Raw genomic sequence first — 60,948 nt, 5'->3', positions numbered from 1 at the left:
TCAGAGAGGTGAGATACACTGCTGTCAGTTTTGCATTCAGTGGTGGTCCCGTTCACTTCAGGAGTTATGTTTTTAAGTAAGTCCTACTTGAACTATTTCTAGATGTACAACTAATAGACACATTTTACAGTCTTCCAGAGAACATATCTGCAAATATCATGCAAGAAATATTCTCTTTCTGGCATTACCATTTACTTTACAGTGTAAACTGTAAGAAACAAAGGTTTCATCCTGAAACCACACACACTATTTTTGATCATGTCAGCTTTTTCTTCTGTATCATCATCATCATTCTGGAGTCACACGTGAAAGAAATTTTAAACAGGAAGAAACAACTCTGAATGTGAATTTCAGCCCTAGTGGCAATAACGGAGGCTCATCAGTTGCAGTTAAGATGCAATCAATTATTTCCACCCTCTCCCCACCAAAGTTATCTCAAAATCTGACATTTGTAAACCCAAGGTCTCTTCTCATCATCTTAGAGAGGTGGTGCAGTAAAATTTTAAACATAAGAACATTAAGATTCAAGGAAAAAATTTATTTCAGGGCTAACAAGTTGATAATAAATAAAGGAATATAATAATGCAGTAACAGATGTTCTCATGCACTTAACACATACAATAACGCTGGCTTACACTGCTGTTTGGACAAATTGAGAAGAGGTATTTGGCAATATTATGAGCTTGAATAGTTTAGAGATTATAGAACAAGAAATTCTGCTGTTTTATTTTTTATTTTTTTTTTACATTTTTATACAAATTCAAATAAATATTAATACATCTATTTTTCCTCAGATTTTTTGTTCTGTTTTAACATGCCCGATAACTAAGTCACAGTAATATACAACTGCCAAGAAAGAGTATTTATGAATTATACTTATTAATAGTCCTTGAAATGTATCATATTTCTGTCACACTGTGCAAGCTCTTTAGTTAAAACTGGATTTTAGGAAATACTGCAGAAAGTTTAAACTCATTTAAACATATCGAGTGCAAAGGTCAGTCTAGTCCACACATCATGGTACTGTAATGTCAGCCAATTTAAATAATAAGACATGCCTATATGGATTCAGAAGCAGCTGAATATGTTTTAAGATCTGACATCTAATATTCAGATTCTGCAATCAGACATTTTTCAAATCTTCATGAGATGGCAAAATAATTTTAAGACTTTATAAGTAGTCTTTTTTTTTTTTTTTTTTAAGGATAACTCACATTAACAGTACTACAGTGGCCAAAAAAAGATAAACTATTATAATAGAAATCAATCTGATTAAAAAATTAAATATTCCAATTAACACTGAAAAAGTGTTTGTAATCATTATTTACAATTCAATGATACCAGTGTATAACTTCACACAGTCAAAGTATACCACTTTCCAAGCAAACACCAATCCCTATATCCCTTCCAAGCATTCGACAGTAGCATGTCACGTACAATGAAATCTATCAGTTTAAAGAAGGAGATCGATCTGTGGTCCACAGTAATTCTATATATGGCCATTTGGTTTGCAAGCAGCGCTTTACAGGAGTGTCATCAGTCTGCAGCATTGGCTCTTCAAAACCCATAACAACTGCTGTGCCTTCCACATACATGACCTGCCAAAATAAATCCAAATATGTCAGTTGAGGTTTCTTTGTAACATAAGGCCATATCTATTTGATGGTTTATTTGAAGAAACAGTGAAGGCCAAGAAAGGGGTAAAACAAAAATCCAGGAAATGCCATGTAAAAATTCAGTGACAAAAGGATTACTGCTGTTACAGTTGCAATATTTGATACTGTTATTTTAATAAGAGACAGTGTTCCTTAGACTTAGCTTTGCAGAATTACTTTTTCCATAAGGTGAAATTTCTGTTAAAAAACAGTTCTATTCATACAACAGTATTTAAAATGGTACAGGCAGAATTTTCAGAAATCAAAACTTAGTGTAAATTTTCTCTATTATATATATATAGATGTGTTCAACAGCAAAGATAAATGCACCTTTTAATGCTTTCTCTGACGCTTGGACTATGAAACTGCTGAAGACTTAATTTCAATTAATGACTTAATTTCAAGTTAATGTGAAGACTGAGTGAATCTATTTTCAGACAGAGCCTTTTCACTTGAGGTCATCTTTATTACTTGAGTCTATTATGCCTTTTTAAAATTGTATCTATTACACATTATACTCTTCTAACCTAGATACTCATTCAGGAATGAACTTAGAAGCAGCCATAACATGCCATGTACAGCCCTCTCCTTATGAGAAAGTTGAAAACGGAAAACAGGTCATTGCTGTCCCCAGATAAGTAGCTAAAAAAAAAATAATCTAACTTCTGTTGGAAGTGTGTGGAATACTGAAACACACCTGGGAATACTGGTCGACACTCAGCTGAATGTGAGCCAGTAGTGTGTCCAGGTGGCCAAGAAGGCCAACAGCATCCTGGCTTGTATCAGAAATTGTGTTGCCAGAAGAAGCAGGGAAGTGATTGTTCCTCTGTACTCAGCACTGGTGAGGTTGCACCTTGAGTACTGTTGCAGTTTCAGGCAACTCATTACAACAAATATATTGAGGCCCTGGGGTGTATTCAGAGAAGGGGAACACAGCTAGTGAGATGTCTGGAGCACAAGTCTCATGAGGAATAGCTGAGGGAGCTGGGGTTGTTAAGTCTGGAGAAGAGGAGGCTCAGGGGTGCCTTATCACTCTCTACAACTACCTGAAGAGAGGCTGTGGTGAGATGGGAGTTGGCCTCTTCTCTCGTGTAACTAGTAACAGGACTAGAGGGAATGGCCTCAAGTTGTGCCAGGGGAGATTCAGGTTGGATGTTAGGAAGTACTTTTACTCTGAGAGAGTCATCCAGTCAGGCACTGGAATGAGCTGCCCAGGACAGAGGTGGTGTCACCATCCCTGGAGGTATTCAAGAAATGTTTAGATATTGTATCGAGGGACATGGTTTAGTGGGAAATATTGGTGACAGGTGGACAGTTGGACTGGATGAAACTGAAGTTTGTCTGAGTTCCACCTCCACTGTGCTTTACAATTCAGATCCCACTTGTCAAGATGAGCAAGCTCGTCTATTCAAAAAGCATAGCTGAAGAGATGTTGTTAAGCTAAGTGATCCAGTATAGTATCTAAAATATTACCAGAAGCAGACAGCAGGTTCCAATTTCAAATATATCATTTTGCAATAAAATTACTTTTAATTTTAATTACAGAGTACTTTTGAGAAAAAAACAAAAACAAAAAACAGGCAAAGAAAAAAGCAACAAAAAATTGTGAAGAGTATTTCACTTGTAACTATGCTCAGTTTTATAATTCCAAAGAGTGAGTTTTGTAGACTGATTGTTATTAAGGCCAGATTTACATTTTTTACGTCTTACCTTTTCATTATAGTTAGATTGCTTCAGTCCATTGTAATGGTAAACAGTAAATGACTCTGAAACCCTAGAGTCCTAGCAGAAAGAAAACTGTTAATGCCATGTAATACACATACTGTGCCTTGACAGTGACTTTCCATTACAATTAGACAAGTGCATTTAAACATGAAGACAACATGAAGACTATGAAACTGTAGAACTAGAATACCATTTCTTTTAGACATATCATCCAGAAGATTTTGTTCATCTTGTCTTTCTCATCACAAACAATTCAAAAATGTCAGTAAATTAAAAAATAACAACTCTCCCCACAATTTTCAAGAGCTAGTAATGATTTTCTGTGTTCATCTGGACACTTTAAATCATTTCAGTACTCAGCTATACTACTGTCTTATCTTTTCAAGCTAGACATCTTCAGTAGTATCCACAGTTGTGTGCACTTATGACTGTTTGGATGTTACTAACTTAAATATTTACTGAAGATTAAATCCAGTCTACAACCCTCCATTTGAAGCCAAAGAGTAATTTACACCCATGCCTGCCTAATTGTAAACTAATTCTGAGGACTCTGTTCAGAAGATGCCTAACAGTAGATGTACTGCAGTTGCCAACCTTTGCCACTCCAGGCGTTTAAGTGCCTCAGTCTTAAAAGGACTAAAAAGCCTCACAACGAACTGAACTCAGAAAAACAAATTAGGTGTAATATCATCTCTTTCATACCTACTGGTTCAGGCTCTGAATAAAAGCTTATCCGTCTTTCAAGTACACAGCCATAAATGCTGGAATGAGGAGACAGCTGCTCTGGTTACAGCACATTCATCAGTTAACAGAATACCCCTATTCATTTTTCTCCTCTAGAGGGACTCAAAAACCTTATCTAGCTACAGGTTTCATACAGCAAGCTATGCTACTTAGTGGAGGAAAGGTGGAGAAGAGAAAGGTAAGCAGTAACTCTTCTTACAAAAGCTGCTTCACAGACACGTATAAAACTAGGTTTTGCAGTGAAGCAAAGAGGGCACGTATTCTTTTCCCTGATGAGGATATGCTCACCTTGAAGGAACAGAAGTGCTGGCTTCCAGTTCCTCTCCCACAGATGTTAAGAATTTTGTGTATGCCCCGAAAAAGGACACACAGAGAAATTCAGGAATTCCCCCCTCTCCAAGCATTACCTAAGCACTAAGGAGTCATGCTTGCTCTCTCAATCTACATGACCTCTGAAAATTTTTCATCTCTGTCAACAGCTTTGAAAAGGAAAGCTGAAACCCCTTCTGGCTCGAGGCAGATTTAAGTACTTTCTAGGAGAAAACTGGAATTTGAACATTTTCAGCAAAAAGGAATTAAATCTAGTTGCCCTGACCACTAGGTAATTGTTCAAATACTGTGTAAGGGTGAATATCAACAATTCTAACCATCACTGGCATCTGCTATTTCCTCACAATATTTTAAGACAAGACAGGAAAGAATTCTGAACTAGGTATCCGTATGGGGAAGAGTTCCTCCTACCTGATCTAGACAGCCACAGGCAGGTTTAACACCACATCCATGCCCTCATCATGCCCTAATAATAACAGATAGTGGCAGTTCCCCAGCCAAATTATGCTGACTGTTCTCTTCAAACAGTAATACTTCCCATGTTTTGCAATAGAGGTAGCAACAGCTCAGGGGAAACTGAGTGGTAGGGAATAATACGCAACAGAGAATTAGTACTTGATGGACAATCACTGACTTGTGGCCTCAAACTTCACAGCAAGTGAAGAGTTCCTTCACCAAGTCTTCAAGTGACTGTGGAAAGATCTGCCCAAGACTACACTAAGCTTCCTTCTCCAGCTCCCCTCGGCCACTAGTGATGCCATTCAGCAACAGTCAACAGGAACAGCAGCTCCATACAAAGGATTTTTTTTTCCTCCAACTATGGCCCACAGTACTGGACAGTTTAGGTACAGTCAGGTACAGAAGATCATAGAATTACAGAATGGCCTGGGTTGAAAAGGACCTAAAAATCATCTACTTTCAAACCCTCTGCACGGGCAGGGTTGCCAACCACTAAACCAGGCTGCCCAGAGCCACATCCAGCCTGGCCTTGAATGCCTCCAGGGATGGGGCATCCACAACCTCTCTGAGCGACCTGTTCCAATGCATCACCACCCTCTCAGTGAAAAACTTCCTCCAAATATCTAACCTAAATCTTCCCTTAATTTAAAACCATTTCCCCTTGTCCTACCACTATCAACCCATGTAAACAATTGTTCCTCCTACTGTACTCCTCCTACACGCTCCCTTCAAGTACTGGAAGGCCACAATGAGATCGCCCTAGAGCCTTCTCTTCTCCAATCTAAACAAGCCCAGTTCCCTCAACCTTTCCTCATAGGAGAGGTGCTCCAGTCCTCTGATCATCTTAGTGGCTCTCCTCTGGACCCATTCCAAGAGCTCTGCATCTTTCTTGTGCTGGCTGGGGGCCCCAGGTTTGAACACAGTACTCAAGATGCACTTTGGCTTTCTAAACTCCACTCTAGACATACGGAGTCTTCCACACTTACAAGTGTGGTATAACTGTGAGAAATAAGATTAACTTATATTCATTGTAAAGGCATTTCTACTTCTGGATGTACAAATGAAAGGAAAAAGAAATAGCTGGCAATTACACATTGTGGACCTAATTTTGTAGATCCCAAGCAAATGAACACTCTTATTTTTTTTCCTCCAGATGCTGAATTATCTCTTAATGATGTATTCTTTCACTACCATCTTTGGCAGTGCATTCTTCTGAATGACCAGATTGTTTCACAGTGCAGTACTGTTTGGGTGTAGTACTCAGCGTAACTCTATAGTCTTGCTGAAGTTCTTTTACAAATACTAGTTTCTCATCTTCTTGGCTATAAAAATTAAGCCACAGAGTTTCAATTATATGCTAAACCACAAAATCCTCCAAAGGATTACTCCTCTCAGCCTCTCTCTTGCTTCCAAAAGCCCATCTTTCTGCCCCTAGGGAAACCTACTATCTTCTGCCAACACTAGCGTTTGAACAAACCCCCACAAAACTGCTAAGATTGCTCTCATCACAATCAGTTCCCTGTTGTGGTTTAATATACATCTGCACAAGGATGTTCTTAGTGGATGGAGCATGAGAGCAGGAAAATGCAACCCAGGTGAAAGGGAGGACAGCAGTGCTAGATTAACATATACCTCAGAGGTGATGATTTCTTAACGAATATGTGGAAAAATACTTTTGAACTCTTCATCTGCTTCATGCTAAACAAATCTGTAACTATTTTTGTTGAACTTTTTACATTATTAGAGATACACAAATAATTTTAGATATATTGCAACCTCTACCTATTTGCTTGCAATTCTAGCAGACGCTTTTAATACTGATAAAGCCAAATTGATCACTGCATTCTGAGAAAAAAAAAAATAAACTCCCTTTTCTGAGTAGGGAAGTAGTTAAACTTCACGTGCAACGTAATTATGTATTTTCATAGCTTAATTTTTGAACTTGGCACTACAATGGAACTTCCTTCCAATGTAAAGCTCACAAAATCAGGGGCACTTTGCAAGAACAAAATCTACAGTTTATTTTGAAATATAATAATGTTATTTGCTGGTCATATGTGCCAAAGAAATACAACAGATTTTAAAACTATCTTTGTAATACTGGTAGAAGGGTTTAATGACTCTCAAAGACAAGTTAAATAGACGCTACTCCCTAGCAATAAAACTATATTGGTTACCTGCTCAGGGAAGAATTCTTGCAGAAAGGGACCCAGTAATATGATGCCCAGCCCTTCTGGGTCTAATTTGGTCTTCATGAGGTTTACACTAAGAGAAAAACATTGGATGTAGAAGTAAGAGAAAAACATTTTTACTTTTGTATGACTAGATTATTCTGTGCTGCCACAGTACTGGCTGCCAAGCATATCAATAGTATTCTATTTTTAATCATCAGTGACAAATGCACCAGAGCAGCACACAAGTTGCCAAAACAGTTATTTTTAAGTAACAGTAATCTGTTATCTTAATTCGAATAAGCGATAATTCTGAAGGATCACCATATTTGGTAAAGTAATTTGAAACTCATAATCTAAAACACAGTTTATTGCCCAAAAGGCATTTTGCTGTCTTGTAAGCATTCTTGAACTTAGATACATAAAACAGTCATCTCTTAAACAGCCCTGTAACTGCTGAACAATGTTTTTAAACAGAGACTTGAATAATCTCCAAGATTTACTAAGTATACCAAAATAAAAGTTTAACCAATACATTTCATATTTATACTGTGCCCTTCATATAAAAATAGTAAAAAAAATTAGTAAGATTAGCAGTACACTGGACTAATCTGAAAGCTTTACTGAATGAATATGGTATGACTTTAGGACATTACAACAAATAGCAATGATATTTTCATGTTCCTACTTAAGCAGTATATTTCCATAGACATCAGACTTTTTAAACATTTATTTGTAACTATCCTATCCTTCTGCCTACAAGCTGTACCACACATAAGAATGCCCTCACTGGGTAAAACCAACTGACTGCCCTATCAGAAATGGGATACTGCACACTGGACAGTAGAAGATGCTTACAAGAGAGTAAAACAGGGCAAGCATACAGTGATATCCTTAGTTTACCCTCCCCACTTCCAGCAGCCTGCTGCTCAAAGACACCTTTAGTGAGAGGCAGTACCCAAAACACAAAGATACCTATTTTCTCTTTCCATGCACGTGCCTAATTGGCTTTTAACCCACGAATTTGTGGCTTTTAATCAATTCCACTCATATATTACAAAGTAAGATTAAATAAGATTCTGTGAATGAGCAGTCTATGTTTTGAAACTGCCACCTGGTAATCCAATTTGATGACACCTTATCTTTGTACTTGAGTAACAATGAACGCTTGGTTTGATAATGAATGTCATACATTTATACAATGGCATAATTCACAGATACTTCATTCCATATGTCATCTGTGACTCAGCATCAATTCAAATCTAAGAACTCCTTCCTGAGTGGTAGCATCTAATTTGCAGTCCAACACTGTGCACGTAAAAATCAAGACTGTTTTATCCCACGTACCATCAACTCACAGAACATCTATTCTGAGACCTCTATCACCTTATCTTCTAGTTACTGCTGTTGCCCTTCCACATTAGCTTATTTTTTTTAATGTCTTGAAAACTTTTGTACTGGTGTGAAGGAGTAAACCATCATATTAATGTTTACCTTTAAAATCTCACCTATGCCATACCAAACTTCACAAATTAAGCAGAAGTTCTCACAGGATTCATCTAATGACAACTCTCTACAAAAAATGATATTTCAAATTTCTATCATTGAATCAACTATCAACATAGAACAAAGCCTTTCTTCTTATCCCACGTTTACATAAGATGTGGTTTTTCAGAAGCATTTACTACAAGATTGAAAATCTTTACTATATCTCATGCTGTTTCTATAAACTAGTTTAATACTGAAATGGTTGATTCACTTGTTAATTCATAGCTACAAAGTTTCCCCTCTATCCTTCACAAGCTCCAAGCAGGTTGTCTGACAATTATTCAACTCGATCACAGAGAGTTTCCATCTCAATTCCAAACTAAAAAGTGTAAATAGCACTCCTGGAAGCAATGCCTTTCATTTACTTTTGAAATGTGTTATTTATACTTCTATTCCCCTAAACAGACGGGACAACTGAAAACAAAATACAATAAGTCCTCAACACAGTAATGTTGGATAATTTTTTTTTTATTTAAGAAGAGATGTTTCAAGACCAAATATTCTATGATTTGATCTTCAGTGAGGTCTTTTCCATATAGCAGCCCTCTGACTGGCTCTTCCTAAGTCAATTTGTATTTAATGTGGTAAGGACAACAAAATACATCAGGGTTATGCCACAGATTTCCCGAAGGCGAAACAGACAAATGAAAGAACTGCTCAGTGCAGAAAGGGAACTCACTGAGGCAAGAGATCACAAAAGGCCAAAATAAAGCTTCTCAGACTTCTTTACAAAAAACTTTTGTAATTTTCACTGTTTATTGACATGACACAAATGCTAGCATTTTGGTTACATTTTGTTTTAGTTTCATGGGTGTCTTTTAATATCAATTTTTACTCCTCTTCACAGAGAACAGCTCAGTGAACTTTGCTGTAGGTTGTAACATTTTAAAGGATAGAAAACCACTTCAATCAAATTTCATGTCTGTGGTAAGTGTGCTTGCAGCCTCCACAGCCATTCTACAGAAACAAATTATTTAGATCACAATAAATTAGAACGTATGGTTGCAAAAGAGCAAAACCATCTTTTGGAGATGTAAAAAAAAAAAAATTGTCCAAGCACATTTCTATCCTTTCTGGGTTGAACATTTAGTGGTAAAATTTGATTGGAAGGTAAGCTTTGGCATTGAAGGTTAACTGCTGCTACTAAACATTAGTCCTGCCATTCACATGATATAAAAAATACATTATCTTTTTCTTAATAGCTTTGACTCTAATCCTAGAAACCAGGGTATCACTTCTTCAATTAAATTACAACTATAAACACAAAGTACCGGGTGTCTGAAAACAAGAATATAACTGAAGCAGCTTCACCTCAAACTTTGCATGTACATCCCATGTTGATCTGTATTCAATATGCCTTCCAGTACTCTGATGTTCCATTTTTTTTTTTTGGTCACTGTTTCACTTTAGTCAACACACAGGAATATACTCACAGTAACTATCTCCTCAACAGAGAGTAATGATGCAAGCATATTTCTTGTAGTCATTACTACCAAAGCAAGAGACATTTTAATTCTAATTCTTCCATTCTGTTTCATTTGAAGTTGACCTAAGAACTCCAAAATAACATTCTGTGTGCTGAGTACAGGGAAAAAAAATAAAAATAAAAAAATAATCGAGAATTAACTTATATTTCTATACACTGAAATGTTATTATACTTACTATTCAGGATCTGAAACAAGGTCCAGAGCCTTCATTACATCTTCTAGGAGAGTGTCAGGTATAAAGCCATTATCTGAAAAAGTAACAAAACTCATTAGGAAAAGGAACAAAATGCTTTTCAGGAAAACAAATTTTACTCAAATATAAATACTGTACATCTTCAAAACCGAAAAACCAGTGGTAGGGCTCTAGAAGAACACAGTTTTCTAACAGCTTTTATAACACTTGAAAAAGAAAAAAAGGAATGTAAACAGAAAATGTAAGCTCATCATTCATACACTTAAAGCTTAGTACTTGTTAAGACTTCAGTCTATAGCCATCTGTTTGATACCGTAGGGTAATAATTGTACATTTTTCCCCTTCTGAACAGTTAAAATAATACCTGAATGTTAGGGATTACCTGTTTCCAAAATGCAATTTTCAGTTTGTGCCATACACATTTAAGAACAAAATTTCATGCTGAAGGCACTCATAGCAGATCAACTACTTTATGAAAACATAATGCAAAAGACGACAAAATATACATAAGCTTTCCATTAACTACAAAGACTATTACCAGGCTTAAAAGCTTATGCTCTAAGAATACTGCTACCTATCACACAATGTTGTACTCAGATTCCTTTAACAGAAGTAGTTCTCAGATAATTCCTTCACTTCACTTGTAGATTAACTACTGTATTGAAAACTTAAGTGTTGTTCGTGCTAAGTACTTAATTTTTCTATTAACTAGCTTAACTAGCATAGGAATAAACAGCATATTATCATGATGTAGAAAAAACAACAGATTTGAAAGTACAGTATTTGGAACAGATCTTATAAAATAATGGCTCTCTTTTTGAAGAGATAGAATCATCAAATCTTTAGAGTTGGAAGAGATTTTTAAAAGTTATCCAGTCCAACTTCTCTGCAATGAAAAGGAACACCCATAGCTAAATTAGGGTGCTCAGAGCCTGGCCCAGCCTGATCTTAAATGTCTCCAAGGATGGGGCAACAACTACCGCTCTGGGCAACTTGCACCAGTGCCTCACCACTCTCATTGTAAAAGACTTTATCCTTATATCCAACCTAAATTTCCCCTCTTTTACGAAACCATTTCCCCTCACCCTATCACCACAGACCCTGTCAGAGGACCTGGGCTCTTCTTTCTTACAGTCCGCCTTTAGACATTGAAAGGCTGCTCTTAGGTTTCCCTACAGTCTTCTCTAGGCTAAGCAGCCCCAGCTCTCTCAGCCTGTCCCCACAGGGGAGATGTTCGTTTTGACGACTCTCCTCTGGACATGCTCAAACAGGTCTATGTCTCTCCTGTACAGAGGACTCCACATCTGGATTGCCTGGTGAGGCCTCATTAGAAAGATTGGTAGGATCACCTTCCTCACCCTGCTGGCCACGATTCTTTTGATGCAGCCTAGGATAAAGTAGGTTTTCTGGGCTGCAAGGACACAGCTGCCTCACATCCAGCTGCCACCTACCAGTACACCCAACCCCTTTTCTATCTCTACATCCTTCAGTTTGTATGATTCTGTGGATTATATTGGTTTTGGGGATTGCCTAAACTCAGGTACAAGACCTTGCACTTGGCTTTGTTAAACCTCATGATAGTCGACAGAATTCTGCATCCATTACAATTCAAAATTTGTATCCACAGAATGAGTACAGCCCTTACCCTCAGGGTCATATGTCTGGAAAACTCTCCTAGCTTGTTCTGAAGGTGCTTCAGGAGCAACAAGAGCCATATCCTTAAGGAAAAAAGAAAAAAAAAAAAAAAGGATTTCAGAACATTCTTAAATTCAGATTCATGTTAGTAGAGAAATACTGTACCACACAGGTTTGGACCTTAAATTAAAGCAAATTCAAATATAAGAAGTACAATTGAAGGTACTTTGAAAACACTGATGACAGTAACTATCAAGAAATACATTAAAGACTATTCAAATTTGTATACAAACTTTATGTAAGCTTTTTCATGCAGATATCATGGCATAGAAAAGCTACTAGGATGCTAAATATTTTACAAAGATTTTGATTTATAGCACTGTTCTTTGTAACTGACCACACAAATAAGCAGCTATAAAATCTAGTGAGTGTACTACGCATACACTGAAACAGATAGAAAATTTATTGATATAGAAAGCTGTAAGAAAGTTTTGAAGTCCATTCCACAGTTTAGCAGAACATGCTTGTTTGGTACATTAAAAAAATCCCACACAATTTCAATAGTAGCTGCTGTAATGTTTCATACATGACTTTTTCATCTCAAATGCAATTATGCTTTCCTAAACTTACACATAGGGGAAGCACGTCTATGCACTACTGCAGAACTAACAAAAAGCATATTCTTTGCTTTTACCCCAAAACCATTTTAGGACTGAGATTTGATGGTTATTCACATAAAATAAGGAGGCAAAAAGGCTAAGAAATGCACCATACTCAGCATCATCATTCAGTTTGAAAGGTACAAAACCATGACATTCAAAGAACTTGAAACATCAAATACTTCTCACAAGGAGCACTTGAAGTACTCCTCTTGAAAAGTTATGATCACCTATCTTGTTTTTCACATCAAAAGGGAAATGAAAAAGCTGTGAAGAAGAAAACACTGCATTTCACAATGCCTTCCTATAGTTTTCCTTCCTGTCAAAGTGGAAACACAATGTAACCCACTCTGCTATGAACAGGAAACACAAGAAAAAAAAGCAACATGTTGGCATACCTCTGAATAAAACCAAACCTCAAAAAACATGCTATTTCTCATGTACAATGTGAAGAAACTGTACAAAGTAAATGTATTCTTCACAAATCAAAATACATAGATCTTTTTATTTCCAGTTTCAGCTCAACTTTGCTTTCTGGAACGTGACTTAAAGGGAAAATCATAACAATATCTGCCTGTTATAAGTGATACATGTTAAACCAGAGTTCCCTGTTGCAAGTTCCTATTAAAAGAAAATGTAGAATTGAAAGATACATAGAGATCTATTGTTATTTGGACAGAATAAGAAATCTGCTTCAGGGAAAGAGCGAAATTCCACTCTTATCCAGTTTATCTTAATAGCTAGCTCCAAGTCAGCCAAGAATTTCAAGTATACACCTAATGGTACCTGGCTTGTACTTAAAATCTTCCTGAATGAAAGCCAGCTCTTCTAGGATATACAAAAAGGGTAACAAGCAACATAACACACTTTTAAAAATAAGAGACAAGTTTTATTTTGAATACATGGAAGATACAGCTGTAAGTATCAGTAAGCTGTAAGTACATCAGGTTACTAACATCACTGGTTACAAAGTTCCCCTTATCGCCTGCTATGGGACAGATCAGTATTTGGTCTGCAAAGGACTGCATTAGACTGAAAGTTAGGAGAATGTATCTGACCTGCCTGCTGATGCTCCAGCTCACCAGACCATTGCACATTCAATTGTAAGGACTAACCCATTGCTGCTTGACCACTATGCAAAAACCCGCATTACAGAGGAGTGTGGTGCCTGAAGGATTAGGGTGTCATTTACTGTGATCTGTTGAGGGGTATCCATATTGCATATGTGTCTCACTGAACCATGCAATCTCCAAGTGAAAAAGGGTACAGAAGCAAATAATTAGGGAGAAGTCCTTGCAATCTTTTACTACTTACTGATGAAAGCAACCTGTAAATTGCTTGCTTAATTTAGCAGAAATATGAAAAGTACATTTTTCTATTTCTATAATATCATCATAGTGTGATATTAAGGTTCTGTAAATACTATTAATTTAGAACAAAAAACTATTTCATGAAAAATACGCTAGTGGTTATATAAATGAATGATAACCAAAGCACTTACAAAGCTCAATCATTTAACGGCATGCTTTCATAATTACGTACTAACTAGACATTTCTGACATACTCTATAGATAAAAAGGACTCAAATGTGAGAATTAGAAAAAAATGCTATGTCTGTAAAGTCTTACAAAATGCAGTAATTTATTTTTAAAAAAGAAAAAGTTAATGGAAGATTTCCAAGGAATGCAGAACCCAAAGCTGCCCACATTTTCATATGACAGTGCTTGTGGTTCAAGTTTACTTAGTACTTATTGTTATACAAATGTGGGAAGTTCATGATCTTCTTTCATGCCGTTCAGACCACCCATATATTTCCATCACGTTCCTTTAGTCATAACTATCTCGTTGGCAGGATATACTGTACTTCTGGCATTTTTATTTTATTCTTATTTTTTGGTCAAGAAAACACTTATTTACAAGTACTGAAAGTTTTCTAGAAGATCAAATTAAAATAGAGAAAAAACTGTAATAGCTAATTTTGTCTTCCTTGTAGAAAAGATAGCCAAAGAGCTTATTTACAAGCTACAGTAACTCTACATGGTATCAGAATTAAGTAGTAACTGTCTAACAAGAGATACAATTTTTCCATGTTAAACATAGGCTAAAACTCAAATTGAAAACAATCCTCATATGAAACCATACAGTTTTAATAACATACAGAGTTCAACAATTATTTTCATGATGCCAAATTGTGCAGCTGCTCTACCGAGTTGTGCAGTTGTTGAGGAGATACTACACCAAAAGGGGTACATTATGCTACAACGAAACACTGAAGTGATTCTTCAAGGTACATACAATGTAAAATTTGATAATGTGTGACTAACTCTTAAATAAGAGATTTGGAATACTGCAAAATTGGAAAAGTTTCATTTTTAGGGAGCACTATTAAGGAATATAGTGAATTACAGTGAACGAGAGCAATTTAAAATAGTTTTTAAAATAGCTGCCAGAGGACATAGAGCTTATTAACAATCCAATGACCAGTGACTTCTATATTTGGGATTTAACTCTACAGAGGTGATATTTTAATAGTAGATTCTTATGAAAAAGTTAGCAGCTCATGGAAACAATGTCACAAGTGAGAACTCTTAAAGTTTCCGTGGTACGGAAGGATATAACCAAAGTACCTTTCAAATGCAAAGATGTATTATTTCAAACGTAAACTACCAAGTTACACTTGGCTTCTACTTACAAATGTTCAGTTCTGTCCATAAATCTTTATATAAACCAAGAATACAAACTATTACTTCTGGTCCTACCTGCCCTCAAACTACAGTGTTTAATGTAGTACCTTCCACAATTTCAAGCAATACAAACTTTTTTTAAAGTCCTGCAACTACCCACAGGTTTTAGCTTGACAGTCCAATTACAGATACTGTGTATGTTTGTTGGCATTTTAGTTTTTCAGGTCCTTAGTTGTTTATTTAACATGTATGTAGGAAGATCTTGCACAACAAGTCACTACATATTCCAGACCTGAAATTCTTTACATTTTTCAACTGAACTTCTAAATGTGGTAGAGCCTCCCTACAGGACAAAGACTGTGATGAAATTAATGCCTCCTGTGTTATTACACTGGCCCATGATGTCAGAGACAGATACAGTTAGTATACAGCAGTGGAAGTCAAATCTTCCCACCAATATTCTATGACATTTTGTTGCTATGTGACAGATGGCAGCAGAGGGGCACTCTGACAGAATGGTGTCATGAAGTGTGTGTTGAAGCAAAGGTGTGTCACAAATTCCTCCCTGCAGAAAAAAAATGGTACCCAGTGACATTCACCAACACCTTCTGAACATTTATGGAGACCAAGCAATGGATGTGAGCACAGTGAGGCAGTGGCTGGTGCATTTCAGCAGCGGCAACAGCAAGATGAAAGACAAGCCACGTTCAAGATGGCCATACACAGCTGTCACAATACAAAACATCTCTTGATCAGCTTATCTGTGCAAATAGGCTAATGATGACAACTATATTGAAATACAGTCTGGTGCTGAGAATTTGCTCTTTCAGATGGTGCTATTTTACTTTTTCTATCTGTAGCTGCTTCCATGGAAATAAATAGGAGGCACTACTTTTGGATCACCTCACATATTCTATATTAAAACTTTTTCTTCCCCCCACGAAGTGTGATGTATTGATACTCAAAGCAAGTCATTTGAAGTGGTAAATCAGAAAAGCTACCTGCCATAGAGGGATGACAAAAAAAAAAAACAACAAACAAACTCTTTCACATCTTTGAAACAATTCTCACCTTTCACTGTTCCATAAATAATTTAAAACTCCAAGATTTTAATCGTGTACATACAAACCCCATATATCCTTTACTTAGTATATCATATCCACTATCCAGAAACTTAAAGTTCAATTAGTCCATATATTTCCACTGGGGAAAAAAATAAAAAAATAAAAAAATAAAATCAACTTCTTCCCTCCCAAAATCAACCAAACCAACCAAGGAAACCAAACCAACATAACCCCCCTCCAAACATATCTCCCTGGCAGCAAAGTTGAAAACATGATAAATATCTAACAAACACATACTTCAGCTGACAAGGCTGATATTTCATTTCATGTGCCAAAACATACGCCCATCCTCAAGACTTATGAATTGTATTTTGATGTATCCCATACATATTGGAAGTTCCATATAAGGGAATCCCATCAACAGTTTATTATTATAATTATTTTCAATACTAAGTACAACACGTTCCTCCAAATCATGTTTTGCCCATTGGCTCTCGTAATATGCAAACAAGTCACTTTATATTACTTTGTAAAGTTCTCATCAGTACTACCAGTTATTTTAAGATCCCATGTCTACCCTTGGAGGCAAAAATTACTCTTCATAAGTTTTAATGAAAACATTCCAGAGTTTTTCATTCTACAAATCAAAACCAGAACATAATGACTAAGCTACATTGACATTCTGGCCATGAATTTTTACAGACTCCTCTCTGAAAGACCTGCTGCCCCTGAAAATGAAATCTGTTTGTATATGGGCTACTTTATAGTTACACACATAGCACTGTTGAGTGATATACAGAATAATTACACATTACAGTACTTTCTTCAGAAAAAATTGCCTAAAAAAAAAAGTATAGAAACATTGGTAATTTATCAACTATTTAATTCACTACAATTTACTTTGAGCTGCAAGAATGAAGATTTAATATGATCTTATACTGTACATCAACATGTTTTTCAATAGTAGAATCTGTGGCTTTCAAGACAGTAATCTTTCCAAAACTTTCTCCTACAAAAACAAGACTGATGGATCTGACACCAATTCCTGTATCTCTGACTGACTTCTGAATTCCTTGTCCAACTTCAATTTCATTTAACACAGGGACTGGAATCTCAAGGCTCAACACTGAAATGGAAGCCAGGCAGAGAAGAAATGCATAAGTTTGCATTCTAGCCAGACTGAAGGCAGACACTGCTGTTAATAACTGTGTTTGGTAGTAGGCAGACAAACCTCAACTACCACAGGCACAAGCTCAAATTGGTGACTGCATGCCTGGCTCTTGTCACATAGGCCTTCACAGTAGTTAAGTGGTAGGTACCACTACAGTAGCATATATGCTACCGCATATATGTATGGGGAGAGAAGACAGGCATACAAGACAGAAAGAAGAAAGAAGAAAAAGAAATTAAGAAAGGGTCTAGGAGACAACCTGCTGAAACACACGCTTTGGATGGTCTCCTGCACAATGTGCCTTGGCTTGGAAGCACTTTCACCCTGTTGGACCATGTAAATCTGACAAAACATTCACTGTGTATACTTCATTCCTTACAAAGATAATATGGAGGTTCTCACGGACAAGTTGAGTATCAGTCAGTAGCAAGGAAGGCTGTATTAGCAGGAGTACCATCAGCAGTTCTTCCCTCTATTTGGCACCTGTGAGATTTTATCTGAAACACCGGATGCAAGTTTCAGCTCCAAACACAATATGCTGACATATTGGAGGAAGATAACTAAAATGACTGGGGTGGTACAGCATGTAATATAGGAGAAGGAGTTGAGAGGACTAGATTTCTCAAGTCTGAACGGAAGAATCATTGCTACAATCTTAAATTACCTAACTAAGGTATAGGGTATAGAAGATAGGGAAGACAGAGCCAGACTCCTCCAGGAAAGGCACAGTGAAAGGACAGGGTCAATGGGTACAAGTCACAAAACAGGTGACTCTGACTAGACATTATTTACACAATTTCTTTTTCTGAGACGAAGGAAACCACACACTGGAACAGGCTGTCCAACAAATCTGCAGAGAATAAAAATGCAACAGGACAAGGTCCTGAGCAACCTGCTCTGGGTAGGAACTGCTTTCAGTGAAGGTCTTAACCTTCAAACCTCTACTAGATCTTTCTGATCTCTTTTGTTCCATATTCTAGAAAGTTCAAGCTTTACTATTCTGATCTTACAACTTCAGCCAATCTCAATGAGACAATGAACAGGTGCTTAAAGATTTATAACAATCTTACTGTATAAATTCCCTTTACAGAATGGTATCTATTTTCTCTTAATTTTAATCCAATGCAATCGAGTGTTAACAACAGACTGAAATATCGTTTTTTTGACCACTTTAAATGTTATCTGAACTCAATTAATAAGCTTGAAAGTTCTCAGCCAAAGACAGCTATTGGTAAGCCAGTGTTGTGTGGATTTTTGAGATTGAATACTACAAGAATAGCGTGTTAGACTTCAAGATCCTTGGGGGAAAAAAAAACAAAAAAATGATCACCAACACTGTGCTAAAACAACTCAGTAAAATCTCTTAATATTCCCTTTTTTGAAAGATTTCATGAAGACAACCAGTGACTCTAAATGAGCCATTTGCTGACATAAATTCACTTGTTCATTGAGCTGCATTCATTCAGAAACTTTGACAGTCATACCTATAATTGTTGAAAGCATGGAAAGTAAACCCAGATTTTTCCCCTTCCACATAACTGAGACGGCATCATATGACTAGAACAGTACCTTTACCACTGCCTTATCTCTTTGCTAAGTATACAGTTACGCCAAAATCTGATGTGAATACTGGAACACACTACTGCATTTATTTACTTTCTGGAAAGGATTACTCTACAGCATGAAATTAAATCTCTTTTTTCCATTCTTCACTTGATGCCAGTTTAACTATTAAGAAAGCTGGCATTTTCCTTGAATGTGATTATATACTATACAATAATTTGTAAACCATCAGGAAACAAAAACACACCAAGTTTATTAGTCATAGCTTTTGGGCTAAGACTTCAGAAAGATTTTAAGGGATAAAAATAGAAGTTTATGCCTTTCCCCTCCATCAACTCATGAAACTCACTGAGTACTCCGCTCCATTACCAAAAGCGTTCAAATAAAAAAAGTTAAATTATTTTAGGGGGAGTAAAATCATTTTAGAAATCAAAAACTTAGGGTTTAAACATCCAAATGAGAAGATGACTTTTGAAGCAGCTGTAATTTTCAAGCTTTGTTAGCTAAACTTAAAAGCATACACAAATCAGGAGTTGTCAGATACTGAAAGGATTCTAAGTTGTTTCATGTAGTATTCAGTGATAACTACACAAGAGAAGGAAGGGATCTGTAAAGCAGTTACATAAAGACACATATAACACTTAGTTTTTAAACATTACCTGCAGACTGGAACAACTGCAAACACAGCACATGCCCAAATGCAGAATTAAGATTGCAACTGGTAAGCATTAACGAACTGAGTAAGGTGGACATGTTTTATGACTAGCCAGGGAAAAAAATAAAGTAATGCAACACATGAGAGACCGTTATATTAAAAAAAGGTGTGGATAATAAAACTTCAGAACAGTATTTACTGGACAACTGTATCCTACTGTACAACTATCTGAGCAGTATCATAAACAATACTTTGCTACTTAATATAGCTGAAATGGAACTAGAATGGTAATTATGGTAGAATTCAGTTGAAGTTGGAACTGGAAACACCAAGGCACGTGACTAGTGGAAGAAGCAAATGATGGAGAAAAAAACATTAGCATTTTGTTCTTCATTTGAATTGGAATTAGGAATGGCTTCATTTTTATACAACATTTTTCTGTAAATATCAATATGATTGATATTTAAAAAATGTAATACTATAAAAGCTGTATAATTTGAATAATGAGCCGGGATTCCTATTCCTCCAAATTTGAAAAACAGAGTATCTACCCATCATGTGATGACTCAGGCCCCCATGTCTTCACTATTGTATCAAATATAGCTGGAACCAACATTGGTTTCATACCTAAAAGGGATACAGAATGATACAGTGATCTTCTCAGCCTGTTTCTATGTGTTGACTTCCAGAATTTACTTGATACAGTGACTTATAACTTATAAATCTTATTATTCAGCTACGTCCTTGATACATTTAACATTTGCAAGACATTCTGCACATACTACAGAAAGAAAAGCTTATGTGTTTCCTCAAAAATCAGACAGACTGACACACAAACTAGATACTGCTCATGTCTAAAACTAAAGGCTACACATCCTTCTAGATGCTAGGAAGTACTTTTATGAGGTAGGATCCAATCCATCACTCTTCAAACCCCAGTTTCAGTTTACGTATGAAAGTCATTCTCTGCATTATGAAGAAATAAAAATCTCTGCCTACAAATGGCAGTAAATATATCATGATTTTTGTAAGGTGTCCCATGTTTTCTGCAACAGTAACTTCATACATCCACTACAATCTATTCCACTAGAAATGCTATAGCATTCAGAAACAATGCATCATGTAAGTTATGGCAAAGCAATTGTTTCATGGGGGCAATTCCACGCAGGTCTAAAATATATTCCTAGTCATATATTCCTAGCAGCCTGTTGCTAATTTTACAGATCAGACAAAAGTTCATTTCTTAATCAACTGAAAATGCAAACTCAAGACTGAAACAGAACATGGGGTTTAAAGAGAAGCAGGAAGTTGGAAAACAGACTAAATAGGTAACTGCTAGGTTAGAATCACTTTTCTTAACTGTATTTTAAATAGACTTGAAATGACTAAGGAACACAAAATGGGTAGTGTGATATACATGGTCATTACTCAAGTATATTTTCTTCATAACTTTTTCAATTTGGAAGTGCTTGCACCTAGCACTTCCCTAGCCTAGCAGGTCACAGAAAGTTTCTTCATTTTTCCATTTGTGGATCTACAAAACATTCCTTATATTGCGCTGCTTTTATTTCCTATTTCATCTTTCCCTCATTCTTTTTGAAATTGTGCCTCATGCAACAAGCACTAGTATTCACAGAATCACAGAATTGTAGGGGTTGGAAGGGACCTCCAGAGATCGAGTCCAACCGCCTGCCAAAGCAGGTTCCCTACACCAGGTCGTACAGGTAGGTCTCCAGGTGGGACATCTACTACTTTATTTTGAATTATCAGATATAAATTTTAATGAATCAGAAGTTCCTAATGGAAGTGCTAGAACTATTTTCCATCTCATTTTACACATTTTCATCAAGGCTTGGAAACCGTGTGCAAGGAGACAGTATAAAATCAGTCCCTCATTTAGTTCAGCACAAAAAAAGTATTCAAGCATGTAATATTTCAGGAGAAATAATTCTGTGACACATAAACTGGAGTAATGAACTCATGAAAAGCAACACCATCTAAGTTGCCCTATATTATCTATTTCATGTACAAAAACTGAAACCTCCTCTCTGAAAGACAGACAAAAAGCCTTTTCCTGAAAGGAACTCATTTGCTTAGGGGCATATATAATTACATTTCATGGTTTGTATCAGCCAAGCATGAGCAATGTCCTTAAACGATTACAGTCAAGCACTACATAATAGGATGAGTGTTAAGTTTTGTAAAGCTTGAGAAATTTTTATTTATAAGGGTAAGTAGCTGACATTAGTCAGAGAATCAGGATGAATGGAGAAAAAAGTCTTATGGACAGCAAATCCCAAACAGCTGGTTTGACTAACATTGGGAGCCTTAAGCTCTCTCAATTTATTGAGAAATCATAATGTAAAGGTCAGTACTTCCACTGTTCTGAACAAATAATGCAAACACCATGACTGAGTTACCTCTTCACAATCTAACTAACCAGTCAGTCCTCCTAAATGCTACTCTTATCAGGAGATGCACAGTGCTTTTGACAAGAGCGGCATAAGCGTTACAGAAACCTGACCTAATTGCTAAACACAGTTTTTGCCACTAACAATCAAAATACTTACCACAGCACTCAGATGAGTTTCTCCAGTGTTCAAAGACACCAACTTTTTTACTACTCAACCTCCTGAGCTGGAACAACACCAGATCGTGCTTAAAGCAATCTCCTCAACATGTCTGAGTATATTACTGTACTCCAGCCTTGATAAAAGTCAATCATATAACCATGGACTCAAAAGTGATACCTTTCCTTTTCTTGCTTATATTCTTTGCCAACGTATTACATTCCTTTCTTCTTGCAAAGACTCAAAAAAAACACAGTCCTACCCAACTTTGTGAGGACTTGAATCACCAATGCTAAGGCCAGAAAATCCAAGTCAGATCCACCTGAAAATTTTAGCACAGCCTCTTGGACTTTTGATTTAGGACACAATAGCGTATGTGGTAATCATAGTCTTTAGGATGTGATTTAGCTAACATCTTTCATGGGATTTCTTACAGTGCAATGATGTCCTCTAGCTCTAACCTATTTCTGTTGTTCAGACCCACCTGCCTATCGTAGACCTGAGAACACACCTTATTTCAATCAACCTTTCTGCTGTACTCTGCATGCCTGAAGCACTACCAGAAAGGTGGGAAAAAAGTTTGCCTTTCATGTCTTCTCTAGGACTGCAGAAGATATGCCCAGCTTCTCCTCAACCTTTTCTTCCTTCCCAAATCTCATGCAGGATTCATGAAAAAGAATGTTTCCTGCAAGAAGTTGGTATAGCCATTCTGAGGAGCTTCAATTATTTCTCCACAAATTATTATTATTATTTTTTAGTATAGACGAAGTCGAGATTTAATAAAAATAAGAGGAGACAGACATGCTTTTTTACTTGCAGCAATGATAACTGGCTGCTACTTGCAATAGCCTGAAAAACAGAAAATAAAAGAAAGGAGAAGTAGTTCTCCTGAAGAGTGCCCAAAACAATGTAGTTGTTAAGGTTTCTTATGAAAACTATCTCCAGTTAAAGAAACAATTTTTATTTCTAACAAAAGAAACAAGAACTAGAAATATGGAGACTTCAAAAATGATAGTGCTTCAGATTTAGAGAAAATACAGCCATCGTCACTTTGTGGAACTTAGCTTCATTAAAAACATATCTGCAAATATACACAAATGCATCAGTCTCTTTTACTGCAGTGTTCCCCTCCCTGCCCTTTTATGTGCTTCAAGTCAGGTTCTCACATTCTCATTTAGAAAGCTACAGTATAATTAACTACAAAGTTAAGTAAGCCTTTGAATCAACACTGCTTTGAGGTTAAGTTCCTCTAAACTTTTATAGAAAAGCATAGGCATCCTTAAACTGTAATGTGGACAAAAGCACTAACTGAAACAACATGGTCCAACATAGCACAAATAAAGGTTATTAAGCAGTGCCTTCACTGTTTTTTTCCACATTTCCTCTACACACAATGCTGCAGCAAGGAAACACTTCACCTGAAAACGTCATTCCACCAAATAAAAAAGAAACAAACAAAAAAACCACCTAGAGTTTACTTTGGTAAATAGTGGTGAATTATTTATATGGATGAAAAAAAAAAACACAGATTTCTCCATAGAAAACCTCCCAAACAACAAACAATGGAATGGATCAGAAGTGCACATTCTCAGACAAATACACATCTGTAATAGGAACAATTTAATTGGAGTAGCTCTGCAAAAAGCAGAATAAGGTTTCACAGTCATGCTCTGTGATCTTGCAAAGCTGGAAGAGTAGATAACTTACAGAAGTATTTTATTTTGAGGTGCCCCTTTCCAACTGTGAGACTACTAAAGAAACTTGGCCTTTATCCTAAGAAACTATTTGGACAAAGCATCCCTTGTGAACTATGCATTATTTAGAACAAATTAAAGTCACTTGTTGAACAACAGTATTTATACTATGAAGTGTAACTCAACCGGTAGAATAGGCCCACAGATACCACAGGGAACACTCTGCCCTAAAATTCACTTTAAAATTTTTTTTTTTTTTTTCTTTTTCCCTTTCAGAAATGTACAGCTGATATGTACATCTGAAAACTCACAGCTAATTTGATCAGGGCTATTGTCAAGAACAGAGCAGCACCTGCCTCTCTGCTCTTAATCAGCAACACAAAACCAAAATCCTGTTACAGTCCAGCAGCTTTTCCTGCCACTGCCTTACACATCTATATTCCTTTTACCAGATATCTGGACAATCCTGCTCAGTACACTTCCACTTAATCAGAGAAACTGGAGATTCAGGAACTACATGCTATGCAACTACATCCTGACATGGAATTCTTCAAAAATCTGATTCTGATTTCTTCTCTAGTGATTTATTTGGTTACTTTTGAACAGTACAAAAGTAATGACAGGATTTTTCCACATGCATCTTATTTTCTTTCATGGCCAGTGACATTTTATGTTAACATTTTGAAGCTAACGCCATACGCTGTAACGCTTCTCTTAAGCACAGTTCTGGCAAAAACCATTGACCCAAATTCAGAATTCTACTACAGCAATGTCAGTGTTTGCTCAGTTGTTCTACAGTGTTTTGATTAAAAAGATTGTTTAGGAAGAGAAGTAAATGCCTTTTTTTCCCCCTGAGAGATTATGTTATTGAGGATACTACAGAAATGCCCCAAAACCAATTTAGGCCCCAAAAACATGGGGAATAGATTACAGCAATCCAAGTTAGGAAAAGAAAAAACTCTAAGAACAGACCCAACACAGCAACACAGGGACGCTTTCTTTGAAAAGCAGGAAACATGATGGGTATTCTTACGTTTCCATAGTCTGTACAATACATCATCTACTGCACTGCAACTTATTCTGACTGCAGGATGGCCTCAAAAATATCTAGCTGTAAATAACTTCATGCCTGGAGACAGATCAGCTAAGGTCCAGGAGGAAAAAACTATTAATTTTTTTCTGTCATAAAATGTACTTCAATCAAAATTGCAGTGTTAAGGAAGAAATTAAGTTTTTCCCCATCATTTCTTCGTACCACCAATTCCTTGTAATAAAATGAGGCCAATAACACTTCCGTACATCCAGAATGAATTTTGACAATCCTGAAGAAGTGATGAAAAACAAGTAGATAGAATAAAATCTTCATTATTTCAAATACCATTAAAAATGGGGGAAACTGCTGGTAGACTTCTGTTAAAACTCAGAATTGACTCAGCTGTCATCATTTAAGGCTATCTCAGGCAACAGCAGTTACAAGAGAACTTACCCACAGTTATATATTTCATTTTTTTTTATTATTTTGACACAAAGATGCTGTGCTACACTTTCATCATTTATTAAAAACTACCGGAAATAGAGGGGAAAACAAAAAAAGATTAAGTATAGCTATGGACTATTTTAGATTTATTTTAGAAAGTCTGGCCAAACATCTCTCTGAAAGTCACAGCTAGAGCAGAAGAGTTCAGACTTAGTATTCTGGTAGACAGCAACAGCAGTCTATTATGCTTTCAGTATTCAAAGTGTTCTGAGACAGAAAACCAGAGTGGATATCTTTCGTTTCACCATGAAGAAGACAGTATTTATTGCTGCACTTGATATGAAATGTAAAATCTTAAGGAAGCAACTGAGTTTTAAAGAACAACTGTCATTTTTCTTTGACTGTAGGATGGTACACAGAACTTGAGTAAAACTTTTTTGTTTTTGAACCCGCGTGCTCAATAAAGATCCCCAAGAGAACAATGAAGAAACTGTTTACTGCAAACACAAAAATTGCCTTTCTGCATTTCTTTGCCCAATTACTCACTTAACAATATCACAATAGTGATTAATGAACTGCTTATTAATTGCTTATGTTCCATATATGCATAAGGATTTAGGCTTCTATAAATCACTTGCTTCAGAGAATTAAGCCGTATTTGTTTTTGTCCAAACTTACTCTGAATTGCTTTTGGCTCCTCTCTCCATCTTTCTCTTTCCATTCTGAAAATCTCTCTCGTGTATTCAAACTCACTATCAAGCTAGAAGTTACATTCAGTATCAGAACCATTCAGACAACTGCACACACAACTAACTGACCAACCATTTGGCAAGGTATTCAACTGATACAAGAATGGACTGTCAACATAATTCAGTATTTCCACTGCATAGCTGACATGTCCATCTGAAATGGATTGTCCTTGACTTTAGGAAGGGTGACAGCAGACACACAAAGTACTCTTAGAACTTTAACACACCTTCAGGTCCCTCCTTTCTTCATAAGAAAAAAAAAGAATTCTGGGAAGACTCTGTTGCTTCGTTTTCCTGCTTTTTAGTTCCCAAGATACTAAACACAAGACGAAGTTTTCCTAAGCCCAAGTTGGGTTCAGCAAGAAAAGATGAGCCATTCTATACTGGAAACATTAGATGTTGATGCCCAGTTACTTTAAACTCAAACAGACCTCAATATTAAAAACAGAGAGCATTAAAAATGGATTTCTACTTGGAAATGGTCCCTGTAGATATGAAACACTCTGCACAGGTATAACTTATTTGTGTAATAGAATGATTATGCCCATTTCTTTTATGTCTACAACTTAGTATCTATACTGACCTCATATAATTCTGAGAAATTTTTCAAAATTGAAATAAAACTACTAGAAAAGATTGTTTAGAGAGATAGTAACGCAGAAAATAAGCAGGCAAAACAGAACATAGATTTTTCTTATGGCCACAGAGTAGAAGGAGAAAGAATATTCAGACAACTGAAATTCAGAACTGCCTGTTCAGAAGCTCTGGTCTAAGATTTTAAACTGACTTATGCATAAGGTATTTTGTATGTTCCACAGATTGCCACTAGTATAGGTTAGAATAAATGTAAGGAATTATTGTAACAGACCTCTATCTATTTTAAGGAAGAACAAATATATGTATGGTTACAGATTAAAAATCAGTTTAATCTTTCTGACAGTGTTTTCGTTAACAGGAATCAATAGTGAATCTCTCTTGCACCACCACAATTTAAGACAGTGTATATCACAATTACGGTGTTCTAAATCACACCTCTTTTCCTCCCCCAGTGAATTAAGCTGGGAACAAAAGGCTTCATTAAAGTTTAACAGATATCATTAAACCATTTCAACAAGTCTGCCTTCAAGGGAAGGCTTAATTAACAGATTTGGCAACCATATTTTATATTACAGCCTTGAAATTCATGTTGTAGTAACATCTGAACTTTGGATTTATGTAGATTTGTCTGTTTAAGGTTATATAAAAAAGCCTGAGGTTACAAAAAAAAGAACAAACAAAAAAACACCCACATCCAACATACCTTGGCAAAAAAGACTGTGAGGTGTGTTTCACTGCCGAGAATCCAGATTGGAAACTTTGGAGATTTCAAATAGGAGCCAACCTAATGTGCAATGAAATCAAGAGTCACAAAGCAAACCCAGAAATCTCATCAAAATAGTGATCAAGCTAATAACAAATCAGTTTGTGAAGACCCAAATGCTTTGAGAACTAATATTAAATGCTCAGGAAAATAAAAAATAATGTAACAGTTACTGTGTACATCGCCGATTCCTGTTTGACTTGGAAAACAATGCAACTTATGCTAACTGAAAGATGACATCACTGGGAAAGTGATATCATCAATATCAAGTATTTCAACCTTGGAGACATCCTTGAAAATGCACAGGAATAACTACTCCTGTGTCTAACAATAATACAATCAGATACAAAAATGAGGCAGAAGTCCACCTGACTTACAAGCTGATTTTGAATATACTGATTCAGAATTGCTGTTTAATTAATAAATGAGAGCATCAGTCAATATGACGTGGATCAAGTTGTACTTCAGTAGCATTTAGATGTATACAAATAAATACACAAAATAAAACCTGTATCTTGAATCTTTCCGATTCAGAATACATTTCATAGTAGTTTTACCACCCGCGTTCAGGGCTTGTTTTATTTTAAGACAGTGACAACATAAAAAGAGGACAATAAAACTGCAACACTCACAATTAGCAAGTCAACCTGGGACTTGATATCATGAAGTTTTTTAACCATCAACATAACCTACAGTAAGCATTATATCAGTTAATAAAAATAAGCTTCTAATTACCTTAAATTGGTGCAATAAAATTTTAATTTAAAATAGCAAACAACATTTACCCAGTAAGATGAATTTAACAATTGCTTATATATCTGCTTTAGTATAATATTATTCTAAGTTTTAATTTGAACATCCTTTCAGAGTGCTGTAACACCTCCTCTCATCGTTCACTCAAAGTGGAGCTTTGAGTAATACTGTCAAAGCCCAAACCACTCAAAAGAATTTAAATCATACAGAGAACAGCTTACCTTACAGTATCTCAGAGATTCCATCAGTGTCAGAAAGCCTACTGTTGCTTGTTTATGTATGCCAAGAAGTTCTGTTCAAAACAAAACCCAAAACTTAAAGAGAAATCTGCAAAGCTTCTTTAAATGACATTCTCTTGCTCTCAAAATTGGTTAAGTAACAGTTTTTAAAAGTCATGCAGTTTCAGAAAACATAAGTTATAGTAAAATAAAAAAGACAAGAGTTTAATAATTTCACCCTCACAAAGGAATAAGAACCAAATAGGTGTGTTTGGATGAAGATTGCTGTCGATAGCCTCTTTCCAAATGCTGCTGGATTTATTAGGAGAAACACTTGTAAATTACACTAAAATTACATTGAAAAATAATGGGAAAAACAGCTTTTCTAAAGGGAAAAAACCACAGACATATGTATGAATGAGCACATGCATATTTAACAGTCCCTTTTTCGGAGAGTTCCACAGCTTTATTTATCCTAATGATTTCACATTCTGAATAAGAATTTTGTAAATAGTAGTAGTTAGTACAAAAATAAACTGTTCCCTCACTTTTATTTTCTATACCAACTGCCATTTATCATACAGCCCTCAAGCACGCACAGCTGGCAAAACAGCTGAACTATTTACATAGTACTGATTGAAAGAGCACTTGCAGAGCCTTTTTTGAAGCTTTTTTGAGTGCAAATTCAAGCTTAGAAACCAGTCATAATTGTAAGGATTTGAAGGAATTCTGGGCTTACATATATGCCATCTCAACAGTGAACCAATATCAGTGCCATGCTTCCTTCAAGAACTTTAACTCACTGAATTTTCTAGCAGTGGATAACAGTCATTATAGACATGATTTATTTTTCTCCACTGTTAAGAAAAACAAAACCAAACTTACAAACACTAGCTCATTTAATATCTTTGTGGACTCTAAGTATAACTCATTCCTTTAGAGCTGCTAGCTATACAAGTAGAAGGACCTCTTTGCAGCCTATAATTCTTAACCCTTGAAAGCATAGTTTCAGATCAATCTTCACATGTGAGATTGTATAGATGTTACCTTTCAAAACTCCATTTTCTCACTGACTTAAAACTGCGCTGCTATAAACTGCAGTATGTTTAGACAATTCATCCTTCATTTGAGCCACAGGCAAGAGAGAGCTCAAGATCCTTCAAACTAGGGAACAGCGTCTATGGTTAAATAACACTAATACGTATACGGAGGGAAACAAATAACACTATATTAAGGAAATAATTTTAACACAAGATTTATTTGGAAAAAAATTAGTTAAAAATCAGTAAAGTTCAGTCTGATAAACAAAGAAACAGAATGCAAGGAAGAGGAATGCAAGGAGTAACATTTACTATTCAGAAAATAATGATTCATGTTATAACTAACAGGTTGTCCAGAGATGTGGCAGAGTATTCCTTCTTGTATACATTCCAAAGCTGTTTGAACATGGTCCCAGGCAACATGCTCTAGGCATCTTTGCTTGAGCAGGGGGTTGGACCATACAACCTGCAGAAGAGCCTCACAACTTCAACCATTCTAACCATGACAGTAGCAGCAGAGTATGAATATCCTAAGTAACCAGTAATCAAGCTAAACAGACCATGTATCTGAAAGCTATTAGGTTAGAAGAAACTCTCACTTCACAATCAGCCAACAGTGAAGAGAGACAAACAAAAATCGCTGTTAAGCTGCATAAGAGCACACAAAGGGAGACTAGCAGCACTAGCTCAAACTTAAACCTTGCACATATCCTCTCCATGCAGAAGGAAGTAGAAATCTTGAAGAGACCTTATGGTAACACCAAACATCATCATCTACAAAATCAAGTATGTATGCCTCTGGTCAGAAAGTTAGATTTTTCTTTTTTAAAGTTTTTGCAAATGTAAGCAAATTTCTAAAAAGGAAGAAAATCAGAACCTTTAAAGGAAGTTCAGGCAAAAACTAATGATGATTTCAAAATTTAATGAGACTGTTACAAACAGTATCAGAATACTACCACCTAGTGATGGACCAAAACATCACAAATTCTTGGTACTATTTCAAAAAAAAAAAAAAAAAAAAGATTACAGCATTTCATTTTTTCCATATTAAATTGCTGTGTTTCCTCCTGTTCTTGGAAACAACAGGAACCTCACTCTAACATCAATAAAGTTTTGGACTTAAAATACTGAACTGAAAATAAGCTGGATAGCTGAGGCAAAAACACAGATGCCATATAACTCAGAATGTAAAAATAAGAAAAAGATTTCAAGGATTTCTGTATTCAGAACCTCTTCAAACAATAACTTCAACTACTTCTACTTCCAGTCCTTTGCTATATTTCCTGTTCCCTGCTTCCCTACAACACCTTCTCTTGATTTCCATTATTCCCTTACCATCAGCCTAGGAAGGCTGCATAGGCAGAGCAGTTACACTACCAGCACACGTGTTGACTAACCAAGCAAGAGGCAACAAAGCACTTTTAAACACAGTCACTCCTATGGGAGGCAGTAATTCCCCTTTTTTTTGTGTGCGTTGCCTGTCTGTCTCTGGCAGTTCTCACTTGTCATGAAACTCGTGAGAACCTCTGCTAAAATGCCAGATGCAAAATTTGACTTTAGCTATGTCCAAAATTACTTGATGAACGAAGAACAGACAAATGAATAACAACTGTCATATTTGTCTCTTAAAATACTACTCTGTACCTTTCTACAATTATGCAGATAGTTCTGAGAAAAAAAATAACAGATAAGAGTTTAGTATTCTTAGAAAAAGATTTCCATCTTGGAGTACTAATGAATAAGGTCTCTCAGAAATATAATCTGAAAGATAAAGGAGGGAAAGAACTGCAAGATTTTAAAAATAGTTAAGACAGACACATCAAGGTTGCAGATCCTAATGAAACTCCTCATATCAACCTCTAGCTAGATAAAATATGCCTGGGAAAATTATTTATTACCTTATATATCAAAGAGAAAGGAGGTGTCCGGAGACTAGAAAAGAAAAAATAAGGTAGGGTACTTAACAGAAACAACAAAAATGCCAAAAAGAAAAACCCTGAACAAAGGACGATTTTAACCTCCAAATAATCTTGCAACAGTAATCAATATGCATGCAGGAGAATGATCAAAATCAAAGAACAGCCAGTATAGACTCATCAATAATAAACCACAGTAATCCAATCTTAATGCCCTGGAAAGAAGCCTAGTGAAGAAAAGTGCTACAATACCCAAATGACATTCTGACAAGCCTGATGCAAAAGTACAGCCTCCATGGAATCGTAATCAAGTAGAAGTCTAACAAGTCTCAAAGGAGATTACACTAACTGTTCATTGTAAAACCAGTGCATTTCAATTCAGATTTTGAATGAAGACTAATATGAACCTATCCTAAGTCAGTATTTTCAGCAATGACTTACATTACAGGAAATCCTTGTGAAATATATACTGATGAACCTGAGATGTACTTCGTAGCAGTATGGGAGAAAAGATGAACACCTTTAGAATTCAAAGCAATTATTGCTTTAAGACCATCTTCTCTTCATAAGAAATAAAGAAAATTAAACAAAACAAAAAAAAAAATCACAGTAATGCAATACTTAGGAAGACATCAAGGGAAAAAAAAAAACAACACAAAACAAACGAGTATCTGGACAAGTACCAGCACATCAGTAAAAGAATCAGTAAGTACTTGTAACAAGGCATGGTAGAACCACAGAATAATTCACACTGAAAGTGATCTTTAGAGGACACCTACTCCAAACACCTACTCAATGCAGGCCCAACTAGATCAGAGACTGCAGAAAGCTGCGGCCAGTTGAGTTCTGAGCATCTCCACGGATGGGATTCCACAACCTATCCCAGGCAACCTGTTTCAGCATTTGACCATTCTCCTGGGAGAAGTTATTTCCCTGGAGTTTGAGATGGAGTTTCCATGTTACAGCTTCTGGTCATAGACTCTTGTTCTTCCACTACACACCTCCAAAAAGAGTCAGGCTCTGTTTTCCCCAACACCTCCCATAAGACAGTCATAGACAGCAACAAGCTCCCTGCATTGCATTCACCTCTTAGAATGAAAGAAAAGCACTCCCTCCACCTCTACTTGTACACCATGTGCTCAGCCCCACTTATCTTCATGGTCCTCCACTGGATTTGCTTAACTTTGTCAACGCCTCCCTCACACTGGGGAGACCAAAATGGGACAGAAAGCTCCAGTGTCAAATAGAGGGAAACATCACTTCTGGCTAGACTCCTCCTAATGCAGCCTAAGATGCTGCTGTACCTTCAGAAGGACATACTCTGATGACTCATGTGCAAGCTGCTATTCACATGTTCAGGCTATTTTCTAAAAAACTACTTGCTCAGTGCTCGCTAATGCTTGTGCACAGGCTTATTCCATCTGCCCTGGATGAATTTCATGAGGTTCCCAACAGCTCATTTATCTAGCCTGATGAAGTCACCCTGAATAGTAGCCTGCCTCCAGTCCACAAGCATATCTTCATGACTTGCTGAAACTGCATGCCATTCCATGATCCAAGTCATCAGGTATCTTACCATCTCAGTCTGTAGCTGACAATCACTGATATCAACATCAGTGATTTTGTGCAAGTATGTTTTATTTTCATTACATGTCTGCTTAAATCAAAGAACAGAAACAAGGAGAAATCAAAGCAGAAATACATGGTATTCCAAATGTGTAGGAGAGCATCTCATAGTATAAAAAAAATTATGAACAAGCATAATCAACTTACTCATTCCTGAACATTCTCTGTCTCCATCCCACACGTTAGAAACAGCATGCCCCGTCAACAGGAGGTTAATCAAACTTTGGCTACATAATAAAAAGAAATAGCCTATTAAAACGGACATAAGTTACTTCTTAAAAAGTAGTTACATTTAACAAATGAAAAAATATTTTATAATTTAGGCAGCTGAGCAGATATCTTATATTTTAAAAAAAATTACAGCGTATTTGTAATTCAGCAAACTAATACGATTCCAACTCATTCCATCAAATGATTTGATATAAAAATGTAGCCCTGAATATGAAAATTCTTCCTTTGAAAACTCAGCATTAACATATCTTTCCTCATAACTCACAACAGGGAATAAGCAGTGCAAACAGATATGCTATAATTGTTGCTTTTACTTATTGTAAAGTTGTGATTGAATCGTTCTAATAATGCCAATAATTTCTTAAAAAATGAGCACATTTCTCTATTTTACGTAGCAGCAACCACACCTTTTCCAACTTACCTTCCATGACCATAAACAGGATCTATCAATGGCTCAGTTGCATCCTCGATTTCATTTTTTATGTTTTCAGTACCCTGCAGAAACATAACAAGTGTTTTTGCTCTTTTCAGGATTGAACAGCAACATTTACAACAACAGAACGTAATCCGAAAACATTAGGAGGCTGATATCATATTAACTGACACATGAACACATTTATTTCTCATGACAGCAAATAGAACCACAAAGCAAGATAATGCAGTAGTGAAACAATGCTATAGGGAGGCTGATGTTCTTATGTAATGAAAAGAAACCAAAACACACTCATTTCTCCTGATACCAGGTATATACAAGGAAGGATGTTTCCAAAATCTGTAATTATCCCAGATAAGTAAGAGGAAAAAAACAAACCAGGGATGGAACTTTTCATATTTTTACGCTGCATATGAAATGCAGCGTGAGTGAAGATACTATTCTATCCACTTAGATTCATCAGCTGACTTCAGGTGTTCACCGTTTTTATAGAGAAAGGGTTACATGACCAAACATTCTGCTAATGAAGGCACACAATAATCAAACAACCCACAAACCTTTGTCAGTATCACAGAGTACAGAAAGAGTAATACTCCAAATCTGTTTGTCCACACTGAATATTGATCCCAAATTGCATCCTTCAGCTCAGGGAAGCTTTTGAATGCACGTTTGCTAAAGACAAAAAGCAACAGAAAAAAAGAATCTATTGAGATGAAATAGAACAGTGTCATGAAGCACAAGCAAGACATACTAAGAAACCTAACATGAAGATGTCCAAGTACAACAGCCTACAACTAGTGTTATACACACAGCAGTTGTTCTGTAGTTATCATAATTGCCACAGAGTCATTAGTATTTACCCACAAGATGATGATAAATCTGGAGCAAGGTGTAAAAACGTAAATTTTATACACAATCAGCAAGTTAAAGTCATGTATATTTGTGAACAAGTTGAGTAGCTTGAACCAGGAATTCTACTAAATGTTACTGAAATTATGATAGACCATGTGCCCCAGAATAAAGTTTGCACTACACACTGTACTGACAGATCTTCAGATCATAAATGGTGGAGAAAAATATCACTAGGTAAAAAGTAAAAAGCCTTTAGAAGTAATTACTACATTTACCTTGAGAATTTGAAATTATTAGATTTCAGCTTTCGGAAAAAAAAAAAGAAAAAGAACAACATTCGAAGTGGTATGTCCACATTTGGGAAAATACCTGGATGCTGCCTGGATGATTACGTAACACCAAGTGATCTTGTATTTAAAAATAAAAAGTAAACTAAAAATTGGAGAAAGGAAGAGTTCCATCAGATTGCAGTGAAGTAATACACTTGGCCTCTCTTGGGAAATTAACAGCTGAACACTGCTTTCCAGAACACAAATATTAGCTTTCGTTGAGTAACTCAAACTAGATCAAGTTCTCTGCTTATCTGTACATTTCAAGAAGTACACCCATATGCGAGTTTGCTCTGGCCAACACTTGAAAAATTTAAATCGTCAAGGCAAAGTCATGAAATCCATTGCTCAACTTGCTCAAAAGACAGAGAAAAGGCTTTAACTTCCATTGAGACAGACTGTGAAATATAAAAATGGGTATCAATAATTTATAAACTGGGATTGGGGAACAAATAAGTGTTTGGATTAGATAAAGTAACAGAAATTGTAATGCTGTCCTCTTCTTTCTTTATGCAACTATAGCTTGTTCCTTCAACCTATTATTAGTACTGAAGACAATAACCAGCAGTTATTTCAGTTCATGTAAGTATTAGAGATCTTAAACTTAATTCAATATGAATCTTAACTAGCTGTGTTTATTCAGCAATTCCACGTTATTACACTGCTCCAGTTTTAAGTCAAATTCTTTTGTTCAAGATAATATTCAATTTCAAACTGAAAATGCAAAATAAACAAAAAAAAAATCAACATAAAAATCCAAACCCCCAAACTGAAATTTGAAATGCAAATTTAACCTGACGTGTAACACGCAAGAAGTTCTTCAACAAAGCCCCTCCAGGGCTATGAATATTAGTGTTACTTCAAAATATTGTATTTTAAATGTTACAACATATTACTTACTGAATTAATGCATGAAATCGCTCAAAGCCAAGCTCTTCCACAGCCAAGGCAGCTATACACAAGAGACACTTTTCAGCACTACACATGGCAAAAAATGACACAAGATACACACAGCAAGCTAGTATTCTTTCAAGCTTTAACTATATTTTTAATTTTTAATCCTCCCTTGACATTTTCACTTTTTAACTAGTTAGTGTAAAACTCATCAAGTGCAACATTAAGATTCCACCATACACATCAGTGAGTATTTCTAATTGGAGTAATCAATTTATTAAAAGTACAAAGCCACTGGATTGTGCAGCTTTCAAAAATATCTGTCAAATGCTAAGCTGTTGATTTTGTACAAATCATGACTGTCAAAGTCATCAAGCATATGCATGCTACAGGTGTAACTTCACAGGTCAGTAAGTATTATTTCCTAGAAAAGCAAGCATGATTATTTGGGTCATTTTATCAATGTAGAAAAGCTGTATTTTTTCTTTTTACTGAAATTTGTTTCTTATTTTTCCTCTTTTAATACTAATTCAGTATTTATCACAAAAAAAGAGTAGAATTCAAGTGCTACATGTTCTATTTTTATACAGGTTTTTCCATTGTTTTCTGTTAATAATTGTTAAATAATCTCCAAGTGTCACTTCTAAGAAAAAAAAAAAATACAGCATTTAGTGTCTTCCCAAGTTCAACACAGGCTTTATATCTTTGTTCCCCCTCATAACATTTTCAAGCCGGGAGATGAAATGAACTTTTAAAGATGTGCCAGCTCTGTAATGATCAAATTCTGATAAGCATTCAGATACTACAACTGTACAAGTCTTCAAGTGCCCTTTACCATTAAGTACTTTGTCTACCTGTGAGTGGAGTAAAACACAAAACAGCTTGCTGATACAGGCCACTCCGCTAATTTTTTAAATCATATCTGATCATTTAGCTATTGAATGACTTCCTAGAATTTTTGTTGAAGACTTGAAGCCATTGGAGTTAATACTACTGAGCAATTCTTCCCACAACTGTAGTAATGGCTTTTTATCCCTTTTCTGACTGCATTCTGAAAGGTGTGTTTAGTTTGCCCATATACAAATACAACTGATTCTGATTCTCCAGCAGCAGAATAATTTCATTTCCTACCCCAGAAACAAGGCAGCGATTTATTTTTATATTTTGCATAATTACAACTACAAAAACCCCACAAAAACTAGGTTTCCAAGAACAAAATTAGACTTAAAAAGATGAAGATATTTTTGAAAAATATGAAACAAAATATTAGACTACATTGCAGAAAATTTTCGAACCAAGCCTTTTTAATTAATGCAAAAGTATTTTAATAAGGAAGACTATAAATGCTAAAGGATTCCCTTCCAAAGAGGTGATGCCTTTTTGGCAGAAAGTTAGAGGGAATAAACCATATAAAGCAACCTTTGAACCTGGGAACTTGCACTACTACAGCCAATGCATGGCCAACAACAATCACTAGAATACATCACAAAAGCAGATGAAAAATGCTACTGCATTCAGTAAGTGTGTTTGAATCCCTGTTTTGTTCACACACCAAGATTACAGGCAGTTCCATTCTGTTACTACAGAACAGATCAAAATGGTTAGAGAAGCACTGTTCGAAACAAAGGGAAAGGAGAAATCCTAAAGAGAACTGCAGATAGACATAACCCAAACAAAGCTATAAAGACAGTACTTAGTGGAGAGGGAAAGTATGAATTGCAATAGAGCACGAGCTGTGTGAAAAATACAGTAATACAGGAATTCTACAGTGTGGTAACTCTATCATGCCGCATCTAACCACATTTTAAGTTTCCATATATCATGGTTTTACTGAAAAACTTATTCCCACATTCAATTTCCAAGTAGCACTAGTCTGCCACGAGGAATTGCATCTCTAAGACTCCTCTGCCACCCTACATCACCTCTCAAATCCCATAAACTATGACAATGTCAGTTTCTATTTTTATTGGTTACAGCAACTAAGCAAGAAATAAACTCATTCCTTTGCACTAGCAACGACAGAACTCTGCATTATTAACAATACCTACTTACTCATATCTTTCTCCCTAGGCTAACCAGGCAGAAGCTGAAATTCTTTTTTAGTTAAACAGCAGGATTTTAAAAAGAAAGCACTAACAAGTACATCTTAAATCAGGGAATATATAACATTATATGATGTAAAATTAAAATACTGATTGAACTGCAGGGTACGTAAAACAGGGACATTCATGCTCTAGCAGGAATGTAGAATAGTTCTTTTAGAATATGAGCGGTCAAGGAGATCAACGGTCATGACAAAAGCATACTGCTCATAGTGAGTGCAGTCTAGGGTATTAAGGACAAAGGCAGGCAGAACTTGTAGAGAATCAGGAAAAACGCAGATAGAACTGACTAGTTCATTAATTGTTAACATTGAGGATAAAAAGAGAGTTTGTGCTTAAAAAGACCTCCTGAACACATTTTCCAGAAAGCTCCTCAGAACAATGCCATATATTAACCCAAAAGGAAGTAAGAAACTATTAATAACTAGGGTCTGCTTTACTTTTTCTTCAAATGAAAAGTCATAATATGAGCAAGAGCTTCATAGACATGTGGAAAAGCAGCCAAAATTAGGAATTTCGAAGTTACAAGCACTTCAACTGTCAAAGGAAGATTTTTTTTTTTGTTTTTAAATGCAGAAGAGTTGCAGATACAACTTCCTGTGTAGTATTTTTTCTTTATAAAATGTAGCTCACTTTGGAACTTACATGTGGTGACTTTTTTTCCCCAATTAAGTAAAATTATCACTTAAGCCCTCTAAAACACATGAAGCATTTGACAGCAGATGAAGATGACTTGTGCCATAAAGAGCTCCAGCACTACTAATTGCTGTAGCTAGCTTCACACATACAAATCTACTTGTACAGTTCTTACTTTGTAATTATGTCACAAAGTGGTGAATGACAGATACCTTCCGTCAAAAGATGGCACCTTTGTAAGCATGTTCTCATGTGAAGAGCTTTTCATACTTCTCAAAGGGCACATTGAGAACAAAAACTAAAAGAAAAAGAAGCTTAACTTTTAACATGTTAGGTATCCCCTATTAATGATTAATAAATACATCTCAATGATCACGTGCACACAAAAAAATTTCCAAATCACTGGAACCATAATAGTTACATACGACTTGATGTCATATCAATGTAACAGGAGATGTTCAGTAACTACTGAAGAAATCAAGACATTTGAATAAAGTAGGTAAAGGAAAAATTCTAACCTACAAAATAGGCTGTTAGTCTACTAAAAGGTCATTTGATTAAGCTGCTCCGGTATCACATGGAAGCAAACAAAGGGAAGAATGCTACTTTTCCCTAACGGAATCCAGGATATTTTAAAACCAATTCAGCTTTGAAGAGTTTCTTGTAAAAGCTCTTATGAAATACAGCTACAAATGGCCAGTTAAAATATTTCTCTGGTGTCAGAAAGCATGCCTTTTTTTTCCAAATTAAAAGAAAAAGGCCTTAAATTATGAAAACAAACCTGAAAGTTCGTGCAAATTCCTCAAACTCAAGAGAATAACCTCTCTAATAACCCTCTCTAATAAACCATATGCCTTTCACAAAAAGGATTAATGCCTAATTAAAGCAGACAAATATCCACTACCACTAATGGAATTACAAAGGTGAAAACCTCATCTGTACACTAATAAGAAGCAAAAGATCCTTAAAAACATAATACTTTACTAAGTAATAGAGAATTTAGAACAGAAATACATCTTACAAGGTTGTTCCTCTTGACGACTGGATTCTGCAGGACCTTCAGAAATACTAGCAGTTTCTTCAGTTGTTTTTCCTCTTATCCATGTTGCCAGAGAGTACGACTCAGAGTTATCAGAGCAAGCCATTTCCAAAATATCACATAATGTGTGACAGAGAAGGTTTTTCTGCTCTACTTCTGAAAGATCAGAAACCTACATGAGTTCAACTGCTGTTAATCAATATCTTATATATGCTCCTAGTATTTTTTTATACTCTAAACAATTACGTAAGTTAACTTTAACTTATTAATGCTGACTACTCTGTGATAATACTGGACCAAAGAATCATAAAGCTATCTTTAGAGAAACATGTTTTAATACAATTTCTAACCTATTCCCTGTTTTAGTAATAGATTTCAGTCAGTCAAGTATTTCTAAAACACACGAGCGCTGTGGTCTGACTTGGACTTCACAAACAGGAATTCAGAAAGACTTTGGGTTGTTTAGCACAAAGACAGCAAGGCTTTGGCAAAACATTACAGCCTTTTGTTATACAAAGAGAGCTTGCAAGAGAGAGAAACTTTTTTTTTTTTTTTTTTCTTTCCTACCAGGGTCTGTAATAACAGAATCAAGGACAACGGTTTTTAAACTTTAAGACGGTAAATTTACATGATATATAAGGAAGAAATATTTTACAGTGATGACAGTGAGGCACCTGACTAGGTAACCTAGAGAAGCAGTAGATGCCCCGTCACAGAAAGACTGGATTGGGCTCTGAACAACCTGATCAAGCAAAAGGTATCCCTGCCCATGGCAGGAGAGTGTACTAGGTGATCTCTGCGCTCCTTCCACCCCAAACCATACCATCATTCTACGTAGCACACATACTATGTCTTTTTTTCTTTTTTCATAAAATAAAAGAAAAAGCAGTCTCAGTACCTGGACAGTCTCTCCAAGTAGACTTTTCACTGGTAAAAAGCCTCTTCAAGAGGAACGCCTTTGATATCAAAGCATCAAATAATGATTAACATACAAACAAATTTTACATTTCACTACAAGCTCTATACCAAAGTACTTCTGCATGTTATTAGTTTCAAGCTTTTTTGTCCTTCAGTAAGGCACCCTAAGCCTAACCCTAAGCCTGCACTGTTTACTGATTTTTCCCACTCAGTGTAACCACAAAGGTACCTGAAAATATGAGGTTCGATCTCAGTAACACTGAATACAGCACACTTCAGAGTATTTAAACAAACACCTCCAGGCTCACAGGACTGCAGTAACGGACGCAAAATTTTGCAATACGTAACTGAGGAGGAGTACCGAGTCACTCAGAGATCAAAAATCCCCTCAGTATTTACAAATTGCTGATTTAACCATCGCAAACTAAAATCTGTGCAACAGATTAAAGAAAACCGATACAATAATTAGTAATCTATTGCAACAATTTCTGTACTTTTGTTCTACATATGCTCTGAAAAGAGGAAAATTTGGACTTGTTAATCTTAAATCCTTGCTGTAATAAATACATCTTACCTGCACAGGTGCAATCACTGCACAAGGGCCACCTTCAAATTGCTCTAAAGCAGTTGATTCAGATTCACTAAAGACAAATCCTGTCAAATGGAAACAGACAGTATTTAGTGAAATACATAAGCAAGTGTGTTTAAGTATCATTGTCCCCTAATAGAAAAGACATTTGTTTTGTTTGTTTTTAAAAGATTAAATGAGTCCCCAAAATCTCCCTCTGCCCCAGTCATGCAGCAGAATGTGGTTAAATTATCTGAAACAAAAAGAAACAGGTAAGTGGAGAAATTAATTATCTCAGCAAAGAAATAACGGACATAAAGAGCTAACAGCTAGAGTGTTATTTTTTTAAACAGTAAGACTATTAGAGTGTGTAGCTGAATATCTCAACCATAGTTTTTAATATTTCTTAGAAATCATTTAAACTGTGTTTATAATTTAAAATATTTTGTCTCAAATATGTAAAAAAAATGTTTTTTAAAATCACCTTTTGAGCATTACTGAGCACACATAGTACATTTTCATTCCCTATGAAGAGCATCATATGAAGTGCTGCCTAATGAGGCTGAAATATGATGATTAACTCAAATATTCACTTATAACCACCAAAGCAAGCATCTTAGCAGTGGCATTTCACAGTACAGACACTGTACTAAACAAAACGCAAGGCCACCTATTTTCTCTTCTTCATCTTTACAAGCACAATTATTTTTACAGTCACGTAATAGGGCAAATGCTGGAACCAATACTGCAGAATTATTTGCTATCACTTTGTTCTTAAACTTCTCTTCAAGACATGCTAATTCACTGTTTGCACTTCTAAGGTAAAAGCATGCAGACGGACAATTAACTCAATGAAGCTGATGCATAACAACTTACAGTGAGTGGCATTTCACATTATTTTTTAAGTGCCAGTAAGACAGTGCTAAAGTAATGTTCACGTAATCTAGAAACCATGCAACTACAGCCAGCAACTAACTAATGCAAGCAAGTGGAGACAGGAAAAAAAGGAAAATACACATGCATACTTCCTTGCAGTGTCAGTCTCAGTGGAATATTCAACACATCTTTCCCACAGTTTCTCCTTTCCCCGGTTCTGCACCATTACATCCTGCTGTATCAGATGGAAGCACCCCCAACTTCTGGGTGCAAGTCTGAACGAGGGCAACGGATCTCCTGGTGCAGACTTCTGTGCTACTGCACAAGAGCCACATCATGCCAAACAGCACCAGAGAGCACTGTGCACGTCTGAGGGCAGCTTTCATCACAGAAATGATACTTGTTCAACACTAGTGTGAAAAAACCTGTAAGGTGTACAGTACAGCTGTAGTTGTTAAATAGTGCGCTTTCCCCTGTATCTGACTGCAAGACTCTAGCTTTTCTGAACCATGTACAGTACGATGTGTTTTATATCCAAACCTCAGATGCCTGTCATGCCTCAGATCCAGCATCACTGAATTTAGCAATGAAACTGCTTTCCACATTTCAAAATTTGCACTAGTATGAATTCATTCCACTGTTCACATGCCCTAAAAAGAAACATTACCATCATTTCAACTATCTGAATTAGTTTGTGCACACTTATCTGTACTAAAACGTGTTTCTTTCTGCTTTGAAGCATTATTGCATGCCAGCTAAGCACACTGCAGCAACATTTTTTTTTAGTTATTTTAATGATTTAGCCACCGCGGTAGAACAACGTACTTGGATGTGGTACTACTAAACCACGCTTAGAAATCTTGACCTTGTTTCATATTTTTCCAGTTTCTTAGAGAAAGCACGAACTGTCTCAGCTCACCCTGCCCTGTTTTACAAAACTGCCTCCTAAAAAAAGAAAATCCAGTGAGATTCACCACAGTGAAATTCAGGAAAGATGATGCAAAACTAATACTATCCACAACTTGACAGAACACAACCACAGCAAAATTACATGCAATACCTAAAGCAGTATTTTCTTTTCAGCTAATCACTGCTTTTTGCTCAATAAATGTCATGATGTAGCAAGAAAAAAAAAAAACAAAACCAACCCACTGAAACCAAACAAACCAAAGGTGCTGTTTTCCTTCTTAAAATGTCTGTGAAATCTGAAGTCAGCTCAGGTAGCATTTCAGACATCAGCACTGAAGTCCTTCTGGCTTCAAAACTACCACAGCCTGCAATCACATCTCCTTTCCTTTCCCCCCTCCCCCCCTCCCCAAAATAACCACATCTTGAGCAATCTCCATAAAAACTCATTGCCCCCACACTCTTGCAATGATCCACAGGAATGGTCTGGCCATCTTCTAAGCTACCAGGTAAGACCAGCATCTCCAGTCTGTCCTAATTTCTACTAATTCTCAATCTCAACAAATTATTTCCATCACACGGCTCCTTTCACTCAAGAAAAAACCACAAAGGTAAAATAATGCAGCTGATTTAACCCCTTTGTTCCCCTACCATCTACCTGTCTTTTATCCATAAGTAGTGTTATCATATTACATCAATCACACCAGTGTCATTTGCCTTGCATGCCAGTTACAACTTTATCAACTGCTCCACTGATCTCTTTTTCCACCACCACTGTTCTTCTGCTTTATCCTTTTGTCTGTGTGGAGTACATTCAGACTCCTGTTTTTAATTGCTGTCACTGATATTTTCAGATACAGCGTCTATGTTATTTGTAATTTGTCTTCATATACTTTGTTCACTACTGACCAAAGTTTTACTTTTCTCATTTTCCCCAGATCTGACATTTACCAACGCTCATACTTCTTATATTTAGTTCTCAATTCTTTTGCACACATTTCGCCTAACAAATGTACAGCTTAATTACCTGCTACCATAAAAAACCCAAACAACTCTACTTAAGAGGTCAGGATGTTCTGGAAGGATTTGAGGAAATTACCCCAATTAAATGGCAGGCTGCTGATTGCACTGGGCAACCACCTGCTAGAAAACAAAGTAAGGTTCCAACCTGCCTCCTCCTGTTCATATCTGTCAAAAATACAGCTCTGTGAAACTTCAGAATTTCAACAAATGTGTACACTGCTCAGAGCTTTCATTAAGCCTGTCACCCTTATCAGGAGAGGTATCTTGATACTACTACAGCCTTTCTTAAGGTAAGGACAGCATATTATCCAATTTTCCTCTTTGGACCCAAGCAGCAGAAAAGAGATTTAGGTTTCACTATTTACATAACTGTGTTATGGACATTTCACATTCTTATTGCTCTACTTCATCTCAACTACATCAGCCACAACCACCATGCCTGTTAGCCAGAGAATATAATCTTATCATTAACTTTATTTACATGTTCACATCCCATTTTGGGCAGTGAGTGATATCCTCTATTGCTCTTCCAGTTTAACAACACTGAGGGGGTGTTATTTACAGATAATGACAATTCCTCTAAATAAACTAATAAACAAATATTTCCCCCCCCCCCCCCCAAAGCCTTCTTTTCAAAGCAGCAATTTCCATGGTATAGCAGATTTCACCATGTTGGTACAAAATGAAATTCACTAAATGTAGCACAGAAACTAGCAACAAAGTCTATAACACTGGATATACGCTGCATATATAATAGTGGATAGATAGGAGGTTGACAGAAGGCCTGGTCTGTCAAATTTCAAGAAAAAAAAAAACAAAACTGATTTGTTTGGTCCTGAATCAAATGAGTGATAATTTCTGTGAAGCAGGAACCCACTGTTCAGTCTGTTGTGCAGCTTCTGTCAGCGCAGACCCATCTCAATTACACAGGAGCTTTGGCTGATTTCACAGAGCTCTCAGAAGCATTCCACAGATCATAACTCAAAAGCCAGGGGCCAAGTCATACTTTCTTAAGTTTGACAGCATTGGTAAAACAGCAACTTCAAAAATAGTTTCACCAAAGAATGTAAAGAGAGAGTACTTAGAGCAGACAGTAGGAACAAGTAGAGGTGGGACAAAAGCTACAAACACTTCCACCTGTATGTATGCTAACATTTGTCTTGCACCTTAACTGCAAATAATAAGAAAAATATATTTCTTTTCTTTCCGATTAACTGTTTGCATTAAGTAGCATGGAACTCAATGAGACAGGAAACAGAAAAACGCTGATATTTCATAAAGCTTAGTTATTAAGCTATTAAAAAAGTACATAAATAACAGTCACTACTCTTCTCTGATCATCCAAATGAATTACAAATTAACTTAAATTCAAATGAACACTCTTCAAATTGCTAGCTCTACTTCAGACTTAACGAGAGGCAAGCGTATCCTTCCTTCTAAAAAAATGTATCTGCTTGTCTGGTAAAAATACATTTCTCTGGAATCCCTGATTTGCTCATTGTCCAGCAGTACTAAAGTTCCAGAGACTTATAAGCAATATTGCAGGATGTGGCTCCTCAACCAAGGATGCAATAAAAGCCAATCTTGTGGTATTTAAACATACTAGACTGAACAAAAGAGATCCAAAAAAGGAAACCTAGAAAGAAAAGGGGAAGGGGAGACAAGAAAACTGGAAGGAAACAGATCTCTCTATGCTGTACGTTACACATATATATGTCAATAATAATATTAATTCATGCTATGCTTTTGAAGTTAAGCAACTCTTATGAAAAGATTGATTCATGTCTTTCCAAACACCAGTGAGAAAACAGTTTAGGTAATTCCAAAATGACATTGCACTCAAACCTGCCAGACACTAACAGCTGCATAGCACAGACGCAGCACACCTCAGGGCTGATCTGCAGAGGAACTTTATGAATGGAATCTATATCCTGGATCAAGGAAAGAAAGCATTCCTAACACAGGTATGTTTCCTTAGGTTCAGCCCTCCTACTACCTTCCCCCAGTCACTATATCTATATCAGGAAACAGTGAAGTGCAGACCAAGCAAGCCCTTGGAGGACTCTGATAAATGAAATTCCCTGGGTTCAAACTACAAATTCTGCTGCAATCATGCAGAAAGATTTTTCCTGGAGCGGAAAACAAAACAAAACAAAAAAAACCCCACACAAATAAAAAAAAACAATCAACAGCTTCACAATTTCATGTTTACAAGTTCTGGAATCAAAAGAAGGTATTTAAAGTTGCCAATGCAGCATGGAGAGAGAATTACTTCTAATTCTCGAATCATCACTAATTTCAAACTGCATATCCACTTCAGTCAGTTCAGTTCTGCTAACTGGCCATGCATCAGTCGATCTGCTCCCATAATATATTACAGAGAAGGCTATTTTCTTTTAAGACAGGACAGGGACACAGACTGACATCTTGTGTGTCATTTCTATCAGTAAGTTTCTTTATTATTCCTTATAACTGTAGGTTTCATACAATACCAAAAAATCCCCATCAAGAAGAAGTCATGCACAGGATTCATGTGTAATTTACACATAAAAAAAAAAAGAAAATCACACTACAAATACCCTATGGCCCACTATTCCTGCCTTGTTTCTGGCCACCTCCCAGAGATCACAGAATATCATAAGTCAGAAGAGACCCGTAAGGATCACTGAGTCAAACTCTTTGGCCCCACACAGGACCATCCAAGAACCAGCCCACACCCCGAGTGCATTGCTCAGATGCTTCTTCAACTCTGCCTGGCATCACAACCACTCCCTGGACAGCCTGTTCCAGTGCCTCACTACTATCCACTGAAGAACCTCTCCCTGATACCCAAGGTGACCTCCCCTGACGCAGCTCCATGCCGTTCCCTCGGTCCCTGTCGCTGTCACACAGAGCAGAGCTCAGCGCTGCCCTCCGCACCATGTGAGGAGCTGCAGCCGCCATGAGGCCTCCCCTCAGCTCCCGTGCTCTGGGCTGAGCAAACCCAGGGACCTCAGCCGCTCCTTATGTCTTCCTCTCCAGACCCTTCGCCATCTCGGTACCATGCACGTGCTCCAGCTGCCAAAGAACCCGTTTACAAACATCCGTATCTTCTGACCCACGCCTGTCCTGCTTTAGAAAAGGCCGTTTGTGACCACCCTGTTCTTGGAGTAACGAAAGGCACCGCAGCACTCCTGCTTCCACAAGCTATGGAAGATAATGAAATAAGATACCCTTGAGAGACATGCAAGAAATACATTTCCTTTCCTATTCAAATTCGAGGCAAAAGACGACCAAGCTGCAAAAAGCAAAACAAACAAACAAAAAGCCACCCCAATTACTTAGAACCGAAACTGCTGCATCATTTTCCCGAGAGCTCCACGCCGCGCGTGGCGGGAAGGTGCCCGCACGCAGTCCCGCGCTCCCAAACAGGGCCACAGTGCCCGCGGCACGCACGCGGGGACGCACGCAGAGGCAGAGGGCGGCGCCGCCCCGCCCCACAGGTGGGAGCCGCGAGGCGGGCCGAGCCCGGTGGAGGCCCCGAGGGGCCCGGGCCGGGTGGAGGGGAACGCGGGACACCGCGCACGCAGCTACCTTGCGCCCAACGGCAGAATATGGTGTCGGCCAGCCCGCGGGGCCCGGCTTTCTTGCCCCACACCAGGTGCACGAGCTCCTGGCCCACCTCGGACATGACGGGGCGGCGGCGGCGGCCCCCGGGGCCGAGAGGGCGAGGCGGGGCCGACGGAGGAGGCGGCTACGGCAGCCGCTGCCCCTGCGCAGGGGAGGGGCCGCGCCGGGCCGGGCCGCGCCGGGCTCCTGGCGGAGCTGCGCAGGCGCCGCAGCCTCTTTTCGTACTCACCGGCTGGCACTTCCGCTTCCCGTGTGGCGCGCGGTGCTCGCGCAGCGTAAGGAGGGCTCGGCCGAGGTTCTCTGATGCGGTCGGCAGTGGGACGGCAGTCTGTGAAGGCACGGCACAGTGTGTGGGTTTTTTGGGGAGTATATAAAGGTGAAGCCAAATGGTGTCCCACTGCAAGTGCTTCGCGTCGTGAGCAGCCCCAGTGCGACAGCAGTACCTGTACAGAACCACAGAATGCTATCATACAATCGTCACGCTTGGAAAAGGCTTCTAAGGTCCTATAGAAGGTCCTAGTCCAATCGTCACCCCATCAGCACCATGTCCTTTAGGCACATCTACTCGTTTCTCAAACGGCCACAGGGTCTGTGATCCCAGCACATCCCCGGGCAGCCCGTGCCAGCGCCTCACCGCGCTGAGAACTTCCAACCTGAACCTCCCCTCGCACGACGGAAGGCCACTGCCTCTCATCCTGTCACAGCTACCTGGGAGAAGTGACCTCAACCCTCTCTCGGCTTCTGGGCTTTCAAGGCATATAAATATCTTCAGAGCGGGAAGCGAGTGGGTGGAGCCAGGCTCTTTTCAGCAGTGCCCAGTGACAGCACAAGGGGCGATGGGCAAAAACGTGGAGTGTTGCATATGAACATGAGGAAAAGAAACTGCATCATTTTCCCAAGGGCCCCACACCACTGCCCAGAAAAGCTGTGGAATTTCCTTCTCTGGATATATTAAAAACCCACCTGGATGCTCTTGTGTGTAACTTATTGTAAGGAACCTGCTTTAGCAGAGCATTGGGTTAGGACATCTCCAGAGATTCTTTCCAACTCCAACAATTCTGTAATTCTGGTCTTTGGCCCTGATGCTGCATGTGCTCCCTTTTAGTTTTTGCTGCTGCTTATGACCTGTCCTAGATGCTTTATTTCAAATTGTGAGCAATGGAGCAGCAACAGCGAGGGCAGTTGCACTACATAACAGAGCCTTTTAAGGTTTAGTATGAGGCAGACAGTACTCAGCGTGAAGAGCTCTCATCTTTAATGTGGCTGGTGTATATCAAGACAGTCAGGGAACTCAGTTGTATCACCAACATATTGAGAGAGCTTGCTTTTTTAGCTGGCTTAAAGGTGTCTTCTGTAGGAAAAGAAAACAAAACATTTCAACATGAAGTCTTTCTAGATAAAACTGTAATTTATGTTCCGCTCAAAATTCTTTATCTGGAAATTGATGTGGAATATTGTGCCCATCTATTTTTACTCATCATACAATTATTACCTTTACAAAGATTGAATGTTTATTGAGACTGTTACATATGCAGTCATGCTGAGTTAACAGTGAGAACAGCCAGTGCTGGTTTGTGAGCTTTCTCATATGTAGTACCACAGATTGATCAGAAGATGGTGTGATTGTACTTCTCATGGTTAAGCATTTTTCAGTGCGCGCACAAATAAGTATTTCCTGAGTTACTGAAAAGCCATCTCTTTCCTTCAGTATTGATTAACAGTATTGATTTTGGATTTTACGTAAATAATGCTTAAAATGTCCACATTGAGATTTTTTTGCATAAAGAAAGCGCAGCTCTAAGCAAGTGGAATTTAATTGAATTTAAAAGTATCAAAACAAAAATCAGATTCCATACATATTATGAGTGTTCTTTAGATTTAAAAGTTTTGCTTCAATGATGTGCAATAAAGTAAAATAAAAATTTACTTGTGGATTTAATACTTTGAGTATAGTAGGTGTAGTAGGCTTGAAAATGTAAGCATCCCATGAGCAGGAGGTTGATAGAAGCATTTCAAAATGGAGCAGTGTTACAAGCATCAACCAACTATATACTGTTCACTGATGGGCAGTCTTTATGAGAAGAAAGAACTGCAAGATTTAGCAGGCTGCTGAGCGTACAGCTAGACAATAGTCACTGCTGTAGGGATGGAGCTAGGTGATGCTACTATGCAGCAGCACCAAAAAACCCTAAGTGCAACAGATTTACTTTCTCGTCATAGAGTGGCAGCCTGCTTACCAATCATACATCTGTTATTATAGACCAGTAGGCAAACTAGCAGCTAATACTCCTGTAGAGTCACAATAACGTCATATAACCTGTGCTTCATGTTATATAAGAATATCACTTTTAAAATGTCTCACTGGCTGTTCGCTGTTGATTACATCTGATTCTATTAATTTGCTCCATGTAGTTTGAATACTTACATGAGAAAACTTCTGTTCAGACTTACTCACTATACAGATGAAAACAAAGTAATGAGAAACAAGATGGAAAGCAATTTAACCCATTTTGATGTGATTTGGTTGTCAGTACAACACATGGAGTTTGATGTAGACAAATTAATGAATCTGGGAATGAGGCTACAATCTGCCACACAGTGGTTAGAAAAAGCATTAGGAAATTATTTTGGAAATATCACTGAAGTCATTAGTTTCAGTAATACAAAGGGTAAAAGGCAAACCACATAGTCATTGTTGCAAGCAGCACTGGCTACACGCAAATGGGGCCACAGTTGTAGTAAATTATGACTTAATCTCTCACTGATCATCTTTAAAGTTTTGAGTATTCCAAGAGGAGGAATGAAAAAGGGTATTTGGAGAAAAGCATTGAACCAGAAGTCTGACATTTTGGAATTAGAATGTAACAGGACTTGTGCTTTTTTCAGTTTGCTGGCTTTCTTCAATAAGGGGCAAACTATCTTCTGTATTTTAGAAATAATGTATGTGAACTGGGAACTAAACTGTGAATGGAAAGTGTGCAGAACAGCACACTAATGCATGGAAATCCTATTTTCTAAACTTCTGAAACTGATGTATTTAATATTGTTTCAGGAGAGTCTGGGATGAACCATGCAGCCATACTGTATACTTAGGAGTTTGTGGAAGATAACAGCAAGCTTCTCTGTATTACCACTTTAAATATGTGTAGAAGTATGCAAATCAAGAAAGATTTAGACTAACTGCTCTACAGCATTACTTGCACGTATCCTGGGTGCACAGCTGTAATCTACTTTTGTTTTTTCCCAATAGTTTCTATTAGTGGTTTTCCTCTTTTTAATTTCTCCTTTTAACTGTTGGGCTGCCACCTTGTGGTTGCTTTTGTGGTGAGAGATACGTATTTTGCCTTTTGAATATTCACTTATTTTTTCTTTGTCAGATGCTGTTAGTGCCTTCTGTATGCTTGTTTGGTGTTTTCCTGTGGCTTTTTGTTTTGTTTTACTTTTGAAACGTAGCAGCTACCATTCTCACCCTTCTGTGCTCTAATAAACTCACTTGCTTTAAGTTGGTTCTTTTAATTTCGTTATGCAGCATCTTAGAACATTTCTCCACAAAAGGAGGTAATAAAGAACATGAGCACACACACTCCATCTGTGCAGTCCTTTTTGGTTTACTTCAGTGTATTTTTTACAACACATTTTAAGAAAATGTAAAGAAAAATGCAAAGACTAAAGTCCCTATTGGGAAACATCATTTGTGAACATCAGTGAATGTGGAGATGCTGGCCAGTGCTGGGAAAAGCACCCAACTCACGAAGAACTGTAGGGAAAGGGAGCTCATGAGTAACTTACTGTAAATTAAAAAATTAATTTAAGATGGATCTTTTCTTTCATCAGACTATGTATTCTTACTTATTGAGACCAGTTCCTACTTCCTCTTTACACAATTTTATTACACCAAAATAAATCATAGGATTGTATTCATCATTATATCCTTTGCTTAGCTTATTAGTTAGGCTCTATATGGGTGAATCATGCACTCAGCATTGACATTTTAAAGACTGCAATCATGCTTGCTTCAAGTTGTTCCAATTAACTCTTGTTTCTATGAACAAAATTCTTTGCCCACTAGAGGGTAATGTAGCTCTTTGAATATCTAGAATAAGGCTATATAGTTTAAATAAATTCAGTTTAAAAAGCCTGTGGCATAGTCCTGTGGTTAAGAAATTAAGGGTCAGGGAGCTTTGCTGATTTATAGCAGCTGAACATCTGCTTTGGAACACATAAAGTGAAGGATTTCAAATTTATGGTTTCCCACAACAACTATGACTTGTCACTGCTTTACATACTGTTGGCATTTTTACTGACAACTTTTATTCCTGAACACAGAAAACACTTTTTTTTTCCCCTTACGTTTCTGCCCGTACAAAATTATGCTGACATTTTTGTTTGCTTCTGCTTTTCTTTCTTTAATACCGGAAGAATTAAGACTCCCCTGTCATTCTAAGACACAATCGATAGGCATCTTTACCTAGGCATCATAGCTTTGTGAGATGGTTATGATCTGAAAATGTCTAGATGAATTAAGAACCTATCCTCAGAGACACATTGTTTATTAGTTAAAAACTGAATAGTGAACAGGAGTTTATCCTCAAAACTACACTTCTCTGTTAGTTAATGTAATCTATTATTGAGATAAAATACTTTGAATGATTCACAGTCCATATGTTAGGAACCATAACTGCAAGTACCAGGAGAGGTTTTCCTTGAAATTTAGCCATTCAATGGAAAGAAGTTTCCTTTTTTTTTTTTTTTTTTTTTTTTTTGGTAGGAAATCACTTTTCTTTTTGTTTGGTATAACAATCACTTTCAGAAACATCTGAGCATCTTAATGATATTTTTTTCTTTTTTTCTTTTTCTTTTTTTTTTACTTCTCTTCTGCCCCTTTAAAATATATTTAGATATTTGAAAAGATTTGGAAAAGTTCTTATTGTGGTCTTACATTTGATTTGCTATGCAACCAGTCTGCATTTCAGTGTCTACCTGTCCATCAGGCGTTAGTGACCTGTTCAGTCTTTTCTCATTTGGATGTTTCTCATGCCATTCTTACTGCCTCGTGCACTTGCCCTGCAAATCGTATGTACTCACTCTTCTCCTAATCTTTCCATAGTCTTATGTCCAGCACTACTCCTTAGCATCTTGGCAACGATTATCAACTACCATCATCATTATTATATTCCCAGAACATGTGACTGCTGTAATCCTCCCATCATATGTTAGCTGTTACAGCTTAGGACGGCTGTTATGTAGTTCTCTACTCCTGTGTTTACATCTGTCGTCCATCCCTAATATTCAATACTTGGCATACTTTGTTTTCAGTACAATGTAAGAGAGTTTAATACTCAGGAGATTTAGATCCCTGCAGCCACATTTGTTCATTTGTATCCAGTATGTTCTGTATTGCTAAATCCACCTTTCAGATGAGAAGAAACTAATGACTTGCAATCACTGAGGCAGAAACTGTGCAACTGTGCTTGCATTTTTCCTCCAATTTGGACATGTAGTCAGAGCAATCAAAGTAGTGGTGACTGTGTGAAAGGAGAGTAATTGCCTGTGCAAATTAGACACACAATTACAAGTGTTTTTGTGTGTTTTTGTGAAGATTTATGCTTAAGATCATGTAGTCCTTTTCATATAATTAGGTGTGTCGGCAGACTTCTAGCAAAATTCAAAGGAATTAAATGTTAAGCCATATTTCTCAACTGTAGATTCCATTCTTAATCTCCAGCTCCAAACTTCTGTTTGTTACTTTATATTAATGGTTGTATTTATGTGTGCACTGTAATACATTTGAAATACATATATGTAATGTAGATACATACATCTCTCTTTGAATAATGTTCTGTAAAGTTTAAACCGCATTTTTTAGATTAAATAGCATTTTTATTAAAGAATATTAGATAAAGCACTTTGAAAAATATATTTAATCAGAACAAAAATCTGTTGTTTCAGTTAAATAGTTTCTGCTATTTGATTGTTAATCATTGTAGGTCCAGAACATTTGTAAGGGATCAAAACTATCTTAAACTATGAAATATTCTGGTTATTCTACTTTACAGCAAGGCAAAAACTTGCCTGAGGTTTAAAATGTCATTACTGCAAAGCTGTCTAAAAGTATGGAAAATTTAAGCCCAGTTTTCTTTTTAAAAAGTGTGAACTCTTTAAAAATAAGGCTAAGGGAAAGCCTGCTCTTTCAGTCTAGTAGACTAGTAGACTATTACTAGCACCATTGTTAAGAAATAAATAATCAGCAGGATAGTTAAGAATACCAACTAACATGGTTGTCTGTAAAGTACAGAATGGACAATTTGATATTCAAACATCTTGAGTCACTAGAAATGGTTGAGGTGCTTGTTATTAATTTGTACAAAACTGGTAGTGTCAGAGCCTGTTCTGTAGTTTAATATATGGTACATTCTTGCAATGCATTTTGCAAAACTTAGTGTTACATGAAGAATGTGTGTGCAAGTTTCGAAATCTTTTACTTTCTGTTATAGCCTCACCAATTTTATAATTGTTAGCATGTTCTTTCAGTGGCACCAGCTATGTACAGAACAATCCTTGGGCAGCTTTCTTCTACTCTGCCTTTGAAAGCTTCATTCTGGAGCAGTGCAGTTGAAGGCAAAACCCAGGAGCTTGTCAGGAGCTGTGAAAGCAAGTTTGTACTATAGAGAAGCACATGATGAAAGAGGCACATTTTTGGTTGGACTCCTTTTTCACAATGCTGAAAAGAAAAATTGATGTATAGCTTAATGTGGCAAAAAACGTCAACAAGCTTTGTATTTTTCAGTGAAGAAATATGTTCATTTCAAGCAATTAATGATGAGAATGTATATTCTAAATCTTGTACCTCTCAGTGTTACCATGTTTGTGTAAGTTGCTACATTGACAAACCAAATTAAAATCCTGACTGTTTCTTTTGAGTTTCAGAGAGCATTGTGTTTGTAATGAGCAGAACCCTTGGGAACAAAGAAGTTTCCTTACAAAATTCCAGAATAAAATACAAGGCCAGAAGGGAATTGGTTGCAGCTTCCTGGGATTCTGGATTTTATTGTTTTTTTTTTCTTTCTTTCTTTTTTTTTTTTTTTCTGATTTGCAACAGTTGCCAAGCAACTGGTTTCTGTGTACTCCAGCTAGTCCTCATCTGTGGTGAGCTTTCCTTAGGGTGCCCACAGGTCCTCTGTGCACTGTGGGCTGGCAGGAACATCTGCTTACACCCTATGCTGAGGTGACTGTTGAGTAGGTAAGAGGAGAGGAGTGGATGCCTTGAATTTAGCAAGGCCTCTAACAGTCTGTCTACTGTTACAACAGGCAGGTTGATGAGCTAAAGGCTGGATAAACAGACAGTAAGATGGGGGGTAAATGGGCTCAGCCATGGAGCTCTGAAGGTGCTGGTCACTGGCACAGTGCTCACCCGGCAGCTGGTTCTGAGCAGCAAGCAGCACAGCTCAGGGACTGATAGTGACGATAATCATGTTTGTCTTCAGCAACAACTTGGATGACAGCATCCTTAGCAAGTTTGGAAAAAATATGAATTTGGAAGCATGATCATTGTAATGGAAGTCAGGGCTGCTGTTTGAGGGGCTTTGTCAGACTTCAGAAATGAGCTGCCAGGAACCTCATGAAAATCATGAGTCTTCAGTGTATCCTCATGGCAAAAAAAAAAAAAAAAAAAAGGCCAGTTGCATCCTGAGCTTCATGAAGAGCAGGATAGCCAGCACATAAAGGGAAATTATGCTTCCTTCTATTTGGCAATTGTGAGACCACCACTGGAATCCTGTGACCAGATTTGGGCTCCGCAGTGTGGGAGAGACATTGACAAAATGGAGCAACACCAGCAAAGGACCACGGAGATGATGAGCAGGCTGGAACATGTGATATACATGAAAAAAGTGGAGCACAAGTGCAGAACTCTTCTCAGGAAAGCATAGTGGAAAGACAAGAGGCTGGGACCAGAAGCTGGAACATAGGAACTCCATCCTAATTCCCATGAGAGTGGTCAGATGATGGAACAGGTTGCCTGGATAGGTTGTGGAACCTCCATCCCTCAAAACCTCAGCTGATCACAGCCCCCAGTATGATTTATTTGGACCTACAATGAGTAGAGGTTGGAGTAAATAATATGTAGTTATTCCTTTCAAGTTACACTATCGTATATAAGAGATGTATTAAGTGGTAGTTGTCAAATATGTCTGGGCTAACTCCAGTCAGAAAGATCTATCTTCTCTACTCTTCATTCATATTTTTAAAGCATAAGGTACATGTCAATTGAGTTTCATTTTGCAGCTGAGAATATAAAGATGAAGTAACTGAAATAATAAATGAGTGATGAGTTTTCATTTGTATAGCATTTTACCAGAGTCTTAGAAGTGTATGAACAGTATTATATTTATTCCACTTTACCTACGTTTTCTTGGTACTTCATTTGATCTCTTGCCTCATAAAAACTTTTCAGGAATTGGACATGTTTTCTTTTTTTCAGATAACAACATCACAACATTTTTTGCACACACTGGTGGTCCATATGCTTTGATGTTCTGCTCTCCTCCATCTAACTGGGAGGCTTTGCTGTGCATTCATTATTATTGTTCTAGTTTGTGTGCATTGGTAATGCTGAAAGAAGTTCATTAGTATTTCTGAAGGCTTATCCTAATGGAGAGTGGAATTATTTTACTGAACCTTAGCTGTCTTGAGTAAACACAACTGTATGAAGAGATTGTATAAGATATATGTCAAATGCTTTGATTAACAGCTTAGCGGCTGCCTACTTAGGTTGAAGTTTCTTAGTGCCTTCACATCCTATTACTTGCTAGAAAATTGAGATTTCTCCCTCTGACAGTCCAATATTTGAAAACTTAGTATGAAGAAAAGCCTGTATGTAAGAAGAAATCAATTAGAGGATCATTTTTGTTCCCCAAAATGTTCCAGAGAGGAAAAGCACCAAGACAAAACCAGTCTGCCATGTGTGCTCGAGTCTAAAATCTGGTCTCAGGTATGTTGATCATTGCACACTGATAATTGATCTGCTTTTAGTCTTTCTCAGTTGCCCCCCCCCATAGTTATATATTTCTTGTATCAAGTAATTTTATTCAGAAGTAAATGGTAGTTATAGAAACATTATATCCTCACTGTGGAATTAAATACACAGACAGTTCTGGGTGAAGAAGTATAAATTATAACAATGTACTCCATCAAGTTCCATTTATATGCCCAGAAGATAAGGCATTAAGTACAGTTTTTACCTTGTAAAACAAACAAAGGAAAACAATAAAAATTTATTGCGCCCAATAAACATAACAAAAGAAAAGGAATAGAATTTAAGAAATAATGTACTAATTCAAAACAATCAAGGATGAATGTTAGATTTGTGTGCTATATATATAAAACCATTCAGTGTAATAAATAACATTGAAGAAAACATTGTAAATCACAGGTTCTGGCTTAGTTTGCATGCATTACTCCTCTTCTATGTGAGATTAGCCAAGCCTTATATGAAAACACCGAGGCTTTAAATATATACACACATAGAATCACAGAATTGTAGGGGTTGGAAGGGACCTCCAGAGATCATCGAGACCAACCCCCATGCCAAAGCAGGTTCCCTACACCAGGTCGCACAGGTAGGCGTCCAGGCGAGACTTGAATATCTCCAGAGAAGGAGACTCCACAACCTCCCTGGGCAGCCTGTTCCAGTGCTCCGTCACCCTCACCGTGAAGAAGTTCTTACGCACATTCGTGCGAAACTTCCTATGCTGCAGCTTATGTCCGTTTCCCCTCGTCCTGTCTCCACGTACCACTGAAAAGAGACTGGCCTCACCGTTATGGCCGCCACACCTCAGATATTTATAAACCTGGATCAGGTCCCCTCTCAGTCTTCTTTTCTCAAGGCTAAACAGACCCAGTTCACTTAGCCTTTCTTCATAGGGGAGATGCTCCAGGCCCTTCGCCATCTTTGTGGCCCTCCGCTGGACTCTTTCCAAGAGATCCCTGTCTTTTTTGAACTGGGGAGCCCAGAACTGGACACAGTACTCCAGATGAGGCCTTACCAGGACAGAGTAGAGGAGGAGGATCACCTCTCTCGACCTGCTGGACACGCTCTTCTTAATGCACCCCAGAATGCCATTGGCCTTTTTGGCCATGAGGGCACACTGCTGGCTCATGGCCAACCTGTCGTCCACCAGGACGCCCAGGTCCCTCTCTGCAGAGCTCCTCTCCAGCAGCTCATCCCCCAGCCTGTATTGGTGCATGCAATTATTCCTCCCTAGGTGTAAGACCCTACACTTGCTTTTGTTGAACCTCATCCGGTTTCTTACTGCCCAGCTCTCCAGCCTGTCCAGGTCTCGCTGAATGGCAGCACAGCCTTCAGGCGTGTCAGCCAATCCTCCCAACTTCGTATCATCAGCAAACTTGCTGAGGGTGGCCACTATCATCAAGGTCACTGATGAAGATGTTGAACAAGACCGGACCCAGCACAGACCCCTGGGGGACACCACTGGTTACAGGTCTCCAGCCAGACTCTGCACCACCAATGACGACCCTACACACACACACACACTTTTTTGAGCTAGATTTTTGTGAAGGTAAAGACTATGAAGTGATAAAGTGCCAAATTTCCCCATGCAATCAGATGTTACAGCTTCCTTGCTGTTTGTCTATAAGTCTTGCTGTAGCTGGATCTTTAGCTCTCTTTGAGCTTCTTAGTAGGCATGGTCTTCGATATTTGATCTCGCTCACCGATTGAAATTAATTTAAAAGATCTAAAATTAATATTTTAGATTACTGAACAGATTCTATGCCAAATTTGTTATTGACTTGCTAGGAATTGGGTCAGATCTGAAAGCTTCACCTCCTGCCGTTTATTTTTGAAGTATTTTTCAAGGAATAATTTTGAGACATCTTAAAGTATTTTCAACAAACACTATCTGCTCTTTTGCCAGCAAGCTTTTCATAAGCAAGAAAAGTTTCTTCTCCTTTAATATCTAGCAGTACACAATCAAGTAATAAAGTAATGCTGACTTAGATAATCAGAATTTTAAGCCCACTGAAGTCTAAAGTTTGATGGATTTTCAGCAGATGCTTTTGAGGTGCTGGAATCTTTCTGGACTTCCCTGTGACTTGCCAACAAGTTGTATATCAGAACGTTCTGCAAGAACCAAGGTGAAAGAGCTTTCAAAGGGGGACTTTTTTTTTTTTTAAATGAGGCACATGAGTGCTGAATGTTCACTTTTTTTTTTTTAAACAAACAACCAAATACCAGCAGTTTTTCCCTAGATTGAAGAGGGACTTTTTAGTCTCTCAGAATAATCAATAGAAAAAGCTTGGCCAGGATGGTGTGTAAGTGTTCTGATATTAGGTACCAAGTACATAATAAAAATCACTGCCCAAGTTTATGTTAATATGGAACTTGCGTCAGTCAGTGCCAGGCCTTCAAACCTGTGTAAGCTCAAAGAAATACCTGCAGGTTTGGCAAAGGTTTGCCAAATGCTCTTCTGAAAACTCACCTGGAACCCTGAAGGCAGCAGAAATGCTTCTTGGGCTTTTAAATGTAAATCCCAGTCTCAATATCTTGGTACCAATTCTTGTTATCAAATACTGTCTCTGTCTGTGGACCCTTTAGATAGAAATACTTCCTCAGAAACAACCCCAGACCAATAATGGTAGAGGGATTTATTTTATTTAGCACCTGAATGTAACTGAGAAGCTTTAATGAAACCATCTCTTGCATAATATATTCAGCTGTGACTGGAGTGTTCAAAAGCATCTTGAAGCCCTACTGTTACACTACACCCATAAGGAAAAACATGGAGATAAGTCACTCAAAACAAATTATCACCCTGAATTGGTTAATAGCTGCTATATCTGGTTTCTAGCAGGAATAAGTAATGAGCTTCTGTAGATAATTGTATCATGTATGTTTCTAATGCAAAAACTGATAGACTGTAAGGCCTGGTGTAATGCACTTTCCTTATTGCACCTCATTTTAGTAAAGTCCTTACTAAGTTTAACAAAATCATTTACATAACTATGAATTAGTTAGGAGGTAGCCAAGTCATTTCATACTGAAGGAGATAAAACTGAACTGGTTGAGTGTGACAAATTCCATCAAAGAAGAAAAAAGTTGTAAGACATAAGGTACCCCTAAAAATGGGGAAAGAAATGTACAAAACTAGAAAGTCTGATTGTTGTCTTGTTGGGAGAGAAATAGGTTAACTATGGAGAGGGAGCATTTTCTGGGATAGGTCCATTTTAAGTAAATTATGCTTGTGTATTCCGTAAATGTTTTTGACTGTAGTATCTGCTCTGGAATTCACAACTAAATATTTGTGGGGTTTTTTTTTTTGTATTTTATCTCAACCATTGTTCAGCTTGAATTCCAAAGGAAACAAAACATGCAATTATTCTATTGGTCTTTCCTTATATCTTTCCTACCAGTTTGGTAAATCTGTATATAATTTTTCCTGCCATTAATAAAAGGGAAGAAGAACAAAATAAAATATTCTGTTATTGCTCTTAAAGTGATTCAGTAATTTACAGTGCAGAGATCCATTTCCAAAGTTAAGCCCCAAACATAACTATTGTTTTTCCACATTGGGAGAGTACATATCACACCTGTCTTCCTTCCATTTTTCTGAAATGTGTCATTGATAAAAGAGAGTTCAAGCTTCCCTAAACCAATTAAATTTTTTTTTTTTTTTTTTTTTTGCCTCAGGCAGTAAATAAAAGCACATGATAGAACTAAAGCAGACTGGGAGAGTAGTAATCAGTACAGTAGTTCAGTATTGAACAATATTGAACACTGTAACAATAACACATAATAAATCATTTTGAAAGATACATTGGATAAATTTTTTTCAAGGGCAAATGAAGTATACTCACAAGAATCAAAGAGACCATTATTTTTATTTTCTTTAAAAAAAAATGTTGACTATTCCTTTTTAAAGCAACTCCAACTTGCTTAACTGCAAAATATTTATGACTATAGTTTTGAGTATGGGTCACATGTAAATATGTTTTTCTGAAAGATTTTCACATGGAAACATCATGCAACTTTAAAATATTTTTTACGGTAGCACACTGGAAGGCTGTGCTACCACTCAACAAGACCTGGACAGAATGGAGAGTTGGGTTAGGAGGAACCTGATGAGGTTTAACAAGAGCAAGGGTAGAATCTGGGGAGGAATAACCACATGCTTCAGTACAGGTTAAGGACTGATCTGCTGGAGAGGAGCTCTGCAGAGAAGGACCTGAGTGTCCTTCTGAGTGTCCTGGTGGACAACAGGTTGGCCATGAGCCAGCAGTGTGCCTTTGTGGCCAAGAAGGCCAACAGTATTAAACAGCATTAAAAAAAGAGCATGGCCAGCAGCATGAGGGAGATGATTCTCCTCCTG

At 37.3% G+C, this 60,948-nt stretch overlaps 1 protein-coding gene across 3 annotated transcripts; it reads right to left on the bottom strand.

Annotated features, from left to right (window-relative positions):
• Window positions 1-517: 517 nt before the first annotated feature.
• MINDY3 (MINDY lysine 48 deubiquitinase 3) lies at window positions 518-48,061 on the bottom strand. Of its 3 annotated transcripts, none has more exons than XM_085227348.1 (15): window positions 47,793-48,061; window positions 41,156-41,235; window positions 40,562-40,619; window positions 39,646-39,819; window positions 35,893-35,944; window positions 34,369-34,483; window positions 33,800-33,873; window positions 33,295-33,374; window positions 28,569-28,639; window positions 27,535-27,615; window positions 11,959-12,031; window positions 10,296-10,368; window positions 7,091-7,178; window positions 3,366-3,437; window positions 518-1,598 (listed from the first exon to the last, which is right to left on the bottom strand). In XM_085227348.1, exons 1-15 carry the CDS (start codon window positions 48,031-48,033, stop codon window positions 1,449-1,451), a joined length of 1,482 nt encoding a protein of 493 aa, XP_085083474.1. In that variant the 5' UTR covers window positions 48,034-48,061; the 3' UTR covers window positions 518-1,448. The 3 variants fall into 3 exon arrangements, with proteins under 3 accessions (XP_085083474.1, XP_085083475.1, XP_085083476.1); XM_085227349.1 differs by lacking the exon at window positions 47,793-48,061 and adding an exon at window positions 47,528-47,783; XM_085227350.1 differs by lacking the exon at window positions 47,793-48,061 and adding an exon at window positions 42,891-42,915.
• Between the last annotated feature and the right edge of the window lie 12,887 nt (window positions 48,062-60,948).

The sequence above is a fragment of the Meleagris gallopavo genome, chromosome 6 (assembly GCF_905368555.1).
Source record: "Meleagris gallopavo chromosome 6, MGAL_WU_HG_1.1, whole genome shotgun sequence".
In the NCBI taxonomy this organism is placed as follows: domain Eukaryota; kingdom Metazoa; phylum Chordata; class Aves; order Galliformes; family Phasianidae; genus Meleagris; species Meleagris gallopavo.
Note: the sequence above shows the minus strand (reverse complement) of the source record. Positions and strands in the feature narration are given on the sequence as shown.

What these genes read in the sequence shown, in the direction of transcription:
- MINDY3 (XM_085227348.1), bottom strand. Translation starts at nt 48,033, where the DNA reads ATGATAGCATTCTGTGGTTCTGTACAGGTACTGCTGTCGCACTGGGGC. An exon ending in GGAAGCGGAAGTGCCAGCCG is followed by an intron (nt 41,236 to 47,792) that starts GTGAGTACGAAA and finishes TCCATTTGACAG; the next exon opens with GATTTGTCTTTAGTGAATCT. An exon ending in CAGTGATTGCACCTGTGCAG is followed by an intron (nt 40,620 to 41,155) that starts GTAAGATGTATT and finishes TTGATATCAAAG; the next exon opens with GCGTTCCTCTTGAAGAGGCT.